At 42.8% G+C, this 72089-nt stretch overlaps 2 protein-coding genes across 2 annotated transcripts; both read right to left on the bottom strand.

Annotated features, from left to right (window-relative positions):
- Nucleotides 1-31067: 31067 nt before the first annotated feature.
- On the bottom strand, nt 31068-36771 carry LOC130294400 (apolipoprotein A-I-like). The gene is made up of 3 exons (XM_056544114.1): nt 36702-36771; nt 34454-34598; nt 31068-31775 (listed from the first exon to the last, which is right to left on the bottom strand). Exons 1-3 carry the CDS (start codon nt 36742-36744, stop codon nt 31196-31198), a joined length of 768 nt encoding a protein of 255 aa, XP_056400089.1. The 5' UTR covers nt 36745-36771; the 3' UTR covers nt 31068-31195.
- A 14001-nt stretch (nt 36772-50772) lies between these two features.
- LOC130294532 (apolipoprotein A-I-like) lies at nt 50773-59785 on the bottom strand. Its single transcript, XM_056544465.1, has 3 exons — nt 59743-59785; nt 57099-57243; nt 50773-51366 (listed from the first exon to the last, which is right to left on the bottom strand). The coding sequence occupies exons 1-3, from the start codon at nt 59783-59785 to the stop codon at nt 50787-50789; spliced, it is 768 nt and encodes a 255-aa protein (XP_056400440.1). The 3' UTR covers nt 50773-50786.
- Between the last annotated feature and the right edge of the window lie 12304 nt (nt 59786-72089).

Genomic DNA, 72089 nt, shown 5'->3' with positions numbered 1-72089 from the left:
TGTATGTTCCACAATCACATCCAAATGGCTAAAGATATTAACATGAAACTTGGCACACATGTTACTTATATGTCAACAACAAACATAGGATAGGTAATTTAACCCTTACTCACCCCCATTTGTTTAAAGTCCCATACAAGTCTATGGGAAATATATGTTACTGCATAACTTCCAAACGGCTGGAGATATTTCGATAATACTTGGTCACATGTTACTTATATGTCCACTTAAAATATAGGATAGTTCATTTAACCCTTAACTACCCCCATTTGTGAAGGTTGGGGTTTTTGATTTAAGTACCATGCAAATCAATAGGAAATATATGTTCCCACATAGCTTCCGTACGGCTGGAGATATTTCAATACCTGGTACACATGTTACAGGTCGGGATATGAGGACAGGATGGGAGGTCAGGATATGAGGTCGGGATAGGAGGTCGAGATAGTAGGTCGAAATAGGAGGTCGAGATAGGAGGACGGGATGATCAGGATAGGAGGTTATGATAGGAGGTCGAGATAGGAGGACAGGGATAGGAGGTCGGGATAGGAGGTAGAGATAGGAGGACGTGATAGGAGGTCGGGATGGGAGGTTGGGATTGGAGGTCGATATAGGAGGACGGGATAGGAGGTCAGGATAGGAGGTCAGGATAGGAGATCGAGATAGGAGGACAGGATAGGAGGTCGGGATATGAGGTCGGGATAAGAAGTCGAGATAGGTCGAGATAGGAGGACAGGATAGGAGGACGGGATAGGAGGTCGGGATAGGAGGTCGGGATAGGAGAACGGGATAGGAGGACGGAATAAGAGGATGGATAGGAGGTTGGGATAGGATGTCGGGATAGGAGGTCGAGATACAAGGACGGGATAGGAGGTCGGGATAGGAGGACGGGATAAGAGGATGGGATAGGAGGTCGAGATAGGAGGTAAAGATAGAAGGTCGAGATAGGATAGGAGAATAGGATAGGAGATCGGGATAGGAGGTCGGGATAGGAGGTCGGGATAGGAGGTCAGGTTAGGAGGTTGAGATAGGAGGTTGGGATAGGAGGTCGGGTTAGGAGGTCGAGATAGGAGTACGGGATAGGAGTACGGGATATGAGGACGGGATAGGAGGTGGAAATAGGAGGACGGGATAGGAGGACGGAATAGGAGTACGGGATAGTAGAACAGAATAGGAGGACGGGATAGGAGGTCGAGATAGGAGGTCGGCATAAGAGGCATAGGAGGATGAGATATGAGGACGGGATAGGAGGTCAGGATAGGAGGTCGGGATAGGAGGTCGAGATAGGAGGATGGGATAGGAGGTTGGGATAGGAGGTCGGGATAGGAGGACGGTATAGGAGGTCAGCATAGGAGGTCGGGAAAGGAGGTTGGGATAGGAGGTAAAGATAGGAGGTTGGGATAGGAGGAAGGGATAGGAGGATGGGATAGGAGGTCAGGATAAGAGGTCGGGATAGAAGGTCGGGTTAGGAGGTCGGGATAGGAGGTCGAGATAGGAGGATGGGATAAGAGGATGAGATAGGAGATCGAGATAGGAGGACGGGAAAGTAGGTCAGGATAGGAGGACGGGAAAGTAGGTCAGGATAGGAGGTCAGGATAGCAGGTCAGGATAGGAGGTCGATATAGGAGGTTGAGATAGGAGGTCGGGATAGGCGGATGGGATAGGAGGTCGGGATAGAAGGTCAGGATAGGAGGTCGAGATAGGAGGTCGAGATAGGAGGTTGAGATAGGAGGAAGGGATAGGAGGAAAGGATAGGAGGTCGGGATAGGAGGTCGGGATAGGAGGTCGGGATAGGAGGTCAGGATAGCAGGTCGGGATAGCAGGTCGGGATAGGAGGTCAAGATAGGAGGTCGAGATAGGAGGATGGGATAGGAGGACGGGATAGAAGATCGGGATAGGAGGACGGGAAAGGAGGTCGGGATAGGAGGTCGGGATAGGAGGTCAGGATAGCAGGTCGGGATAGGAGGTCAAGATAGGAGGTCGAGATAGGAGGTTGGGATAGGAGGTCGGGATAGGAGGTCGGGGTAGAAGGTCGGGTTAGGAGGTCAAGATAGGAGGTCGAGATATTAGGACGGGATATGAGGACGGGATTAGAGGATGGGATAGGAGATCGGGATAGGAGGATGGAAAAGGAGTTCGGGATAGGAGGTCAGGATAGCAGGTCGGGATAGGAGGTCAAGATAGGAGGTCGAGATAGGAGGTCGGGATAGGAGGACGGGATAGGAGGTCAGGATAGGAGGTCAAGATAGGAGATCGAGATAGGAGGATGGCATAGGAGGACGGGATATGAGGACGGGATAGGAGGTCGGGATAAGAGGACGGGATAAGAGATCGGGATAGGAGATTGGAAAGGTCGGAATAGGAGGTTGAGATAGGAGGACGAGATAGGAGGACGGGATAGGAGGTCGAGATAGGAGGACGGAATAGGAGGTCGGGATAGGAGGTAAAGATAGGAGGTCAAGATAGGAGGAAGGGATAGGAGGTCGGTATAGGAGGTCGGGATAGGAGGTCGGGTTAGGAGGTCGAGATAGGAGGACGGGATAGGAGGACAGGATAGGAGGATGGGATATGAGGACGGGATAGGAGGTCAAGATAGGAGGAGGGGATAGGAGGTCGGGATAGGAGGTCAAGATAGGAAGTCAAGATAGGAGGTCAAGATAGGAGGTCGAGATAGGAGGACGGGATATGAGGACGGGATAGGAGGTCGGGATAGGAGGACAGGATAGGAGATCGGGATTGGAGGTCGGGTTAGGAGGTCGGGAAGGTCAGGATAGGAGGTCGAGATAGGAGGTTGGGATAGGAGGACGGTATAGGAGGTCGGGATAGGAGGTAAAGATAGGAGGATGGGATAGGAGGTCTGTATAGGAGGTCGGGTTAGGAGGTCGAGATAGGAGGACGGGAAATGAGGACGGGATATGAGGACGGGATAGGAGGTAGAGATAGGAGGAGGAGATAGGAGGTCGGGATATGAGGACGGGATAGGAGATCGGAATAGGAGGACGGGATAAGAGATCGGGATAGGAGGTTGGAAAGGTCGGAATAGGAGGTTGAGATAGGAGGACGAGATAGGAGGACAGGATAGGAGGTCGGGATAGGAGGTCGGGATAGGAGGTAAAGATAGGAGGTCGAGATAGGAGGAAGGGATAGGAGGTCGGGATAGGAGGTCGGGTTAGGAGGTCGAGATAGGAGGACGGGATAGGAGGACAGGATAGGAGGATGGGATATGAGGACGGGATAGGAGGTCAAGATAGGAGGAGGGGATAGGAGGTCGGGATAGGAGGACGGGATAGGAGGATGGGATATGAGGACTGTTGGCAGTATATAAGCAGGATAGGAGGTCGGGATAGGAGGTCGAGATAGGAGGACGGGATATGAGGACGGGATAGGAGATCGGGATAGGAGGACAGGATAGGAGATCGGGATTGGAGGTCGGGTTAGGAGGTCGGGAAGGTCAGGATAGGAGGTCGAGATAGGAGGACGGGATAGGAGGTTGGGATAGGAGGACGGTATAGGAGGTCGGGATAGAAGGTAAAGATAGGAGGAAGGGATAGGAGGATGGGATAGGAGGTCTGTATAGGAGGTCGGGATAGGAGGTCGGGTTAGGAGGTCGAGATAGGAGGACGGGAAATGAGGACGGGATATGAGGACGGGATAGGAGGTCGAGATAGGAGGAGGAGATAGGAGTTCGGGATCTGAGGACGGGATAGGAGGTCGGGATAGGAGGTCAAGATAGGAGGTCGAGATAGGAGGTCTAGATAGGAGGATGGGATATGAGGATGGGATATGAGGACTGTTGGCAGTATATAAGCAGTGCAAGAAGGCGGGTTCCCCTGCACGCAGACTCGTTAAAAGTCCTCAAAAGATGTCGATCTTCAATGAAACAGCAGATGTAATGTTTCAGGTTGTTTGGATGCCCGTAGACTTTACCCAAAGCGGCCTCATTACTATAGGATCGTAAAAAGTTAATCTATGTTACCCCAAATTTAACGCGAGCAAAGCCGTGGGCAAAAGCTAGTATATATATATATATATATATATATATATATATATATATATATATATATAGATGGATAGATAGATATAGACACATATATATATATATATATTTATTTATACACACACACAGGCACACGCTATATAGGCTAGGATCACACAGTATATTTTAAGTGTATTTCATAAAAAAAATGGATCTGCAAAATCGCTGAAAGATTGTGTACTTTTTTAAAATATTTTTGGTTATATTCGCAAAAATATTGTACATAAATACATTAAATTAGAAATGGAAGAAGAACAATATTTCAGTTCATGCACAAATATACATACAAAATGTGTATTTTTAATATTAATGTGCTTCATGTAAGTGTATGAGAAAGTAGTTGTCTGTGCACACAATATGTAAAAAAGGACATGTTTTTTACAGCCATGTAAATATGTGACATGTTGCGGACGCTAAAAATTTTAGTTTTTTTTTAAACATATTTTGTGCGAAACATCCACTTTTTCATAGACTTACATAGAGCATATCAACGTAAAAAATACTGACGCAGCCTTTCTTCTGACACATTTTTGGATTTCGTGGACAGTGTTCAACGTGTTTTTCCGTTTTTGACTTACCCTATTTGTTTTGTTTCATTTCTATTCTTGTTGTTTAGCCTACTCTATTTCCATTCTTTGTTGTCTTTTTATCCCCCACTTGGTTTTCCTATCTTTGCTTCTATTTCCTATTTCTTGCTGTGCTGAAAACTACAAATTCCAGCAAGCCACATGCCTTGCTGGTTTGGGGCGGCTCCTTTTTTTAATTTTTATGTTTGTTTGTTCCGCCCTTTACCCACCCTACTATTTTGTCGGGTCAGCCCCTTATACACAGCACAACTAATATAATTAGCCTTGGTTGGGATACAATGTCAAACACACACAAAACGGACTACAACTCCCAGCATGAGTCATTCAGGAGTTTTCAGTCTGTGGTATAACACCAGCATGCTGCCACTGTAGTCTCCTGGGGGTTGTAGTTCACCACATCTCTGTAGGGCATACTCCAGTGTTTCCCAACCAGGGTGCCTCCAGGTGTTGCAAAACTACAACTCCCAGCATGCACTGACAGCCTTTGGGCATGCTAGGAGTTGTAGTTTTGCAACAGCTGGAGGCACACTGGTTGGGAAACACTGGTGTAACATGATGTGTATACTGAATGGGCTAGAACAGTGTTTCCAAACCAGTGTGCATCCAGCTGTTGCAAATCTACAACTCCCAGCATGCCCAAAGTCTGTCAGAGCATGCTGGGAGTTGTAGTTTATCAACAGCTGGAGGTACACTGGTTTGTAAACACTAGCATACACACACAACAGGGACAACAACTCCCAGCATGTCATTCAGGAGTGCCCCCCCCCTCCCCCTTCACATATAGAGATCATTCCCAGTATGAGATTTATTCCCCTGCAGTCCATACATCCCCAGCCCGTGCACCTTGTCATCCTCCCCTTCAGATAACACTTATCTTCTCTGTGAGGTCCTTCTCCTGTGCAGACCTGCGTCCTTAGAATACAGAGCAGGGGGAGTGGAGGTGAGGAGCTGTGGAGCTGTGTACTCAGCTGGATGAGATGAGGGGGCGTGGCTTATTTTTCTCATGCAGACAGAGAAAAAAAAAAAAGCTATGACATCTTGTCCACAACAGACTCAGAACTGTGGACAACAGTAAAAGAAATCCCTCTGAACTACAGAACTTCCTGCCCAACAAACAGGTAAGTAAAACACACACATGCTGCCAAAACATATAACACATGTATATTGCAAAAAAACTAAACTTACAGAGAAGATGCCATATAGTAAAAAAAATTTACCACCGGAGTACCCCTTTAAATACACTTTATGAAACTAGCCTGTTAAGGTAAGACAATTTCCAATGATAAAAACACATTACTCTAAATAAACCATACAGTTACAAAAAAAACACTGGTAAATAAGGAGAAATATTGGCACCATACATATTACCATCATATTATTAGTGACCAAATCCTGTATACTGAGACCAATATTACCAATAATACCAGTGTACAAGGAGGAGTATTATCACTATGCATATCACCATCATACTGTTACTGACCAAATCCTGCATACTGAGACCAATATTATCAATAATACCTGTATACAAGGAGGACTTTTAGCACCATACATATTCCCATCATACTGTTACTGACCAAATCCTGTATACTGAGACCAATATTACCAATAATACCAGTATACAAATTAGAATAATACCGCTAGACCATGACTATTACCATTATCACCACATAGTGACTGTATAAAAACCACTGAAAATAAACCAATATCCCCCATACAAAGCCCATATAGTAGTGACCCTGGCTCTAAACCGGCACTGCAGACCGTATAAGTGATTACAGTGCATTTACTGACTCACAGAAAGCGTCTTCTTGGAGTCGTTCTCTTATCTTTTCTTCTCTGTCTTGCTTAGATCGTCATGAATTCTTCTTTCAATCATGAGAATCATCAGAATCTGCCAGGCAGCAAACATATTAGGCTCCACAATTTTTAAGCACATTCCCTGCCTGTTCCCTACTCTCAGTGCCCTAGGTAATGCCCCCAGTAGGTAGGTAGAGAATCTCCACAATAAGGTAGAAGCCCCAGTAGGTTGGGGGTGCCCCCAGTACGTAGGGAATGCCCTTTATATTGCTCCAAGGCAGGTAATTCCCCCAGTAGGTAGGTTTTAGGTAATGCTACCAGAAAGTAATGCCCCCAGGTAGCTTATGCCCCCAGTAGGTACCTTTTGATGCCCCCAGGTAGGTTGTAGTTAATGCCCCAAAAGGTAGGTAGTAGGGAATGTCCCCAGTAGGTAGTACCCCCGCAGATAGATAAAACAACTAATAGGTAGTAGGTAAGCCCCAAGATAGGTAATATTCCAGTAGCTAGTGCCCCCCAGGTAGTTAATGCCCCTAGTAGGTAGTGCCCTCAGTAGGTAGTGCCCCCAGGTAGGTAATGCCCATGATAAGTAGTGTCCTCAGTAGGTAGTACCCCCAGTAGGTACTTTACCCAGGTGGGTAATGCTCCCAGTAGATAGTGCCCCCATTAGATAGTGCCCCCAGTAGATAGTGCTACCAGTAAGTAGTGCCCACCCCTGGCAGCCCCTGTGCTGGCTTTAAAGTACCCGCAGCCCATCCTGCAGTTTGAATGAATAGACTTTGGGGCTAGACTTGGGGTTAGGTGTTGGCAGCGGGCCCCCTTTCTGCCGTTTAAAGGAAAACTGTCCGCAAAGTCACCCGCACTAACCAGTGGTACTGGCTGGTAGTGTGGGTGACGCTGATAAAAATTATGCTAACCTTGCCCAGGTTTGTCGTCTTGTTTCGTTGTTATATTCTGTTTTGTTATTATGGTAATGAGGACCAAGGGGCATGGGCGGGGTGAGAAGCTTGCCTTCGGGCACTGTGACATCAGCCGGGCTAATGAATATTCATTCCCTCTCTTTCCCTCTCCTCTCCGCTTTCCAAACACGTCTTCTGCAAATGTGCCGCTTCCTGGGCTGTACTGAAGCTGCGCTGAGGCCGCTTCCGGGTGTACCCAGGAAGTGGCACATGTGCAGAAGACATGTTTGGAAATCGGAGAGGAGAGGGAAAGGGAGGGGATGAATATTCATTAGCCCCGCTGATGTCACAGTGCACGAAGGCAAGCTTCTCACCCCGCCCATGCCACTTGGTCCTCATTACCATAATCACAAAACGGAATATAACAGCGAAACGAGGAGACATCAGATTCACAGCAGGCTAGACATCATCTGAAGCCATACAGGGGAAAACTTCCTCCCTCACTGTGCTACACACAGCCAAGAGCGGTTCATTGTGTGAGATGAGCTATGATTGGATAAGGCTGCACACATACACACCCCTAAGCACTCCAGACTGCATTTCCTGATTTTGGACGTCTGCCAGGCCAGCAGGAGTCCAATGTCTGTGCTAGAGATGGGGAGAAATGTGCACTGTACAAATAGGAAGACACATAGTGGCACCTTTTTAAAACACAAATAAAAAATAGAAAACTTCAGTTTTTTAACCCCTTAAGGACCCAGCCAATTTTCACTGTAGGACCCGGCCATTTTTTGCACATCTAACCACTGTCACTTTAAACATTAATAACTCTGGGATGCTTTTACCTTTCATTCTGATTCCGAGGCAGTTTTTTCGTGACATATTCTTTTTGTTAGTGGTAACATTTTGTCGATAATTGCATAATTTCTTGGTGAAAAATTCCAAAATGTAATGAAAAAATTGAACATTTTTTAACTTTGAAGCTCTCTGCTCATAAGGAAAATGAATATTCCAAATAAAATATATTGATTCACATATACAATATGTCTACTTTATGTTTCCATCATAAAGTTGACAGTTTTTTACTTGATCAGATGGCTTCAAAGTATAGCAGCAATTTTCCAATTTTTCACATAATTTTCTAAGTCAAAATTTTTCAGGGAGCAGTTCTGTTTTGAAGTGGATTTGAAGGGCCTTCATATTAGACATACCACATAAATGACCCCATTATAAAAACTGCACCCCTGAAAGTATTCAAAATGACATTCAAAAGGTTTGTTAACCCTTTAAGTGTTTCACAGGAATAGCAGCAAATTGAAGGAGAAAATTCAAAATCTTCATTTTTTACACTGGCATGTTCTTGTAGACCCAGTTATTGAATTTTACTAACTGGTAAAAGGAGAGAAATCTTCCTTAAATGTGTAACCCAATTTCTATCGAGTAAGAAAATACCTCATATGTGTATGTCAAGTGTTCGGCGGGCGCAGTAGAGGGCTCAGAACGGAAGGCGCGACAGTCGGATTTTGGAGAGTGAGTTTTTCTGAAATGGTTTTTGGGGGGCATGTCACATTTAGGAAGCCCCTATGGTGCCAGAACCAGCAAAAAAAAACACACACGGCATACCATTTTGGAAACTACACCCCTCAAGGCACGTAACAAGGAGTCCAGTGAGCCTTAACACTGGCTCACTGGACTTTTCGTTAAAGTTGTATATGTAAATGATTTTTTTTTTCACTAAAATGTTAGTTTTCCCTCAAATTTAACATTTTTACAAGGGTTAATAGGACAAAATGCCCCCCAAAATTTGTAACCCCATCTCTTCTGAGTATGGAAATACCCCATGTTAGGACGTAAAATGCTCTGCAGGCGAACTACAATGCTCAGAAAAGGAGTCACATTTGGCTTTTGAAAAGCAAATTTTGCTGAAATGGTTTTTGGTGGGCATGTCCCATTTAGGAAGCCCCTATGGTGCCAGGACAGCAAAAAAAAACACATGGCATACTCTTTTGGAAACAACATCCCTCAAGGCACGTAACAAGGGGTCCAGTGAGCCTTAACACCCCACATGTGTTTGACAACTTTTCGTTAAAGTTGGATGTGTAAATGATTAATTTTTTTCACTCAAGTGCTAGTTCTCCCTCAAATAAATTTTTTTAACAAGGGATAACGGGACAAAATTTGAAACCCCATCTCTTCTGAGTACGGAAATACCCCATGTGTGGACGTCAAGTGCTCTGTTGGCGCACTACAATGCTCAGAAGAGAAGGAGCGCCTTTGAGCTTTTGGAACAAAACATTTTTGGAATGGAAGTCAGGGGCCATGTGCGTTTACAAAGTCCCCCGTGCTGCCAGAACAGTGGACCCCCCCACATGTGACCCTATTTTGGAAACTACACCCCTCACAGAATTTAATAAGGGGTGCAGTGAGTATTTACACCCCACTGGCGTTTGACAGATCTTTGGAACAATGGGCTGTGCAAATGAAAAATTAAATTTTTCATTTTCACGGACCACTGTTCTAAAAATCTGTCAAACACCTCTGGGGCGTAAATGCTCACTGTACACCTTATTACACTACATGAGGGATGTAGTTTCCAAAATGGGGTCACATGTTGGGGGTGCTCCATTGTTCTGGCACTATGGGGGCTTTGTAAACACACGTGGCCTTCAATTCCGGACACATTTTCTCTTCAAAAGCCCAATGGCGCTCCTTCTCTTTTTTTTTCATTTTTCCATCTAACTTTGAAGAATTTTCATTAAACACAAGTGGGGTGTTAAGGCGCACTATACCCCTTGTTATGTTCCGTTTAGGGGTGTAGTTTCCAAAATGGGGTCACATGTGGGTATTTCTTTTTTTGCGTTTATATCAGAACCGCTGTAAAATCAGCCACCCCTGTGCAAATCAATTTAGGCCTCAAATTTACATAGTGCACACTCACTCCTGGGCCTTGTGCGCCCACAGAGCATTTTACGCCCACATATGGGGTATTTCCGTACTCAGGAGAAATTGCATTACAAATTTTGGTGGTCTTTTTTTCCTTTTAATGCTTGTGAAAATAAAAAGTATGGGGCAACACCAGCATGTTAGTGTAAAATTTTTTATTTTTTTACACTAACAAGCTGGTGTAGCCCCCAACTTTACCTTTTCATAAGGGATAAAAGGAGAAAAAGCCTCCCAAAATTTGTAGTGCAATTTCTCCAGAGTACGGAAATACCCCATAGGTGGCCCTAAACTGTTTCCTTGAAATACGACAGGGCTCTGAAGTGAAAGAGCGCCATGCGCATATGAGGACTAATTTAGGGATTGCATAGGGGTGGACATAGGGGTATTCTATGCCAGTGATTCCCAAACAGGGTGCCTCCAGCTGTTGCTAAACTCCCAGCATGCCTGGACAGTCAGTGGCTGTCCAGAAATGCTGGGAGTTGTTGTTTTGCAAAAGCTGGAGACTCCGTTTTGGAAACACTGCCATACAATACATTTTTCATTTTTATTGGGGGGGGGGGGGGGGGGAACGGTGTAAGGGGGTGTATATGTAGTGTTTTACTCTTTATTATGTGGTAGTGTAGTGTAGTGTTTTTAGGGTACATTCACACTGGCGGGTTATGGTGAGTTTCCCGCTAGGAGTTTGCACTGCGGCGAAAAATTTGCTGCAGCTCAAACTTCATGCAGGAAACTTACTGTAAACCTGTCCGTGTGCATGTACCCTGTACATTCACATGGGGGGGGGGGCAAACCTGCAGCTGTTTCAAAATTACAACTCCCAGCATGTACTGACAGACCCTGCATGCTGGGAGTTGTACTTTTGCAACAGCTGGAGGCACACTGGTTGGAAAACCCTCAGATATGTTCTGTTACCTAACTCAGTATTTTCCAACCAGTGTGTCTCCAGCTTTTGCAAACCTACAACTCCCAGCATGTCCTGATAGCCAAAGGGCATGCTGGGAGATGTAGTTATGCAATAGCTGGAGGTGCGCAACTACAACTGCCAGCATGCCGAGACACCTGTTTGCTGTTTGGGCATGCTGGGATTTGCAGTTTTGCAACATCTAGAGGGCTACAGTTTAGAGTCCACCCCACAGTGATCTCCAAACTGTGGCCCTCCAGATGTTGCAAAACTACAAATCCCAGCATGCCCAGACAGCAAACTGCTGTGTGGGCATGCTAGGAGTTGTATTTTTGCAAGATCTAGAGGGCTACAGCTTGGAGATCACTTTGCAGTGGTCTCTAAATTGTAGACCTCCAGCTGTTGCAAAACTACAACTCCCAGCATGCCCAAACAGCTTTCTGGGCATGCTGGTAGTTGTAGTTTTGCAACATCTGGAGGGCTACTGTAGAGACCACTGTATAGTGGTCTCAAACTGTAGCCCTCCAGATGTTGCTAGGCAACTCACCGGCTTCCGTAGGATCCAGGAAGCCAGCCGCACAACATCGCGCCCACTGATCACCATCGCCCGCAGCTTTCGCAGATCAGTAATTGACCTTCGGCTCAGGTCCCTATCGTGCAGAACAGGGAAACCGAAAGTAAACGACCCCCCCCCCCCCCCCCGATCTTCTATTGGTCGTCGCGTCTATATGACCAATAGCAGAGATAGGAGCGGCGGCACCCTTGCCACCTCACTCCTATCCCTTCAGGGGGATCGTGGATGTCTTGGACAACCGCGATCCCCCTAATATTCCAAGTCACCGGGTCACCATAGACCCGTAATGACCCGGAATCGCGCAAATCACAAGTGTGAATTCACTTGCGATTTGCCGCGATCGCTAACATAAGGGGGTCTGATGACCCCCCTGGGCGTTTGCACGGGATGCCTGCTGAATCATTTCAGCAGGCATCCCGGTCCGATCCCCACCCAGTGCGGGGCTGGGACCGGAATTCTCCACGACGTACGCATACGTCAAGGGTCCTTAAGAGGTTAAATAAAGTTCATTAGAAAGATTTTTTATTTAACATAAGAAGTGCAATAGCACAAATTTGTTTTAATGAGAGTGCCCATTTAAGGTGTATAGTCACATTTTAATTTCCTGATGGTCTGGCAGGTGGCTGAGGGCAGGGCATTTAGTAAATACCTTTTCCCATATCAACTCTGGAGCAAATTTTCATTGAAATGTGAATAATTTCTTTCCACCAATGCAAATTTTAATTAACAAATGAGTTACATGTTACATTCACCGATCAAAGGGGTGTGTCCCTACATGGTTTGTCTTTGGTTTGCATTTCCATAGTGGGTGTGCATATGCTTTTGCCAAGATGCCAAAGTATTGAATCATTTCCAAGAGGGATAACAGAATTCTAAGAAAAGATGCTCCAGATTTGTTATTTCATGAGGAATGAGATATTACCTTTAACCCCTTAAGGACCAAGGACGTACCGGATACATCCTGAGTCCTTTACCTTTCTATAATGCGGGGCCACGACGGCCGGGACCCGTGGCTAATAACGCGCGGCAGTGATCGTGGTACCGTGCGCTATTAACCCTTTAGTGAAGTGAAAGTGAAACCATGCCGGTTAGCTCAGGGAGCAGTTTGGGATCGCCGCGGCATCCCGAACAGCTGTAGGACACGAGGAGGGTCTCCTACCTTGCCTCCTGGTGTCCGATCGCCGAATGACTGCTCAGTGCCTGAGATCCAGGCATGAGCAGTCAAGCGGCAGAATCATCGATCACTGGTTTCCTATGAGAAACCAGTGATCAATGTAAAAGATCAGTGTGTGCAGTCAGTGTTACAGGTCCCTATGGGAGCTATAACATTGCAAAAACAAAAGTGAATAAAGATCATTTAACAACTCCCCTAATAAAAGTTTGAATCACCCCCCTTTTCCCATAAAAAAAAGAAAAAACTGTGTAAATAAAAATAAAAATAAACATATGTGGTATCGCTGCATGTGGAAATGTCCGAATTATAAAAACATATCATTAATTAATTAATCCGCACGGTCAATGGAGTACGCGCAAAAAAACAATCCAAAGTCCAAAATAGTGTATTTTTGGTCACTTTTTATATCATGAAAAAATGAATAAAAAGTGGTCAACAAGTCCGATCAATGCAAAAAGGGAACCACTAGAAACTTCAGATTATGACGCAAAAAATAAGCCCTCATACCGCCCTGTACGCAGTAAAATAAAAAAGTTAAAGGGGTCAGAAAAATACAATTTTAAACGTATAAATTTTCCTGCATGTAGTTATGAGTATGACAAAATCAAACCTATATAAATAGGGTATCATTTTAATCATACGGGCCTACAGAATAAAGAGAATGTGTCATTTTACTGCGTAGAAACAGAAGCCCCCAAATTTACAAAATGGCATTTTTTTTTTCAATTTTGTCTCACAATTATTTTTTTTTCCATTTCGCCATAGATTTTTGGGTAAAATGACTGATGTAATTACAAAGTAGAATTGGTGGCGCAAGAAATAAGCCCTCATATGGATTTTTAGGTGCAAAATTGAAAGGGTTATGATTTTTTAAAGATAAGGAGGAAAAAACGAAAGTGCAAAAACGGAAAAACCCCTGGTCCTTAAGGGGTTAAGATAACTAGAATGCTATGACAACCATATATAAAACATTACAGCCCATTATGCCAAATGATAAATATTGTTTTGCTTGATATAATATCAATAAATAGCTGATTTTATTACCTAAATGTCATTTACTTGGCTCCAATCTGTTTGACCTTGTTTTCTTTTCCAATAAATTTGTATGGCATGCTGAAAACCACCTGCAGGCACAAAGTGATCAAAGATCACTGAAAATCTGCTCCATCAGTCAGAAATATAGTGTCCAATAAAATCCATAGAGGCCCATAAGTAAAGTGATGTCAACCTAGTGATATTTGAGCATCGGGTCACTGCAAAAATGGGGTGAACTTTTGGGATTTGGCTTATATGACACTGAATGGGCAATTTACAACAGGGGTAGTGTTACAAGGTAAAGTAGTATTTTAAAAAATGGTAACCGTTAGTTTTAAAGGGGTTTCTGCCCCTAGACATCTTATCCCGTATCCAAAGGCCTGCTGGGATTAGCCCGCCATCTCCACGCAGCACCCACCCTCCCACAGACATAAATGAAGGGGGCATGGCGTGACCTCATGTCTCCCACTGTGGGATCCCAGAGTTCTTTTTTTTTTAAATATTTATTTAGAACGTTTTTCAAATTACAAAAAAGAACAAACACAGTACTACACCAGCACAAAGCTCCTCAAAGCATTGCGACCAGTAATGAGAGGCAGGAAGAAGATACATTAGTCACATAGAAGACCGGTCAATCATGAAGCCCAGCACTATGCAGCCCAGTAACACAACACACGGACATCCATGCACACTCACACACCCAGAGAAGCACGTCCTACGCAGCCCCTACTCACAAGGAGGAAATGCATTACTGAGGAGAACTAACCCGCTCCGGAGGGACCACCGACTCACCCAAATTCAGCCACGGCATCCAAACTTAATCAAATTTATTTGGGCATCTTTAACTAATATATAAAGTTCTATATAAAGTAACATACTTGTTAATAAAATTAAACTATCGAGAAATAGGGGGGATGTTAGTGTCTTTCCACGTCATTATCACAACCTTATCACAACATCCGAAGAGGAGACACCTATATGGAACAGTTTAACAGGAGTATTAATTTAGCTTGGATAAGCATATCCCTAGCACAGTACTACAGTAGGGTAATACATTTTCACAACTTTCTGTCACTGGTCCTCTGTCAACTCTGGGATATCAACCTTCCACTTCACAAACGCCAACTCAAAGGGATCTGGACCCACTGATTGAAGTAACGTATAAGCCTGTGTTAGGGGTTTGGTGAGGTCGGCAGTACCCAGCAGCAGCTCACCTTCAGAAAATGCAGGAGTCACACCAATAGAGCCAAATTGTGCCACAATTGCATGTCTCAACTGAAGGTACGAAAAATGAGCACTCGGTGGAATATGAAAGCATTCACACAATTCATGGAAGGAGGGGAAGGAGGAAAATTATTTAACAAAGCAATGTCCAGGACTAAGTGCAGTAAAACAACAGGTATTTTATTGTAGGATCAGTGGATACAAACTAGCATCAGGCAGGAGCAAACACGTTTTGGACCGTTACAGGTCCTTAGTCATGGCATAACACACAGGATAAAATCCAAACTATGAATACTTTCTTAGAAACATCACATGTATCATGACATGACATTGGCGCTGGACATTCCTTTGTTATATTGTTGACCCGGTTCGGGGACGCTGCCGGCTAGCCCGTGCGCTGGTGCTGGAAACACGAGGGAGAGAGCTGTCCACACACAGTGTTGCTTCCAAGGATGAAAATTCCCCACATAAATTCATGGCAAATTTGAGCTCATGATCACTCCAGAAGCCGGCCACCTCCAACTCCCGTAGGTGCTCAAAGTGAGGGTTCCCCCACAGGGGGGCTTTAGGAGACAGTGTCGGCAGTGGGAATTGTCTGTAGACCACTGACCACACCCCCGCTATAGTATTAATAGGAGATGTAACCTAGAAGAGGAAGTGTATCTATACAGGGTGTTAGTAAGAGTCTCATATGAACCCATGACAGCTCCTGCCAATGCTGTGGCTGCTTTCACAAGATCCAGGTCGATCCACCAGGTGGCATACACTAATTAAGACGCTAGAAAATAGTTATGCATGGCAGGGACAGCAAGACCACCCTGTTGCCTTGATGCCTGGAGCAGCACCTGACCCAGTCTTGGAGGTTTATCTTGCTAATAGAAGGATCTCAGAACACCACCCAACTTCACAAAAAAAATCTTAGTGGCAATCAGAGGGGACAAATGGAAAACATACAGAAACTTAGGGAGATATATCATTTTGAAAATATTAATTCTACCTGCTAACGAAAGAGGCAAGGAGTTCCAGCATTGCAATCTGGCAGCCATAGAGGCCAGGACTGGATTCAAATTCAGCACCATATAATCCCCCAGACACACAGTCACCTCCACTCCCAGATATCTTAATTGGGTAACCACCTGCAAACCATTGGGAAGAGAGGACAGAGGAACAGCAACCACTGACAAAGGCATCAGGCAAGATTTTGCCCAGTTAACCACTATTAATATTTTCACTATTTTTCTACTTCAGTACTACATTTCTTTCCTCACCTAATTAAATTTAATTTTATTCAAACAACATATTTACACTTACCTTTTACTTTTGCATTTCATTTATAAACTTGTTAAAAAAAGACACAAAACTGGCACTGATTATAAATGTCAGAAAATCCTGTGTAAATTTTCGCATTACATTGCTATTAGCAACATGTGAAACTATAGTTAACAGCTATTTCATTTTCTCCACAGATTTCATGTTAGTATCCACAGCACTATTCACATTCATCTTATAGACACATATATCCTGCAATCTGTACTTCGTTGTCACAGCACAGTTCCTACCATCTTTGGTTGTCTCCATTAGTGTTGCTCGCGAATATTCGTGATGCGAATTTTAGTCGCGAATATTGCATATTCGCGAATATAGCACTATATATTCGTAATTACGAATATTCGTTTGTTTTTTTTCCTTCACAGTACACATCACAGTGATCATCCCTCTCTGCTTCCAGCTTGTGTGGTGTAAAGAAGGCTCTAATACTACTGTGTGAGACTGGTGTGCGAATTTTCGCATATGCGAAAATTTGCATATGCTAATTTCCGTATATGCGAATTTTCGGTTATGCTAGTTTTCGCATATGTTAATTTTCGCATACGCAATTTTTAGCATATGCGAAAATAAAATGAGAATATTACGAATATGTGAATATTCGTCCATATATTCGCGAATATTCGCGAATTCGAATATGGCCTATGCCGCTCAACACTAGTCTCCATTTAACATACACTGCAATTCACGGCATTCCCCTTTACATTCACAATTAGACTCATGAATTTCTTAATCTAATTTTCATTTTTCTTCTTTTTTTCTTTTACTAATTTTTTATTCCTTTTTTCTTTCTTTTTTCTTTTTTATTTCATCCAATATCTACAATGAACTTATTTGCTAATTCTGAATTTATGTGTATTTCTTTGACGATATATGGATGAGTACAAAATTCCATCTCTCTGTGTGAACACTAGCTTACAGGCCGCAATGCTGTAATCCTGTGATCCATTGCCTTGGTTTACCTATGATTCTTTTCCCACCTGCAAACTAATTTGGATAGCTATAAATATGTTGAAAACGATTTTAGAGACACAGCTACTGAGGAAGGGGTCGAATACTTTGTACAAGCACCCCAAAACGCGTTTAGCCTAGCCTAGATGCAGTGTGAACAAGCCAGCTGCCACTGGTTTCAATCACCAATTTTGTGCTCCAACCACTGTTCCATCTGCTGCCTAAGTTTCCAGCTGACCGTGTCCAAGCCTGCGTATTCCACCGACTGCTGACATCAGACGCCATCTACACGAGGGAGTTCAACGGCAGACATCCAAGTTGACATCTCCAGATCTCCGCAGTAGCTGCACGGCAAACACCGGGTTCAGTGCTGCCTGAACCAGCCACGCCGGCGCATGCAAGCGCCCACAGGTCAGCCTACTCCAGTGAGACCCAGGAAGGCGCTTTTGGTAATATCACTTTATTTACAGTATTTTATATATTGGACACTACTTTGGAAAATCACTACATTTACTGTGCTGAACTTTTTCCGTTATACCGGATTAACAGTATACCAGATACCGGATTAAGAGTCTAACCAGTCTAACAGTCTTTTTGTCCCAAATATTGTATCTACACACCTTGGGTATAGGTGTATTTGCCTACCTCACCTCGGTCAGTATATAGTTGTGAGCTGCACCATCTATTTTTCTTCTATAAATCCCATCTGGTCAGGATGAACGATAGCTGCTATGACCCCTTTCACATGACTAGCCAAAATCTTAGCCAAAAGTTTAATATCTACAAGGAGGGAGAATCCCACAGAGTCAGATCCTTCCCTGGCTTGGGGAGAATCCACAATAAGAGCTTCCCTCATGGAGTCCAGAAGTTTTCCAGTCTCTGCAGCAACGCTAAAGAGATGTAGCAAAATAAGGATCAGCAGCTCCTCATTCGCCCTGTACCAGTCTCCAATCATACAGTCTAAACTTGGAGTTTTCCCCGCCTGCAGCGAATCAATAGCCAGGGAGACTTCCTCAGCAGACAAGGGGGCATCTAAAGCAGTTGCCTGCACTTCAGTTAAGGAATTAAGGGGAAGTTCCCTCAAAAACGAGACTAAGCCCTCTGGAACATCCGATAAGCGGGAAGCATATAGAGTACTATAGAAGGCCCAGAAAACATCATTAATAACTAGAGATGAGTGAATCAAAGCTGACAAACCCGAATTCACAACCAATGCGAATTTCGCCGTGATTCTATCACGTGAATCGCTTCATTAAACTCCATTTACTGCGGTCCAGGCTCCAGGGCATCTAAAATGGCAGTACATGGGGCAAGGAACGCTGGGAAAGCGGGAAGGGAAGTAGGCGGGATGACCCTGAATCATATGTAGGATGCAGCCTATCAGCAGCCAGTCCCCCCTGTGATGTCACAGCCCTATATATTCGGCAGTCATTTTGCGGCTCGTCATATCATTCATTACACTGCATACAGATATGACGGATATCGCTGTGTGTGTGTGTTACACAGAAAAGCTCATTCCAGCAGCGTTTCACATCCTATTCACATCAGCGTTCTGGTGGAGAGAGAGCAGGGTTTTTTTTTCACTGAAAAGGATTTTTACTGCAGCCATTAACCTCCCAGTTACTTTTTACAGCAGTGTATTACAGAGAGGGGCAGATAGCTGTGTGTTGCTGCATACATTTCAACAAGCTGCCTCAACTTCATAAACCTTAGCAGAGGAGACAGGAAGAATTTTTCAGCGCAATTCTGTGTCTTTGTTCAACAACAAATCATCTGCTGGTTATACTAGTCTGTAAAAGGTATAATACCCAGCAGTTCATTCCTAATAGTCTTTGACAGAGTGAAATTTTGTGTTTAGTACACAGTTTTTTGTGTGCTGTAGCAATGTTGTGTTCTGTAGCAATGTTGTGTTCTGCTGGTGTTGTGAAAAAATACTTTTTTTTAAGTGTACTGTAGCGCATTTTTCTACCCTCATAAGCGCATGCCACATACCTACATCTTAGTGGTGTACTATTTTGTGCCTGTTAATCTGTCAAGGCCCTACATACTGTGAAAGGACAGCCAAAAGTAATCACGGGCTGGTGTTTTACTCAAATAATTTTTGGAGTGTACAGTAGTAAATTTTTCTTCCCTCATAAGTGCATACCACATACCTACATCTAAATAATGTACTATTTTGTTCCTGTTAATCTGTCAAGGGCCTAGATACTGTGAAAATCCAGGCAAAAGTAATCACCAGCTGGGGTTTTGCTAAAATATGTTTTTTTAAGCATACTGTACCGCTTTTTTCTGCCCTCATAAGTGCATGCCACATACCTACATCTAAGTGGTGTGCTATTTTGTGCCTGTTAATCTGTCGAGGCCATACATACTGTGAAAGGACAGCCAAAAGTAATCACTGGCTGGTGTTTTACTCAAATAATTTTTGAAGCGTACAGTAGCACATTTTTCTGCCCTCATAAGTGCATACCACATACCTACATCTAAGTAGTGTACTATTTTGTACGTTAATCTGTCTAGGGCCTACAGACTGTGAAAGTCCAGAAAAAAGTAATCACCAGCTGGTGTTTTACTAAAATAAGTCCCTGTCCTCCCGTTGCCTCTGTCCTATGCTGTTCCCTCCCCTACAGAAGAATCTTATACTGTGTGTTGAGCTCCACTATTCACTGAGGACAATCTTATAGAGGACAGTCAGCAGCTACTGCCCAGCCAATAAGTGGAGGAGACATCCACTGCTTCCTCTGCTAGGCAGGCAAGTAGTCATGAGGAGAGTGATGTGAGAGGCGCTGTTGCCAGGGTTCAGGGTCCTGAATCAGACACTGTTGAGGAACCTGAGGAGGACATCAGTGACGCGCAGACACTTGTTGATGATGATGAAGCTGAACGCAATTGGGAGCCGGGTGCAGAAGGGGCTTCATCATCAGGAGTAGAGAGTTGCAGGTTGCCCATGAGGCAGTAGCTGAGCCAGCAAGGTGGTGGCATGGTTGCCAGTCAGCATGGTGGCAGAAGGGGAAATTCTGGAGCCAAACATGCCCAGAGGAGACCACCTGCTTTGCGGCAGCCTGCCTTCCCGGGAGGTAGTGGAACATTGGTTCCTGCAGACGTCGGCAGTAGCAGTCAAGTAGTGCGGACCGTTGGTGGAAAAATCAGCTACTCGGCGGTGTAGTTTTTCATCAAGTGTCCGGAGGAGGTTCACATAGCCACATGCAAGATATGTCGGCAGAAGGTGAATCGTGGACAGGGTCCCAATACCCTCCTTCCGTAGCTCAAGATGCTCCAGCTCCTCCTACTTTTAGTCAGCCATTCTGCCAACAATCCATCGGTGAAGCCATGTCCAAGAGACAACAGTATGCGTCCACTCATCCAATGGTGCAGAAGCTGAATGTGCTCCTGTCCAAATTGCTGGTGCTGCAGTCCCTCCCTTTTCAAGTAGTGGACTCTGCACCTTTCAGAGAACTGATGGCTTGTGCCGAGCCGAGGTGGAGAGTCCCAAGCCGTCATTTCTTTGCGAAGAAGGCAGTACCAGCCCTGCACAATTTTGTGGAAGAGAAGATAGTCCAGTCCTTGAGGCTGTCGGTGTGCACCAAAGTGCACGGAATCGCTGACGTCTGAAGCTGTAACTATGGTCAGGGACAATACATGTCCATCACGGCTCACTGGGTGAATGTGGTTCCTGCACAGCCACAACACCAACTTGGACAGGTCACGCCGCTTCCTCCTCCAAGCTCTCAGGCCTTTGGTTCTGTGACAGTTTGCAACTCCGCCTCCTCATCCTCCACCGTGTCCTCAGCCTCCACTGCCCATACAAGTCTCAGTGGCCCTTCAGCATACCATGTGTGAAGGGCACGGTGGTGTCACGCTGTTCTTCACATGGTTTGCCTTGGCGAACGGAGTCACACAGGCGAGGAATTGCTAAAAGTAATTCGTAAAGAAATCGGAGCATGGCTCACTCCACAAAAACTGGAAATGGGAACCATGATAGAAACATAGAAACATAGAATGTGTCGGCAGATAAGAACCATTTGGCCCATCTAGTCTGCCCAATAGTCTGAATACTATGAATAGTCCCTGGCCCTATCTTATATGAAGGTTAGCCTTATGCTTTTCCCATGTATGTTTAAACTCCTTCACTGTATTTGCAGCAACCACTTCTGCAGGAAGACTATTCCATGCATCCACTACTCTCTCAGTAATGTAATACTTCCTGATATTACTTTTAAACCTTTGCCCCTTTGCCCCTAATTTAAAACGATGTCTTCTTGTGGTAGTTTTTCTTCTTTCTTTCTTTCTTTTGATTCCCTTTATGTATTTAAAAGTCTCTATCATATCCCCTCTGTCTCTTCTTTCTTCCAAGCTATACATGTTAAGGTCCTTTAACCTTCCCTGGTAAGTTTTATCCTGCAATCCATGTACTAGTTTAGTAGCTCTTCTTTGAACTCTCTCTGGAGTATCTATATCCTTCTGGAGATACGGCCTCCAGTACTGCGCACAATACTCCAAATTAGGTCTCACCAGTGTTCTGTACAGCGGCATGAGCACTTCTCTCTTTCTACTGCTTATACCTCTCCCTATACATCCAAGCATTCTGCTAGTGTTTCCTGCTGCTCTATTACATTGTCTTCCTACCTTTAAGTCTTCTGAAATAATTACTCCTAAATCCCTCTCCTCAGATACTGAGGTCAGGGCTGTGTCAAATATTCTATATTCTGCCCCAGTGTTTTTACGCCCCAGGTGCATTATCTTGCACTTATCCACATTAAATTTCAGTTGCCAGAGTTCTGACCATTCTTCTAGTTTGCCTAAATCCTTTTCCATTTGGCGGATCCCTCCAGGAACATCAACCCTGTTACATATCTTTGTGTCTTCAGCAAAAAGACATACCTTACCATCGAGACCTTGTGTAATATCACTAATGAAGATATTAAACAATATTGGTCCCAGTACAGATCCCTGAGGTATCCCACTGGTGACAAGACCTTGCTCTGAATATTCTCCATTGACTACAACCCTCTGTTGTCTGTTACTCAGCCACTGCCTAATCCACTCAACAATATTGGTGTCCAAGCTCAATGACTGTAGTTTATTGATAAGTCTTCTATGTGGGACAGCGTCAAAAGCCTTACTAAAATCTAGATATCTATGTCTACTGCCCCTCCGCCATCTATTATTTTAGTCACCCAGTCAAAAAAATCAATACCATTTGTTTGACATGATCTCCCTGAAGTAAACCCATGTTGTTTTTCATCTTGCAATCCATGGGATTTTAGATGTTCCACAATCCTATCCTTTAGTAGGGTTTCCATTAATTTCCCCACTATTGATGTCAGACTTACTGGCCTATAGTTGCTTGATTCCTCCCTAGTACCTTTCTTGTGAATAGGCACAACATTTGCTAATTTCCAATCTTCCGGGATGACTCCCGTTACCATTGATTGGTTAAATAAATCTCTTAACGGTTTTGCTAGCTCACCACTAAGCTCTTTTAATAATTTTGGGTGTCTCCCATCAGGCCCCTGTGATTAATTTGTCGTCACTTTAGAAAGCAAACGTAGAACCTCTTCCTCTGTAAAGACACATGCATCAAACGATTCCTTAGTTTTCCTCTCTAATGGAGGTCCTTTTCCTTCTTTTTCTTCTGTAAAAACTGAACAGAAGTATTCATTAAGGCAGTCGGCTAGCCCCTTATTCTCTTCTACATACTTTATTAGTAAGATGCCAGGATAACGGGATGAACGACATCATTCCACTGCTTCATTTCTTGCAACACGTGTTGGAAACAATGGCTGGTCAGGGCACTCTTGATGTGGCGCCTACATCTCATGAGCCCTGTGGGGACTGAACTGGAGGAGGGGGAGGGGCACAGTGGAGCACAGTTTAGGTTTTGCCAAATGGGCGATTTTTCTAGTCATCTGACAGGAGAGGAGGTGCAGGAGCAGCCAGAGGAGCTAGAGGGTTATAAGGAAGGCGAGACAGAGGACCCAGACACACCATGGCAGTATGCAGGAGGCAGGGAGTCCCTCTGAGTCACTTGCATAAATGGCACGATGCATGCTCACTTGCTTGCGTAGTGACAGCCGAATTGTCACCCTTCGGCAGCGGGATAACTTCTGGACCCTCGCTACCGCCACAAAATAGGGGCCTTTTTCACACCCACTGAGAGGGAGGATAAAGTGACCTACTACAGATGCATCTCATGTAGTCAGTTGGCCAATGCCTATCGGCACCATCGTCCATCCGCTCGCAGGTCTGAATCGGGGGTCCCCCTGTGCTCACCTTCTATTGCCATGGCTGCTGGGGAGGGGTGGGGTGGCAGGAGCAGTATCAGCTCCATCAGCAGCCGCATAAGTCTGCAGTCACTGATGTCTAGCTTTCTTCACCCGCATAGTGAAGCAACTCATCAGCAGCAGGTACACCTGGAGCAGGACCTGAACCAGCAGGTGGTGGCATACCTTGACTTGCCCGTGTCAACACACCTTGATGATCCGCTGGACTTCTGGACAGCCAAACTTGATTTGTGGCCACAACTAGCAGAGTTTGCCCTGGAAAAGCTGTCCTGCCCGGCCAGTAGTGTGCCATCAGAGCGGGTATTTAGTGCGGCGGGGGCCATAGTCATCCCTAGAGAACTCGTCTGTCCACTAAAAATGTGGAGTGACTGACCTTTGTGAAGATGAATCAGGACAGTAGAATGACAGTAGATTGACCATGGTGCCACATCAACACTTCACAAATATGGACAGTGCCAAACAGATTTAAGGCGCTGCTCCCCAGTTACAAACATTCCACCACATCAGACCTTTTTTCACCCACCTTCATCACTGGGTACTGGTATTGCCACCCACTGCACCACTCTGTCACGAGGTCACTTTCAGGACTCCTGATACTGCTGCTGCTGCCACCTCCAGGCTGTCTCATTCAGCCACTATATCGTCTCTTCTCATGCGTCAGCCAACATCAGGCAGTGCCATTCAGCCACTATATGGTCTTTTCATGCTTCAGCCACCTCCAGGCTGTGCAATTCAGCCACTATATGGTCTCCTCATGCTTTAGCCACCTCCAGGCTGTGCCATTCAAACACTATATGGTCTCCCCATGCTTCAGCCAACTCTAGGCCGTGCCATTCAGCTACTATATGGTCTCTTCATGCTGCCACAAACTCCAGGCTTTTCCATTCAACCACTATATGGTCTCCTCATGCTTCAGCCACATCCAGAATGTGCCATTCAGACACTATAGGGTCTCGTCATACATCAGCCAACTCCAGGCTGTGCCATTCAGCCACTATATGGTCTCCTCATGCTTCAGCCACCTCCAGGCTGTGCCATTCAGACACTATATGGTCTGCTTATGCTTCAGCCAACTCCAGGCTGTACCATTCAGACACTACATTGTCTCCTCATACTGATGCCACCAGGCTCTGTCATTGTGCTGCCATGGGACATGTGACACCTTGTTATATTTGGTCCTTTGTACCCACACGCCGTGGCCCGGGACACCAAAACTTGAGAGTTAAAATTTAAATCTTAAAATCCTCAATTTCAATTTCAAAATCATAAATTTCTATTTCAAAATCTTAAATTTCAATGGTCTCCTAATGCTTCTGCCACCTTCAGGCTGTGTCATTCAGCCACTATATGGTCTCCTGATGCTGCCATCACCTCTACGCTGTTTTATTTAGCCACTATATGGTCTCCTCATGCTGCCAACACCTCCACGCTGTGTCATTCAGCCACTATATGGTCTTCTCATGCTGCCAACACCTCCACGCTGTGTCATTCATCCACTATATGGTCTCCTCATGCTGCAAACACCTCCGCACTGTGTCATTTAGCCACTATATGGTCTCCTCATGCTGCCAAAACCTCCATGCTGTGTAATTCAGCCACTATATGGTCTCCTCATGCTGCCAACACCTCCACGCTGTGTCATTCAGCCACTATATGGTCTTCTCATTCTGCCAACACCTCCACGCTGTGTCATTCAGCCACTAGATGGTCTTCTCATGCTGCCAACACCTTCACGCTGTGTTATTCAGCCACTATATGGTCTCCTCATGCTAACAACACCTCCACGCTGTGTCATTCAGCCACTATATGGTCTCCTCATGCTACCAACACCTACACCCTGTGTCATTTAGCCACTATATGGTCTCCTCATGCGGCAAACACCTCCACGGTTTGTCATTAAGCCACTATATGGTCTCCTCATGCTGCCAACACCTCCAACTGTGTCATTCAGCCACTATAAGGTCTCCTCATACTGATGCCACCTCCAGGCTCTGTCATTGTGCCGCTCTGTGGCAGTGATTCTAAAAGCGATGCCTGTAATCTTCATGTCATACTGAATAACAGTATTATTTCACTGCCCAGCACACCCCATGTGCGTGTTAGAAAAAAGCAAAGTGTTCTTCACCCCTATTGAGGCTCTCTGTAGGCCAGAAATAGCCATTTTTAATATAGACTCGCCGCAAATAAATTTGGATCAAACCAACTTTTTTTGTAAAATTTGACGAATCGGCCGAATCAAATATTTCTAAAGTTCGCTTATCTCTACTTTAGCCAATAGCTATCTTATTTATATGACCACAGACTGTGGCCACTTTGAAGTCAATTTTTGTTTGTATTGCTCCAATGCACATGAAGTAAAAATAAAAAATATAGTTTTGAATATTAATATCCCATTATTTAGAACTATTATGCAAACCTGCTGCTCCATGGATACCATCTTGGAGACACATAGATCTAAGTAGGAGCTGTATACTGTACACAAAATGGTAGGATACTACACTGCAGGGAACACTAAGATAACACATCCTAGATCTTAAAGGGGTATTCCAGGCCAAAACTTTTTTTATATATCAACTGGCTCCGGAAAGTTAAAGGAGTACTCTAGTGCAGAGTATTCCTGCTCCGTCCTGCCCGGGCTGCAAAATAAATGAAAATGAACCATCACTCACCTCCCTGGGTTCACGCGGAGCACCACTACAGCTGATCGGTCCTCCGGTCCATCTCCTTCATACTTCCGGGTGTAACGAAGCGTCACATGGCGCTCAGCCTATCGCCGGCCGAGGCAGAACATCGCGGTGGCCAGCGATAGGCTGAGTGCCATGTGACGCTTCGTTACACCCGGAAGTATGAAGGAGATGGACCGGAGGACCGATCAGCTGTAGTGGCGCTCCGCGTGAACCCAGGGAGGAGAGTGATGGTTCATTTTCATTTATTTTGCAGCCCGGGCAGGACGGAGCAGGAATACTCTGCACTAGAGTACTCCTTTAAACAGATTTGTAAATTACTTTGATTAAAAAATCTTAATCCTTCCAATAGTTATTAGCTTCTGAAGTTGAGTTGTTGTTTTCTGTCTAACTGCTCTCTGATGACTCACGTCCCTGGAGCTGTGCAGTTCCTATGGCGATATTCTCCCATCATGCACAGCTCCCGGGACGTGACGTCATCATTGAGCAGTTAGACAGAAAACTTCAGAAGCTAATAACTATTGGAAGGATTAAGAGTTTTTAATAGAAGTAATTTTCAAATCTGTTTCACTTTCCGGAGCCAGTTGATATATATAAAAAAAAAGGTTTTGCCTGGAATACCCCTTTAATGAATGAACTAATAGTATGAAATACTTTAGTCTTTACATAGTTGAATGGGCTGACAACAAAATCACACAAAAATTATCCATGGAAATTACATTTATCAATGCATGGAGGTCTGGATATGGAGTCACACTCAAAATCAAAGTGGAAAACCACACTACAGGCCTCCACGTGCCCGTATGACCTCATTACAACGCATGGGCATGCTCCTGATGAGGTGGCAGATGGTCTCCTGAGGGATGTCCTCCCAGACCTGGACTAAAGCATCTGCCAACTAATGAACAGTCTGTGGTGCAATGTAGCGTTGGTGGATGGAGCGAGACATGATGTCCCAGATGTGCTCAATCAGATTCAGGTCTGAGGAACGGGCGGGCCAGTCCATAGCATCAATGCCTTCCTCTTGCTGGAACTGCTAACACACTCCAGCCACATGAGGTCTAGCATTGTGTTGCATTAGGAGGAACCCAGGGTCGACCGCACCAGCATATGGTCTCACAAGGGGTCTGAAGATCTCATCTTGGTACCTAATGGCAGTCAGGCTACCTCTGGAAAGCACTTAGAGGGCTGTGCAGTCCCAAAAAAAATGCCACTCTACACCATTCCCCACGGCAAACCATGCTGGATGATGTTGCAGGCAGCACGGCGTCTCAAGACTCTGTCACGTCTGTCACATGTGCCCAGTGTTGACCTGTTTTCATCTGTGAAGAGCAAAGGGCACCAGTGGCGAATTTGCCAATCTTGGTGTTCTCTGGCAAATGCCAAACGTCCTGCACGGTGTTGGGCTGTGAGCACAACCCCCACCTGTGGACATTGGGCCCTCATACCACCCTTATGGAGTCTGTTTCTGACCATTTGAGTGGACACATGCACATTTGTGGCCTGATGGAGGTCATTTTGCAGGGCTCTGGCAGTGCTCCTCCTGCTCCTCCTTGCACAAAGGCGGAGATAGCGGTCCTACTGCTGGGTTGTTGTCCTCCTACGGCCTACTCCACGTCTCCTATTGCACTGGCCTGTCTCCTGGTAGCGCCTCCATGCTCTGGACACTACACTGACAGACACAGTAAACCTTCTTGCCACAGCTCGCATTGATGTGCCATCCTGGATGAGCTGCACTACCTAAGCCACTTGTGTGGGTTGTAGACTCCGTCTCATGTTACCATTAGAGCGAAAGCACCGTCAGCATTTAAAAGTGACCAAAACATCAGCCAGGAAGCATAGGAACTGAGAAGTGGTCTGTGGTCACCACCTGCAGAACCACTGCTTTATTGGGGGTGTCTTGCTAATTGCCTATAATTTTCACCTATTGTCTGTTCCATTTGCACAACAGCATGTGAAATTGATTGTCAATCAGTGTTGCTTCCTGAGTGGACAGTGTGATTTCACAGAAGTGTGATTGACTTGGAGTTACATTGTTTAAAGGGGTATTCCAGGATTTTTTTTTATTTGACTATGCTACAGGGGCTGTAAAGTTAGTGTAGTTCATAATATAGTGTCTGTATCTGTGTGTGACGGTTTTCTCAAAATTCTTATGTGATTTTCACTCCAATATTTATTTTTATCAGCATACAAAATGACTGTAAACTCAAACAGGAAATACTAGATCACAAAAAGCTAGCCACAATATTATGGTAATCTCACAACACAGCCATTTAGCCCCAAGACAAGCGCAGATCCTTCCTAAGCATGTCCATTACTGTCTGCCAGGTACGTACTAAAATCACCTTATGGTGGATAAACCCTTTAAAGGGGTACTCCGGCGCTAAGACATCTTATACCCTATCCAAAGGAGGGGACCCCCGTGATCTTCCACGTCGCACCCCGTTAGAATCAGTCCTCGGAGCGTGTTCGTCTGATTACTGGCGATCACGGGGATGGAGCATAGTGACGTCACGGCTCCGCCCCCGTGTGATGTCATGCTCCGCCCCCTCAATGCAAGCCTATGGGAGGGGGCGTGACAGCTGTCATGCCCCTCCAGTAGACTTGCATTGAGGGGGCAGAGCGTGACGTCACACGGGGGCAGAGCCGTGACGTCACTATGCTCCGTCCTTGTGGTCGAGATGGACTCAGCCTGAAGACCTCCAGCGGTTCCGGAAGCCGCTAAATGTGGGTGCTGCATGGTAGATCCCGGGGGTCCCCAGCAGCGGGAACCCGGCGATCTGACATCTTATCCCCTATCCTTTGGATAGGGGATAAGATGTCTAGGGGCGGAGTACCGCTTTAAGTGTTTCCTTAATTTTTTTTGAGCAGTGTAGTTAGCAGGACTGTATGCAAAATTAGGTCATACAAAATTATTTTTAGTTATATAGGTTAAGCAAGATTAGAAAATCAGAGCTACAAAAAAAAAAAAAAAATGTCAAACCTGTCCGCAGCTAGTGTGTGGTATAAGCTTATTCCTAGTTATTCCTTCAAAAGACTAGTGCACAGTACCAGACAAAACCCATGGACAGGTGTGGTGCTGTTTTGGGAGAAAGGCAGCTATGTTTTTTTTTTCTACATTTTTGCATATTTTTATTATTATTCGTACTATTATACTTTATTTTATACAACACAGCAACCTAAGTCTGAGCCTTGTTATGTTGCATCCTTCTGTATTTGCGTACTCTGTTTTACCTTGGCATTCATTTTACCAGACCATGGTACATAAAGTATGACCTGGAAAGCTATGCTTTCTGGGCAGTCATAATTAATAGGAATTCATTCAGTTAAACAACACTATCTGGCTAGAATAGTGTTTCCCAACCAGGTTGCCTCCAGCTGTTGCAAAACTACCACTCCCAGATACATACAGAAAGGTATGTCTATAGACATGCCTTTCTGTCTGTAACTTCTGTGTCGAGATTTCAATAAAGGAAGCACCGTTTTTATCGGCATATCTTGAGTGCCGGACATCTTTCTTCCTACGCCAATGCTGAGAAGCCATAGGCGGGATCGGTGGGTTTGTGGCACAGGGGAATTGGGGAATAGCAGCAGAGGAGAGGGGACACAACCTACACATTACATGTTGAGTCTATGGTGTCTTTTTTATAATTTTTTTTTACAAAATGTTGGCGATTCTCTCCCATGGAAGTCTATGGAAGCAAAAAATGCCAATAAAAACACCATGTTGGTTTAGCATTGGTGGTTTTCCTGGCATTTCATATGAAAATTTTTATGGTAGAATCCGCTCAAAAAATGCATTGCCATCTATGGAGAAGGCACATTTCTGAGCGGTCCTAGCACCAGCATTTTCTGCTGGCACCCGGTATTTGAGGAATTTCCGCCCATGTATTCTGGGTGGACATTCTGCAAATAATTTGCTGTGTGAACACTATCTAATGCTGGATAACCTCTTTAAGTGTACTAGACTTATGTGCATAATTTATCAGTTACAAACAACCTGGTCCGGCTTTGCTTTTTACTAACGCTAGGCTTAAAGGGGTTGTGCGCTGCCCTGCCTTTCGGAGCTCCGCTCGCAGCGTCCGGAAGTTCAATACTCCGAACGTTGTGTGCGGGCTTCCGTGTTCGCGGCCACCCCCTCGTGATGTCATGCCCGGCCCCTCGTGACGTCACGCCCGCCCCCTAAACGAAAGTCTATGGGAAGGGGGCGCGACTGCTGTCATGCCCCCTTCCCATAAACTTTGGTTGAGGGGACGGGCGTGACGTCACGAGGGGCCGGGCATGACGTCACGACGGGGCGGCCGCGAACACGGAAGCCCGCACACAACGTTCGGAGTAATGAACTTCCGGACGCTGCGAGCGGGGCTCTGAAAGGCAGGGCAGCGCACAACCCCTTTAAGGCTGGATTTCCATTTGGCAGTTTTCTGGATAACTCCCACTGCAGTTTTTAAGCCAAGGTCAAAAAATGTCAAAAGGAATGAGAAATTTAAAGAAAGGACTTGTACTTTTCCTTCCTCATGGATCCACTTGTGGCTTTGGCTTTTGGTTTCCCAAAAAAACTGCAGAATGGCAACCCAGCCTAATAGTCTAAAGAAAATGTATAATAAAGCAGTTATCAGTCATTAAGCATTGATGAAAATGTAATTTAATAAGCTGAACTGAGATATTACATTGAAGACTAATAAGCTGAACAGAGATATTACACTGAAGACTTTTAGATGTCATAGAGTGAAGTCATAAGAGTTAGAAATCACATTTCTTCATTGCTTTTCTTTTGTTGCCCTTCTTACATCTTTTCCAATGTTTCTGTCAGTTCCTTAAGGAACTTCTCCACGTTTTCTTGGAATTCCTTACGATCTGGGAATTTCTGTTTTAAGTTTTCGATGTGAGGCTTAGCTTGTTCCCGTATCTTCTCTACATTCTTCTCTACATCCTGCTTCAGCTCTGTATAATCCTTCTGTAACTCACCCTGGAAATCTTTGCGATATCTCTCATATTCTGCATGGACTTCATCCACATAGGGTTGCAATTTTACGCGCAGGCTGTCAATCTCACCGCGCAACGCATCCCGGCCTTTTTCTGCAACGCTTTCCAGATTTTCAAAGAAATTACCTAGATGCTTAGTTATTCCAACTATAAGATCGGATCCAACAGGCACTATTTCTTTTGCAACTTTTGTAAGCTGTTCTTCCAAAGCATCATCAAAATCCTTCAAAATAGGGACTACCTTTGTCCTAAAGGTTGGGAACTTCTCATGAAGCTGTTCATCGAATTTCTTGAAAACTTCGTCATAGTAACTTTCAATTGCTTCCTCTAGTTTTTTGGCATGTTTCTTTGCCGTTTGCAGCCTCTCTTTAATTTGATATCTGGGAACAAAGATTTGGTATATTTAAATTAAATAAAAATAGTCAATAAATATGGCACTTTTATTATTGACTTATGAAATAGAGTGCCCGATGTGACATGTACCCTGAAAATCATTATTGGTTAAAGGGGTTCTCCACTGGCCAACATTCGGAAGTAAATGTTTCTCACACTGTTTTCGCGCTGCGGTGGTGTGCCACGCCCCTTGTGACATCATGACCACGCCCCCCTCAATGTAAGTCTATGGGAGGGGGCACGACGGCCATCACACCTCCTCCCACAGACTTGCATTGAGGGGACGTGGCCCTGCAGTGGGAAAAAAGCGTTCGGAAATGGAGTACCCCTTTAATATTATATTTGCTAGAAGTGCTGATTCTATAACAATTGGACAGCATATTAAGGTTTCTGGTTCAATTATAATGGACCCCCCAAATTTCTTGCTGTCATTTTACTTTCAACAATGCTTGCACCACACCTATCCTCAGGTTATATGTGGCATTACAATTTGGCTCTATTTACTTCAATGGTACTGAGCTGCAAAACCACACACAGCCTGAGGACAAGAGTGGTGTTGATTTGTTTAAGAAATCAGCATTGATTTACTAATTCTGGATAACTCCTTTAAAATGCATTTGCATAAATACTTTATTTTTTTTTTGCAAATGCATTTTTTTATTCACCTTCATTCATCAGAAATGCAAAAAGCATGTGCATTTTCAAAATGCAGACATTTTTAGATGCTATTTAAAAAAAACATTACAACAGATCATTAATCTGCTGAACTGGTCCATTATCACTGTGATCTACACGTACTCACATCATACGTTTAGGCAACTTCAAATTTAAGATTCACATTTCTGGTACCAAAACCATTAGATTTCTAAGGGAGTTGATAATTGTCATTCTGGCCTTGCCATATCAGACAATGGGGTGAATTCATCATTGTAGTAGTAGGTAAAGCATTTTTGTCCAGCTTTAATTTGTGTGCTGCTAATGTGTAGGTGCACCAAATAAATGGTAGCAGGGCATTTGATAAATTTTGTGCAGGTATTTATTTCCTGGAATTTCTCCAGTTTATTCATTGCGCAAAATTTTGTGACTTTTTATCCTGCTGCGCGAACAATTGGGACTTTTCTACACATACAACAAAAACCTAAGCTAAGTCTGGGATGATGTATTTTTGCAACTTTTTGGAGATATTTGCACACAAAAAAAGCCTCAGTTGATAAATCCATTACCATTGCAAAACAGCTGGTCTGTACACACTTAAAAAAAAGTGTAAGGCAAAGTTTCCACTTGTTTTTATTTATTTTTTTCTGGCAGTTTTTGGAAAACTGCCACTGCATTTTTTGAGCCAAAGTGGGAATTGGATCCATAAGGGAGGAGAAGTGTAAGTCCTTCCTTTATATGTCCTATTCCTTATGAATACACTTCTGGCTTTGGCTCAAAAATTGCAGTGGCAGCTTTCCAAAAACTGACAGAAAAAAAACAAGTTGGACCGTAATAGTAGGAGATGTCGGCGCTGGACGAAGGAACCAGGAGGAGTGCAGCATAAAATCAAGGTGGGTTTATTGGATGCAACGCGTTTCGCTGTGCATGCGCAGCTTCATCAGGCATGACAAGGTTGGGTTCACAAGGGGTATAAATACCTACATGTGTTAACCCTTTATATTACATAAAATTGTATATGTCGAAAAAATAATAATGAAAACATAAAAAATACATTAAATACATGTCGCTTTCCATATCATATAACATACAACAATTGAAACATCAGTACCATATAGTAATTGAATCAAAGACACAAAAGAATATATATATAAAAAAATATATATATATATTTCAATTGTTTCAATTTCTATATATAAACCGTATATATTTTTTTTGTGTCTTTGATTCAATTAATATATGGTACTGATGTTTCAATTGTTGTATGTTATATGATATGGAAAGCGACATGTATTTAATGTATTTTTTATGTTTTAATTATAATTTTTTCGATATACAATTTTATGTAATATAAAGGGTTAACACATGTAGGTATTTATACCCCTTGTGAACCCAACCTTGTCATGCCTGATGAAGCTGCGCATGCACAGCGAAACGCGTTGCATCCAATAAACCCACCTTGATTTTATGCTGCACTCCTCCTGGTTCCTTCGTCCAGCGCCGACATCTCCTACTATTACTGTTCAACTGTCTATCTATTGTTTCCAAGGAGGGCTGCGGATGAGGACACATTTACTTTCAGGCGCTTCCCATTGTTGTGTGTGTGCACACAACCAACTCTGGTAAGCGGCGTGAGATAGATCTACTCCCCCTCCCTATGGGCCTGACCTGCTGATCCCGCACATGGAGCGCCTTCTGTTTTCCTTTTAGAAAAAAAACAAGTGGAAACTTAGCCTTAAGCAAAAAGTCGCAAAAAGAGCCAGAGACCCTGTGCAGCACCAACTGTGAGACAAATATATACACATTAAAACAGCTCTAAAGACAATGACAAATCCCCCCAATATCCTGTGACCATTGATGCACACCAATAGGCTTACAAATGTCAGTTATCTACAAAAAAAATCCCCCGTAGCAAAATAACATCTTCAACTCTGGACTTTACTATGCACTAACTAAGGGACGAATTGTGTTATTATCTTAATAGTCATAAAAATTGAGGGAAATGTCTTACTCCTTTGCAATTTTGCTAAGATCAAAGTTTTTCCAAAGCTCTGTCACAATTGCAATTCCATCCTGTGCAATCTTCTCTATTGTTTTGTCTGAATGTGGTTCTTGGTGAGGTTCATCCTGTTGCCAAAAGTAGCGCCCCTGTGCCCCTGCAAGACAAAGAGAATGTCACAAGGAACCCTAAAACCCTAAATCTGTTCAGAAATAGTCTGTTAGTATATATGCCATCTTTATGTATACAAAGTGCTATAAGTAACTCATGTTAATGGTATAAAATATGCAATTTTCTAATGACATGATTTCTCTAATAACACATCTGTACAGGAGGAGATGTGTAGCTGTCAGAAACCTCTGCTGCAGATGATCTGTTGGGAAAGCAATAGGAGTGGGCATTCAAAGGCTAACTTATCCATTGTATATTTCTCCACTGGAAGCTCTTGGGCACCCGTCTGTCTGGCCTTACAGACCTTAGACCAGGCACAGACAACCTTCGGCACTGCAGATGTTTTCGACTACATCTCCCAAGATGTTCTTTCAGCTAAAATGCTGCCAAAGCATCATGGGAGATATAGTCCAAAACATCTGCAGAGCCGACGGTTGCCTGTGACTGCCTTGGGTTTTAGTCACACTGCATGGGCAGCTTAAAGGGAACCTGTTGTCTCTTTCATGCTGCTGGAAACACAGTGCCAGAAAACAGTCACAGGTTCCCTTATTACAATGGTTTATAATTCACTGCACAGTTTCAGAGGTATCATAGTCATAAAACCTGCTGAGAACAGGGCTACCGGCCCCATTGGCTGCTCTCTGCCCCACTGGTCTGGATTGATAGATTTCTCCTATACTCAATAGGATATATCAATAAAGGCTGGTAGGGCAGTAAGTAGCCGACATGAACCCAGCTGACTTTTATCCACACTCCCAGCCTGTTTTATAATTATAGTTCCTCTGAAATTTTCCAGAGTTTCAGAATGAATCATACACCATTGTAATGAGGGAACATGTCACCTGGTTTTAGAACATTAAAGGGTACCCCTCATCAAAAAAACTTTTGATATATTATAGATTAATGTATGCAGAATAACTTTACAATTGCATGCTATTAACAAATATGCTTCTTTCTATTTAATTTTCCACTTTGAAGAAATTACCACTAGGGGTCTCCCTACCAGTCCTGGCAGCAAGCATTTCAGACTCATGCTGGAGTCCTAAACACTATGAGCTGCCAGTCTGATTTGTTCACAAAGGAGAACACTCAGAGCTGCCAGCCTGCTTTGTTCACAGACAGTTTGGCTGTGAACAAAGCAGGCTTGCAGCTCTGAGTGTTTAGGACTCCAGCATGAGTCAGAAATGCTTGCTGACAGGACTGATCGGGAAAAATACAATAGAAAGAAGCATATTTTTCATTGACATGCTATTGGAAAGTTATTCAACATTCATTAATCTAAAATATATCAAAAGTTTATTTGATGAGAGGTACCCTTTAAACCACCGGCACATCTTAATGCAGTTGGGGTTTGATGTCCCAAAGCTGCTGGTATGACATCCACCCGGTTCAGCAATGTAGTGCCCGTGCTGGAAACTGAGGATGAGAGTCCATGACTTCACTCTTAGAGATAAAAATGTCAAATTGTAGTCAGTTGCCAGACCAGGCGGGTGTCCTCTGCTGCTTAAAGTACTGGTGGTTTAGTGTCCCAAACCAGGTGACAGGTTCTCTTTTAAAGAATTGTGAGGTTGAAAACCTTCATGCTTTATTCCTACATTTTCAGCCTCCATTTTGTGACCCGCAAAATCTCACAGCATTTACTGTTTGAACTTGAAATCACTTTTTCTGAGGCTGACATTGAGCATCTGAATCCTCATTTACGGAGATAGTCTAATGCTATGAGGTATGGGTATAGCTGCTGAAATCCCCAATGTCTATCATCAGGGAGAAAAACAACGCAGCCTCAAATTTCTCCCGCAGAGGATAAAGTAGTAATATATGACGTCTGTTCAAAGTGTGTGACTATGTAATAGAGGGCTTATGAACAGGGATTGTCTTATTGGGAATATCCCTTAAAAAATATATCTTCAGCATCAGATGCAAGGTAGCTCTGTGATAGGGGTAGAATAGGAATCAGAGTAGTTGAACTAATACAAAACACAGTAGATAGCAGTAAGAAAGAGATTTGGAGCACATATGTAGATATAAAGCTGGAGATAAGTGTAACTCAGTATTACTTATCATGCAAATGTACCAAGAGTCATCTTACCTGTGAAGAAGAGCACGGCTACAGATAGTAGCAAGACCTTCATGCTTAAACAAACCCTTCAATGCGCCACCTGTTCATGACAAAGATAATGATACTTAGAGGGTAATAACATCTTATAAAGTGATAAACCTTAGACCGGGCAAGACAGTGACCCTAAGCACACAGCCAAGGCAACACAGGAGCAGCTTAGGGACAACTCTGTAAATGTCATTGAGTGTCCCAGCCACAGTCCTGACTTGAACCCAATTGACTAACACAAGGTTGCAACAAAACAAAATGTGAAAAAAAAGAGTCTGAAAACTTTACAAATGCATTATATTATCTTTGTTGAGGTTTCTTATCTTCTAACATATATACATATACACAAAGTGTCATCTTGCTATGTTCATTATTGTGCAGTATCAGTTATATCGCTGGTAGATTAGACCCTATGTCTGATCTATTAATACACTAAAAAAAAATTTCTTTACTACATGTAATTTAAGTTTTTCAAAGCAAATATTTATAGTAATAGGTAAAATAAAATGATAGATACTAGTAAAAGAATAATATAGAAAAAGGACATTCACAATCTATAACATACAGATAAACAGCATAAACATAAACAGCATATAACAGATTACGGTACTTACAGTTTTGTGAGAATCCAGATATTGTGTCAGTGTGGTTGCTCATTGACTGGCATATATAGTGATTCTACCACCCATTTATGGGCACCTACCCAATCAGATTATGAAGACACGTTTAATACAAAGTCCAAAAATACCAATAACACAGTACACGAATACAGAGAGAAGGTTAAAACAGAACAGGGACAGAGAGAGGACAAAGGGGATGGGCAGGTGCACAATCCATGAGGTAAAATAGGGTTAGCAGTTTACCTCAGCATCCCCAGAGAGTGTCTCTGTAATCCGGTACAGTTTAATATTTTTTATCTTAGTCAACAAAACACTTCCTAAGTTCAAATTCACAAGAACCATATGGTTATAATAGAAATAATAGAAATACTGTGCTGTCTTTTACTCAAATACCACATCAGAAACAGTTTAGGCGCTTACTGCATAATGTTAGGCATGAAACTTAAAGCAGAGCTGTCAGCAGAACATCACATGGCTAGTAGGGCTTCTAATCAGAATTCTGGGCCAGCGCTGGACTGGCCTAACAGGATACCATGAATATTCCCAGTAGGCTACCCGCCCTGTGGACTGGCAGTGGCCTGCCCGTGCTTAGCTGCCCAATGCGGAAAGTACAAGCCAGCTACTGCCTGCCTCACTCCAGCATATAAAGTCCTGACACTGGGATCAGGACCTTGTATGTAGTGGCCAGGGGCAGACTGACCGGCCGGTCCGTTCGGACGTGGTCTGAGGGCCTGGCCGGGTAAAGGGGCTGCTGCTACTGAGGATCCTGGACATGCACTGCTGTATGCGCGGCTCACGTACATACAGCAGAAAGCCTCCTCTATGTGTGAGACACATCTATGGCCTACCCAGAGAGAGGATGTGACCTCCAACGTCACTCATCGGCACCTGCTCTGTGGAGGATGGAAGATGTGGGCCCCTGCTGCGGAGTAGATCACTGCATGGAACATAATCAGGTGAGCACATTTTTTTTCCATCCTGGGGAGGGAATGGGGGGTTTTGGGGCTGGAGGGGAGAGGACTCTGTTGCCTACACCTACTGTGGGGGAACTCTGCTGCCTACACCTACTGTGGGGGAACTCTGCGGGCTACACCTACTGTGGGGGAACTCTGCTGCCTACACTTACTGTGGGGGAACTCTGCTACCTAAACCTACTGTGGGGGAACACTGCTGCCTACACCTACTGTGGGGGAACTCTGGTGCCTACACCTACTGTGGGGGAACTCTGCTGCCTACACCTAATGTGGGGGAACTCTGGTGCCTACATCTAATGTGGGGGGACTCTGCTGCCTACACCTAATGTGGAGGAACTCTGCTGCCTACACCTAATGTGGGAGAACTCTGCTGCCTACACCTAACGTCGGGTACTTCTTCTGCCTAGCTAACGTGGGGGATTATCTACTATATTCCTGCCTAGCTAATATGGGGACAAACTACCAAACTAATTGGAATATTGGTAAGATAATTATATATATATATATATATATATATATATATATATATATATATAGAGGCACACACACACATTAATATAGGAATGCATGTGTGTATATCCACGTACAGTGATACGCCTGAGCTAGGTCGGCCATCGGCTGGCGCAATGACGCAGTGCTGTGGGGCTGGTATTCAATCATTTCCAGGGCTAGATTTTATCCCCAGTCCGGCCCTGTCCTGGGTATACCTCTTTTTTATCTCTATAGTCCTTTCCCTAATTATGCTAATTAGGCTCAAGAGCCCAGAGGGCATTCCCCAATATGACAAGAAAGTGGCAACACAAGCAATATAGCTGCTCAATAACTTATTTTATATATATTCAAGAGATTGATACATCTCACAGGAAAAAATAATATTTACCCAAGTGCACAATAATATTTCAGCAGTGTCCAGCCGGAGATTTCATTAGCTCGCCAGGATCTCTATCTTGATATGACCTGTGTCCATGCGCACGGCCATCTCCTACACCCGAGGGTGTTTAAATAAATCACGATTGAGAACCTGGTGAGCTAATGAAATCTCCGGCTGGACACTGCTGAAATATTATTGTGCACTTGGGTGAATATTATTTTTTCCTGTGAGATGTATCAATCTCTTGAATATATATAAAATAAGTTATTGAGCAGCTATATTGCGTGTGTTGCCACTTTCTTTTGTTGAACACAGAGCGCTCAGGTGTAACCACGCTAATCCCATGCACATGGCCCCCGACCATTATCTTTAAGAGTCTAGGTAAGTCCAACCCATAGCCCTCATGCAGTTCTCATGCCAGTTTTTAATGCCGTCATTTGGGATTAAAACAAGAGCAGATAAAAGACATAAAAAGTATCAGTCTTTCCTTTTTAATTTTTTTTTCTGAATCCACACCTATTTTTTTTTAGCTCAAAACCTGCATGTGTGGTTCTAGTCTAACATGGTACTTTGGTTAAAGAGGCAAACTTACATGGTTTCACACTATCGTTGGTCACCTGTAAAAAACGCCCATCATGAACTTCCATCTAAAAGTCCCTAAAATGGCTGTCAAAATATCCCATTCATATCAATGGGATTTTTTGACCATCCTGCAGCACCAGTTATGTCCCGTTATGACTAACGGACGTTATTTTTGATGGCACAAAAAGCGGTACATGAACTAATTTTTGTCCCGTCAAAAATAACGGTGGAATAACGGATGTTAACATTTTAACATTTAAGTCTATGGGTGACGGATGTTCACAATTGACATCCATTTGTGCCCGTTATTTTAACGTCCTAACGTCCGTTATTAGCCGTTATTTGTGCTGCTCATGCTCAGAGCACAGCATCACAACCAGGAAATAAAATATTGGACATAAAATAAGGGATTATAATGGTGCATGATGGATGAAATAATGGGTGATAACAGATAGAACATGTCCGTTATCTTGATAGAATGTCAGTTAAAATAACGGACATTGGTCATCCGTTAGCATCCGTTAGGTTCAGTTATTTTGTCTATTTTTCATGACCTCTTTCAGCAGAAAAACGGCTGACAAAATGCAGGAACATGACAGTAGTGTGAAAGAAGCCTTACATATGCACTTTTTTTAATAACATTCTTTATGAGGAGTTTTACAACAAACAGTAAATGGTCATCACATCGTGCACATGTTGAGGTAAAGAGAATACCGTATTTATCGGCGTATAACACGCACCTTTTAGGCTAAAATTTTTAGCCTAAAGTCTGTGTGCGTGTTATACGCCGATACACCCCCAGGAAAGGCAGGGGGAGAGAGGCCGTCGCTGCCCGCTTCTCTCCCCCTGACTTCCCTGGCGTCTAGAGCGCTGCTGTCGGCCCTTCTCACCCCCTGGTTATCGGCGCCGCTGCCCGTTCTGTCCCCCTGACTAGCGCCGATAGCCAGGGGGAGAGAAGCTGCGCCGACAGCCAGGGGGAGAGAAGGGGCAGCGGCACCCATTGCCGGCGCCGCTCCCCCGTTGCCTCCCCCCATCCCCGGTGGCATAATTACCTGAGTCGGGTCCGTGCTGCTCCAGGCCTCCGTCGTGCGCCCCCGGCATCATTGCTATGCGCTGAACGGCGCGGCGCATGACGTCAGAGCGCCGTGCATAGCAACGACGCTGGGGACGCACGCCGGAGGCCTGGAGCAGCGCGGACCCGACTCAGGTAATTATGCCACCGGGGATGGGGGGAGGCAACGGGGCAGCGGCGCCGGCAATGGGTGCCGCTGCCCCTTCTCTCCCCCTGGCTGTCGGCGCCGCTTCTCTCCCCCTGGCTATCGGCGCCGGCACCGATAGTCAGGGGGACAGAACGGGCAGCGGCGCCGATAACCAGGGGGTGAAAAGGGCCGACAGCAGCGCTCTAGACCCCAGGAAAGGCAGGGGGAGAGAAGTGGGCAGCGACGGCCTCTCTCCCCCTGCCTTTCCTGGGGGTATATCGGGGTATACACGCGCACACACGCACCCTCATTTTATCATGGATATTTGGGTAAAAAACTTTTTTTACCCAAATATCCTTGGTAAAATGAGGGTGCGTGTTATAGGCCGGTGCGTGGTATACCCCGATAAATACGGTAATTTACAGAGCAACTTAAAGCAATACAATAAAGAAAGGTATGTATAAGCAGAGTTAAACAAGGGTGCGGAATGGATGAAATGTTCAACGTGCGGCTATGCAACTTAATTAGCAATAAGCACAATATTCGCGTACCGACCATAAGTGCTTAACCTCTTCAGGACCCATGACGTATGCATACATCATCACACCCTGGGTCTTAAGGACCCATGACGTATGCATACATCATGTCTTTTCCTGGTCTCCGCCGCTCACCCGGCGGAGATCGGAAGCGGATCCCTGCTGAAATCCTTCAGCAGGGATCCAGGGCAAATGCCGAGGGTGGCCATGTAGGCCCCCCATGTCGGCGATCGCCGCAAATCGCAAGGGAAATCGCCCTTGCGATCTGCGGCGATACCGGGCTGATCAGGTCTCTGGGACCCGACCGCCCGGTAATTTCGCATGATCCCGGCTGTCACAGACAGCCAGGACCATGCTAACGTATAGGAGCGAGGTGGCAAGCTTGCCACCTCCTCCTATTCCCTGCGATCTGTCGGTTAGTTAACCGACCAATCGCAGGAGGGGGGGCGGTTACTTCCTCCCGTCCTGCCCGGACCCTGGAAGTCCGGAGAGGACGGGAGGAAGACCGGAGGATGCGGCGGGGGACGGGGGAGTGCTGGGGAGCGGCCCCGGTACTTACTTCATCCCTGAAGACCCGGATCCCGGCGAGGAAGATGGCGGCGGCTGCGACAGGTGAGTAGATCTTCAGCCGCGGTCAGGCCCTCTACAGCAATGCACGTCGCCGTAAAGCGACATGCATTGCTGTATTGGGACCCTGTATACTACAACTCCAAGCATGCCCAGACAGCCCTTGGCATCTGGGCATGTTGGGAGTTGCAGTTTTGCAACATCTGGAGGTCCACAGTTTGGAGACCACTGTGCCCTTCCAGATGTTGCAAAACTACACATCCTCAGCATGCCCTTACTGCCCAGGCATGCTGGGAGTTGTAGTTCTGTAACATCTGGCCATTCAGATGTTGCAGAACTACAACTCCCAGCATGCCTGGACAGTTTTGGCATACTGGGAGTTGTAGTTTTGCAACATCTGGAAGGGCACAGATTGGGAACCACTGTATTAGTGGTCTGCAAACTGTAGTCCTCCAGATGTTGCAAACTACAACTCCAAGCATGCTGGGAGTTGTAGTTCGGCAAAATCTGGCTCTAAAGATGTTGCCGAACTACTACTCCCAGCATGCCTGAGAATGTTTGGGAGTTGTGGTTTTGCAACAACAGGAGGCACACTGGTTGGGAAACATTGTCTGTTTCCTAACTCAGTGTTTCCCAACCCGTGTGCCTCCAGCTGTTGCAAAACTATAACTACCAGCTTGCACTGATAGACTGTGCATGCTGGGAGTTGTAGTTTTGCAACAGCTGGAGGTCCCCCCCCCCCCCCCTGTGAATGTACAGGGTACATTCACATGGGCAGGGGGCTTACAGTGAGTATCAGGCTGCAAGTTTGCGATGCAGCAAATTTTGCGCGGCAGCTCAAACTCGTAGCGGGAAAATCGCTGTAACTCCCCCCTGCCCGTGTGACTGTACCCTAAAAACACTACACTACACTAACACAAAATAAAATAAAAAGTAAAAAAAACACTACATATACACATACCCCTACACAGCCCCCCTCCCCAATAAAAATGAAAAACGTCTGGTACGCCACTGTTTTCAAAATGGAGCCTCCAGCTGTTGCAAAACAACAACTCCCAGTATTGCCGGACAGCCGTTGACTGTCCAAGCATGCTGGGAGTTTTGCAACAGCTGGAGGCACCCTGTTTGGGAATCACTGGCGTAGAATACCCCTATGTCCGCCCCTATGCAAATCCCTAATTCAGGCCTCAAATGCGCATGGCGCTCTCTCACTTCGGAGCCCTGTCGTATTTCAAGGCAACAGTTTAGGGTCACATATGGGGTATCGCCGTACTCGGGAGAAATTGCCTTACAAATTTTGGGGGGCTTTTTCTCCTTTCACCCCTTATGAAAAGGTGAAGTTGGGGTCTACACCAGCATGTTAGTGTAAAAAAATAATTTTTTTACACTAACATGCTGGTGTTGCCCTATACTTTTCATTTTGACAAGAGGTAAAAGGGAAACAAGCCCCCCAAAATTTGTAATGCAACTTCTCCCAACTACGGAGATACCCCATATGTGGGCGCAAAGTGCTCTGGGGGCGCACAACAAGGCTCAGAAGGGAGAGTGCACCATGTACATTTGAGGTGATTTGCACAGGGGTGGCTGATTGTTACAGCGGTTTTGACAAACGCAAAAAAAAAAAAAAAAAACACATGTGACCCCATTTCGGAAACTACACCCCTCACGGAATGTAATGAGGGGTGCAGTGAGAATTTAAACCCCACTGGTGTCTGACAGATCTTTGGAACAGTGGGCTGCGCAAATTAAAAATGTTGTACAGCCCACTGTTCCAAAGATCTGACAGACACCAGTGGGGGGTAAATGCTCACTGTACCCCTTGTTATGTTCCTCAAGGGGTCTAGTTTCCAAAATGGTATGCCATGTGGAGGTTATTTTGCTGTTCTGGCACCATTGGGGCTTCCTAAATGCGACATGCCCCCGAGCAAAATTTGCTCTCAAAAAGCCAAATATGACTCCTTCTCTTCTGAGCATTGTAGTTCGCCCATAGTGCACTTCATGTCAACTTATGGGGTACCTCCATACTCAGAAGAGATGGGGTTACAAATTTTGGGGGGTATTTTCTGCTATTAACCCTTGCAAAAATGTGAAATTTGGGGGGAAACACACATTTTATTAAAAAAATTTAAATTTTTTTACATATGCAAAAGTCGTGAAACACCTGTGGGGTATTAAGGCTCACTTTATTCCTTGTTACGTTCCTCAAGGGGTATAGTTTCCAAAATGGTATGCCATGTGGGTTTTTTTTTCCTGTTCTGGCACCATAGGGGCTTCCTAAATGCAACATGCCCCCCAAAAACCATTTCAGAAAAACGTACGCTCCAAAATCCCCTTGTCGCTCCTTCCCTTCTGAGCCCTCTATTGTGCCCGCCGAACACTTTACATAGACATATGAGGTATGTGCTTACTCGAGAGAAATTGGGCTACAAATATAAGTATACATTTTCTCCTTTTACCCCTTGTAAAAATTCAAAAATTGGGTCTACAAGAACATGCGAGTGTAAAAAATGAAGAAAAAATTTTCTCCTTCACTTTGCTGCTATTCCTGTGAAACACCTAAAGGGTTAAAATGCTGACTGAATGCCATTTTGAATACTTTGGGGGGTGCAGTTTTTATAATGGGGTCATTTGTGGGGTATTTCTAAGATGAAGACCCTTCAAATCCACTTCAAACCTGAACTGGTCCCTAAAAAATTGTGATTTTGGAAATTTTGTGAAAAATTGGAAAATTGCTGCTGAACTTTGAAGCCCTCTGGCGTCTTCCAAAAGTAAAAACTAGTCAATTTTATGATGCAAACATAAAGTAGACATATTGTATATGTGAATAAAATAAAATAATATTTGGAATATCCATTTTCATTACAAGCAGAGAGCTTCAAAGTTAGAAAAATGCTAAATTTTCAAATTTTTCATCAAATTTTGGGATTTTTCACCAAGAAAGGATGCAAGTTACCAAAAATTTTTACCACTAAGTTAAAGTAGAATATGTCACGAAAAAACAATCTCGGAATCAGAATGATAACTAAAAGCATTCCAGAGTTATTAATGTTTAAAGTGACAGTGGTCAGATGTGCAAAAAATGGCCGGGTCCTAAGGTGTAAAATGGCTGGGTCCTTAAGGGGTTAAGGAACAAATGGTAATGAAACCAAACAAACATTAACTATAATTCCTGGGCTCCTGGAATAGGAATAAGGAGTATGCTGTAGTGTAATCCCCAAGGATCAATAGGTGTCAGGCATTGGGTAGGCCTGAGGTAAGTGGTGTTTATACTTATAGACTCTTAAATTTGAGCCACTTTGACTAAGCAGTAGAAAAGCGGTGCAGTTGGTTATTAGCCAAGGCTATAGAGCATTCCCTCACATAATTGTAGTGGGTGGCATTGATTAAATGTTGGAGATGGGGGATCTCCCAGCTTTTCCATCTGGAGGCTATGTTGGTTTTGGCTACTGTTAAAAAGTGTATAATCACTGGTACGTCAGGTAGGGGAACGTCACCTTACTGTTGGTAGAGCAATGCAGTCTCTGAGCCCCTTGTACAGTAAAGAACGCTTATATGGTGAATTGAGCCCCTTTACATTAAAAGATAACAGCTTAAATACCATGGTTGATACAAATAGGGGAGCAATGGAAGCAGCGGTAGGCAATAAAAGGATAGTCTCTCTTCTCAGGCAGGCAAATCAACCCAAATACAGGCCAGGGGCACACATAAGAAATCATAAGTACAGTCAGATCCACAGGAGCCAGTAAACAGAACACAACAAAAAAAAAAACGGCAATGGGCAAAAGGGATGCAATACTGAGAGAGATGAAACAGGAAAATACAGTGTAGCAGACATATAAGTAAGATGAGATCTTACAAAAGTGTGCAGCAGGTTACTAGAATGATATATCACACATAGACGCAGGTCAAGCTCCATCAGGCGTGTAGATTCCTCATCTCCAAGGAGGCTGCAATAGGTGGAGATCATTTGCGTTCACGAGAGTGCTCAGGCGCCGAAATAGGAACGTTCCATGCTTGACATGAAGCGTCTACTTCAGGTGGAGATTGAGCTGCCCCCACTTGCATTGGATGTCATGGTCGTGAAGAAAATGTATAAGTAGAAAATGCTCTACTGCATTCTATCGTAAAGGCTAAAAGGTCTCTGAAGATTTGAAGGTAGCGAAGTCTATCCAGTAAATACGGTTTCGCTCTGGCAGCAGCCATAATGTGGTCTTTGGTGCGGTAAAAATGGACTTGGAGGATTACATCCCTAAAGACTGATGCAAGAAGAGCTTTGGCTTTGGGGGGCCGGTGAGCTCTATCAATAAAGAGGTCCCGATCTGACACTTGCGGAACTAGGAGTGAAAAAAAGTCTGTGAGGAATCCTTCCCATTGATGGAAGGCTTGATGGAGTCTGGCACTCCTCGGATCTGGAGGTTGTTTCTCCCCGAACTATCCTCTATGTCTGCCAATTTACATTTTAAGGGTGCATTCATATTGAGTAATACTCGCTGAATTTCCGCACGCATAATTCCACAAGCAGAGATTCAGTCTGGCAGGACCGCGCGGCACTGCCAGACTGATAGACCCCAACCGATAAAAACTTTTGATATGTCTCTTTGCAGGAGCATAAATAAAGGGGGTGTGGAGGTAGCAGTCGCACTAGGGCCTTGGTGCCTAAGGCACATCTGCCACATGAGAGACCAATATTATAATTAGCACATGGGGCCCTGTTGCACATTTTGCATTGGGGCCCAGAAAATGCAAGTTGCACCTCAATCTGTATATATATATAAAAAGTTGTTATAAATGACAGTGCTCATTTAAGTATCACAAAAAACTGTGTGCACTGGCAAATACACCAAACACAGTCAATAGTAGACTATGTTCAGTCCACTACACTCAATGGATCCAGTGTGGGTAAGCTTTGGTATACGTTGGTATATTGTTCAGCTTAGTTTGCTGACATTTACCACAACCATAACACTAGTTTCACATGTGTACCTAGCATAAGAGATAAAGTAATGACTGCTAAAATATATTGCAGAACATCCAAACACAAGTTTATTTTACCAGTTGGATATCGAAGTCTAAAAAGTGAGGTTCAAACTCCTCTATAGACAAAGCTGGATACACGCTGTGTTTGTTTGGCAGTGTACACTTCACTATGAAGAAACTCTCTGTATTGAGATCCCCAGAATGAGCATGGAGAATCACACAGTAGACTTATAATGGGGCCGTCTAGTGATGCTGGACTGAGACCACACGCTTTTCCCAACTCATTCTAATGACCGTGGGAGTCTCAACACTGAGTCCCTAACCGATTAATACTTTTGACTTGACGTGATATGTCAAATGTTTTTTCTAAATGATAGGGGAACTTTATGGCTAGGGCTACATGAGATCCATTCTCGATGGATTTCTGACTATTGTCGGGCCACTTAAAGGCTGCAATGTGACCCTATGTCAGTGTTTCCCAACCAGGGTGCCTCCAGGTGTTGCAAAGCTACAACTCCTAGAATGCCTGGACAGCCAAAGGCTGTCCTGGCATGCTGGGAGTTTTATTTGCAACATCTGGAGGCACCCTGGTTGGGAAACACTGCCTTATGTATTTACATTAACTGTGATGCAGCACTATTCAGGCAGCACAACATGACCTGTATAGTGTAAGTTTGCATTTCTTATGTTGTTTTGTTCCCCACTGTGCAAAACCCTTAATATTTTTACGTTTTTATAATGTTCACACTGCAGAATTTCTGCATGAAAAATCTGCATGAATTTATAGCTAATTCACTTTAATGGAATTCCAGCAGCGGAAATTCTGCCATGTGAATGGGACAGCAAAATCCCATTGAAGTGTGTTGGCAATAAATTTCTGCAGAATCTTCATGCAGAATTCCATGCAGAAATCCTAGTTTATGAACATAGCCTAAAGGGATGTAGTATAGGAACATCTTAAGGCTCCCTGTTTGGGAAACACTGCTTTATGCACTTTATGGGTGCTCTGCCAAGGGGCCTATGTTTTATCTTTCAGAGGTGCTTAAGCCTGGCTGCCTACCTACCGGCCTAAAGGGGGGGAAGGTCTAACTACCTAATATGGAGGGTGGAATAGGGGGGATTTACCTATTTACCTAGCTGAGATGGAGGGAGGGAAGGGGAGGGGAGCCCTGATTACCTACCTAATATAAAGGGGAGGATCTATCTAATATGGAGGGGGCACAGAAGGGGCCTTAATGGTTTATGAGGGCACAAAGGTGGCCAAACTACTGAATAAGGGCAAAGAGAGGGCCTAACTACTGTATGTGGGCATGGAGGGGGCATAACTACTGTATGTGGGCATGGAGGGGGCCTAACTACTGTATGTGGGCATGGAGGGGGCCTAACTACTGTATGGGGACACAGAGGGGGTCTAACTACTGTATGTGGGCACTTTTACTTTGTGAGGCAATGTTGATGACAAATATTTATAGAAGTGAGGATGGTGCTGAAGGGAGGAGCCTAAAATGTATGTCTGACAGATTCTGCGGTGACAAGTCTTGGCCGGCAGAAGTCTTCATGATGACCTGGACAGAAGAAAAGTAAAAGTGAACGACTCTGATCAAAGAAGACGTCACCTATGATTCACTTAGAGAAGACGTCACCTGTCATTCACTGGATGTAACTGTAAGCATTTATCTGGTCTGTAGTGCCTGTGTATTGTTGCTATGAACTATAGAAACAAAAAGACAAGAGGAGCGCGATCCTAGTGCAATACCATTAAAAATTCAGGCAACGTTTGCAATAAATTTATGCTCACCGGAATGTGTTATGCTTAGAGCATAACACCTATGACAGCTCATCAGATAGCGGGTCAGCAGCTTTGGAGCACCCGATCCTCCCGGGGAGTCGGCAGGCAGAGTAGAACTTGGTAGCAAAAAGGAAAATATTTCTCCAGACACAGGCGCTTCTCCCAACAAAAAGTTTTCTTTATTCCATAAAAGTTGGTGTAAAAGATTAAAAAGCACTTTCCAAAGTGCTTGAAAGTGCTTTTTAATCTTTTACACCTATTTTTATGGAATAAAGAAAACTTTTTCTTAGGAGAAGCGCCTGTGTCTGGAGAAATATTTTCCTTTTTGCTACCAAGTTCTCTTCTGTGTATTGTTGCTGTCTACCTGTATATTATCACTGTATGGGGTAAATCTTGATCTTTGCATAGTGGATTTTTTTTCAGTAGCAGTGTGGGAGTATTAGTCATTCTGTGGTGGTAGTGGTCATGGTGTGGTGGTATTATTTGTCCCTTGTATACTAGTATTATTGATGATAGCGATCTCAGTATACAGAATTTGGTCAGTAACAATATGATGGTAATATGTTTGATGATAATATTCTTCCTTGTATACTTCTAATATTAGTAATATTGGTCGGTATACAGGATTTGCTCAGTAACAGTATGATGGTAATATGTATGGTGATAATATTCCTCCTTGTATACTGGTATTATTGGTAATATTTGTCTCAGTACATGGGATTTGGTCAGTAACAGTATGATGGTAATATGTATGGTGATAATATTTCTCTTGTATACTGGTATTATTGGTAATATTTGTCTCAGTACATGGGATTTGGTCAGTAACAGTATAATGGTAATATGAATTTATTTCTCCTTGTACACTGGAATTCTGGTTAATATTGGTTTCAGTACAGTATAGTGGGCTTTCACAGGCAATGCTATAGTCCCTCCATAGAACCTTCCCTTTCAAACATTGCTGCCATTTTTCACTATAATGTAGTGTTGCACCATTTTACTTTTTTAATTTGTGGACTGTGATTGGGTCTTTGACATTGGCACCATTTTATTGAAACATTTGGCAAAGTACTAGTGTATTCCTTCTGTGATAATTTCCAGGGCTGGTTTTTATGTTTTTTCTTCTTCTTTTTTTAAAGAAATCAGCTGTTTTTCTAAGGCCATGTTTACACAATGGAATTCCTGAGCTCTGAGTTCTGCTCTGAAATTCTGTTGCAGCAGTGTCCCATTGTTTTCATGTGGATTCTGCTGCACCACGCACATGGCGGAATTTCCGCAGTGGAAATATCTGTTGCGGAAAACTCGATATGTCAATTTTTTACTGCAAAATCCTCTGGGTAATGCATTGCCGTATATGTAGATGGCACATTTCCGAGTGGTCCTAGCACTGGTATGTTCTACCTGTGCCCACTATTTTAGAAATGTCTGCTCGTGTTTTCTGTGCGAACATTCTGCTAATATTCTGCCATGTACATTATGCTGGATGACCATTTAAGTGCACTAGACTTGTGTGCATCAGTCCTTATATATTACCTAGCCCAGATTTTCTTTTTATGTCCCCTTGGGCTTTAGGCTTGGTTTTAATTTGGCTTCTATTTTAGATAACTCCCAGTGCAGTTTTTGAGCCACAGCCAGAAGTGAATTCAAAAGGAATGGGAAATATAAACGAAGGACTTATACTTCTCATTCCTACTGGATCCACTTCTGGCTTTGACTTTTGGTATCCAAAAACGCTGTCAAATGGAAACCCAGCCTAATAGTCTAAATAAAATGTATAATAAAGCAATTATCAGTCATTAAGCATTGATGAAAATGTAATTTAATAAACTGAACAGAGATATTACACTGAAGACTTTAAGAAGCCATGTAGTGAAAATCTTAGGTATGGATTTAAAGGAAGAAGTCATGAGAGTTAGAAATCACATTTCTTCATTGCTTTTCTTCTGTTGCCCTCCTTACAAGTTTTCAAATGCTTCTGCCAGTTCCTTAAGGAACTTCTCCACGTTTTCTTGGAATTCCTTACGATCTGGGAATTTCTGTTTTAAGTTTTCGATGTGAGGCTCAGCTTGTTCCCGTATCTTCTCCACATTCTTCTCTACATCCTGCTTCAGCTCCGAATAATCCTTCAGTAACTCACCCTGGAAATCTTTATGATATCTCTCATATTCTGCATGGACTTCATCCACATAGGGTTGCAGTTTTACGCGCAGGCTGTCAATCTCACCGCGCAACGCATCCCGGCCTTTTTCTGCAACGCTTTCCAGATTTTCAAAGAAATTAACTACATGCTTACTTATTCCAGCCACAAGATGAGATCCAGCCGGCAATATTTCTTTTGCTGCTCTCGTAAGATGTTCTTCCAAAGCATCATCAAAATCCTTCAGAATGGGGACTACCTTTGTCCTGAAGGTTGGGAACTTCTCATGAAGCTGTTCATCGAATTTCTTGTAAACTGCCTCATAGTAACCTTCAATTGCTTCCTCTAGTTTGTTCGCATGTTTCTTTGCAGTTTGCAGCCTCTCTTCAAAATGAAATCTGGGAACAAATATGTAGGTACATTTACATTAAATAAAAATAGTCAATACATACATTTCTACATGGACATATGTAACAGATGGCCCAATGCCACCCAAGACTACATGTAACCTGGAAATCATCTTCAATATTACATTTGCTAGAAGTGCCGATTCTATAACAAGTAGACAGCTTATTAAGGTTTCTGGTTCTATTATAATGGACTCCCTAAGTTTCTTGCTGTCATTTTACTTTCGACAAAGACTTTTATCTAATCAAAAAAAAAAAAAGATATAACTCAGCTCACATCCCTTGTGATTAAAGGGGTACTCCACTGGAAAAAAATTTTTTTAAATCAACTGGTGCCAGAAAGTTAAACAGATTTGTAAATTACTTCTATTTAAAAATCTTAACCCTTACAGTACTTATCAGCTGTTGTATGTTCCACAGGAAGTTCTTTTCTTTTTGAATTTCCTTTCTGTTTGATCACAGTACTCTCTGCTGACACCTCTGTCAATGTTAGGAACTGTCCAGAGTAGGAGCAAATCCCCATAGCAAACATATGCTGCTCAGGACAGTTCCTAAAATGGACAGAGGTGTCAGCAGAGAGCAGTGTGGTCAGACAGAAAGGAAATTCAAAAAGAAAAGAACTTCCTGTGGAGCAAACAGCAGCTGATTAGTACTGGAAGGATTAAGATTTTTAAATAGAAGTAATTTACAAATTTACAGTTTAACTTTCTGGCACCAGTTGATAAAAAAAAATAAAAAAATAAAAAAAGGTTTTCCAGGGGAGTACCCCTTTAAGGTGCAAAGGCGGACAAATAGGTTAAGAGCTCAGAGTGCAAGAGCCGGTTGTACCCGGTTTGAAGTAACAGGTAGAGGTTAAAAAAAAAGGTTAGGAAGATTCTTTTCAGTTAATACATCATATGCAATGAAAGTATAAAAAAAAATAAGTGAACAGAAAATAGTGTATAAAACCGTAAGTGAAACACCAAAGTGTTTTGAGCTATATAGCTCTTATGCATGGCATTGAGTTTATGGGTGAACCCCCTCTTATATACTACTTATACAGATATGTCAATGGGCAATATTCCCAGAAGGGAAGGCATTCCATGGTGACGTATAGCATGTGGATCCAAGCGAAAACCAGAACGGACGTCAGAAAAAGAGAAACTATGTACAGGATTGAAGTTACAATTACAAGCTAGTGCTTAAAGGGGTACTCCGGTGGAAAACAAATTTCTGGTGCCAGAAAGTTAAACAGATTTGTAAATTAATTCTATTTAAAAATCTTAATCCTTCCAGTACTTATCAACTGCTGTATGCTCCACAGGAATTTGTATTTCTTTCTGGAATTCTTTTCACTCTGACCACAGTGCTCTCTGCTGACACCTCTGTCCATTTCAGGAACTGTCCAGAGTCAGTCCCCGTAGCAAACCTCTCCTGCTCTAGACAGTTTCTGATACAGACAGAGGTGTCAGCAGAAAAGAACTCCAGAAAGAAATACAACTTCCTTTGGAGCATACAGCAGCTGATAAGTACTGGAAGGATTAAGATTTTCAAATAGAGGTAATTTACAAATCTGTTTAACTTTCTGGCCCCAGTAGAATTACATTTTTTTGTTTTCCACCGGAGTACCCCTTTAAGGTGTGAACAGACACATGGCATTATATCAATGAATCATGCGATAATGTTCAGATGTAAGAGCGTGGAGTTGTCAAGGACAGAGAGGCAACGTCATTACTAAATATACTACATATGCATACAGAAGTATAAAATGCAAGAAGAACACAGATAACTAAGAAAGGCAAGGTTAATGATATATAAACGTACATTGTGCATAAATATGATGTTAACTGTGTTAAGATTGTAATATGTTTGGTATGAGCAATATGAATTACATCTAGCTGCTTTCCTTATACAGTGGTCCCTCAAGTTACAATATTAATTGGTTCCAGGACGACCATTGTATGTTGAAACCATCGTATGTTGAGACCATAACTCTATGGAAACCTGGTAATTGGTTCTGAAGCCACCAAAATGTCATCCAAAAATAGGAAAATGTGAGGATTAAAGAAAATTAAAGATTAAAGAAGATAACTAATACAGATAAAGCAAATCCTTACATATAAAAGTAAGGCTGGGTTCACACTACGTTTTCTCCCATACGGGAGCGCATACGGCAGGGGGGAGCTAAAAGCTCGCGCTCACGTATGTCACCGTATGCGCTCCCGTATGTCATTCATTTCAATGAGCCGACCGGAGTGAAACGTTCGGTCCGGTCGGCTCATTTTTGCGCCGTATGCGCTTTTACAACCGGACCTAAAACCGTGGTTGACCACAGTTTTAGGTCCGGTTGTAAAAGCGCATACGGCGCAAAAATGAGCCGACCGGACCGAACGTTTCACTCCGGTCGGCTCATTGAAATGAATGACATACGGGAGCGCATACGGTGACATACGGGAGCGCAAGCTTTTAGCTCCCCCCTGCCGTATGCGCTCCCGTATGGGAGAAAACGTAGTGTGAACCCAGCCTAAGAAAGCTTGCAGCTGGGAGCTGTAATCACTGTCTATTTCAGTGTTTCCCAAAGAGGGTGCCTCCAGCTGTTGCAAAACTACAACTCCCAGCATGCCCGGGCAGCCTTCGGCTGTCCGGGCATGCTGGGAGTTGTAGTTTTGCAACAGCTGGAGGCACCCTCTTTGGGAAACACTGGTCTATGTAGAGGACAGGAGCTTCTTCAGGATCCTGTACAGAACATGCAATGTCCTAAAAAATGGAAAATGGAGCCGCACTCACCTGGTGTCCAAAGGAGCAGCTAACTCTGACCCAGGTAAAGAGTGCAGAACATGCAATACCTCCCTCTACTGTAGGGGGCGCTACCAGATAACAGTCAGTGCATACACTTAAGGAATACAGGGGTTTTACCAGTGAATGTCCATTCTGAAATATCGATTCTTCCAGCCATTGAAACGTTTTGCAGATTCCATAGCATTGTATGTTGAGTCTGGTTTCAAGTTACGATGGTCCAGAAAAGACCATTGTATGTTGAAACTATTGTATGTTGAGGCCATTGTAAGTTGAGGGATCACTGTATACCGATGTCGAGGATTCTACATCCAAATTCTTGAATTTTTTTGTATTTTTTATATGTTTGTACATATAAATGTATATGTTGTTTAAGTGCCTATGCAGCTTTTTGGCATTTGCTTTCACGGATTCTTAGGTTCATGATATGTATTCTATTATCACATAACTGTTTAATTCACCAAATGAGCTATGTTTGCATTTGTTGTTGATCCAGTTTATATTTTGCAATTCATTTACCGTATTTTTCGCCGTATAAGACACACTTTTTCTTCCCCAAAACTGGGGGGGGAAAAGTTGGTGCGTCTTATAAGGCGAATACACACCTATCGTGGCGGTCCCTGCGGCCATCAATGGCCGGGACCCGCGGCTAATACAGGACATCACCAATCGTGGTGATACCCTGTATTAACCCTTCAGACGCAGCGATCAAAGCTGACCACCTCGTCTGAAGCGAAAGTGACACTAACCCGGCTACTCAGTCGGGCTGTTCGGGACCGCCGCGGTGAAATCGTGGCGTCCCGAACAGCTTACAGGACACTGGGAGGGACCTGCCTCCTCGGTGTCTGCTCTGTGCCGGGATCCCCTGCATGGTCGGCGCTCTCCTTCGACGTCATTGCGTCATCGCGCACGCCGTCCCGTCATCCAATAGGAGCGGCGTGCGTAGCGACGTGATGACGGTGACGGAGAGCGTGGATCCTGGGGAAAAGACGTCCGGAGCCACCTCTGGGACGCGGCGACAGCGATGGAGCGACATCCAGGGCAGCGAGGACGAGCGGTGACGGGTCCGGAGCGGCGGGGACACGTGAGTACTACCTCCTATACCAGTGGTCTTCAACCTGCTGACCTCCAGGTGTTGCAAAACTACAACTCCCAGCATGCCCGGACAGCCAACGGCTGTCCGGGCATGCTGGGAGTTGTAGTTTTGCAACATCTGGAGGTCCACAGGTTGAAGATCACTGTTGGGTTCAGAATCTTTTTATTCAAGATTTTGGACCGTTAAAATAGGGTGTGTCTTATATGCCGGTGCTTCCTATAGGGCCAAAAATACGGTACTTATTTCACACTGTTTGCTAATCTCTGTAATATACGATGTACCAGCGTGGCAATTTGTTCCTGGGAGTGCATGTAATTTGTTATCACTTTGTCGAATTTTATATAGGTAGCATATTGCTCCTGCCACACATATTACAATAGTAACACAGATTACATTATATTTATGCACTATGCACTATTATAGCTCATTAACAATGCCTTACCACTCATGCTAATCTGAACTGAGCTCTTAATATTATTAGTAGGATCTACAGTAAATCATTATCTGTGTTCTTACTTTTGCATGTTATACTTGCTGCATAACTTCTGTATGCATGCATATGTAGTACATGGAAATTACGTTGAAATTACATCTCTGTCCTTTACAATTCCATGCTCTTACATCTGCACATTATCACATGATTCATTTATATAATGCCAGGTATATGTACACACCTTAAAGGGGTACTCCGGTGGAAAAAAAAAAAAAAAAAAAAAAAAATATATATATATATATATATATATATATATATATATATACATACATATATATATATATATATATATATATATATATATATATTTTAAATCCACTGGTGCCAAAAAGTTAAACAGATATGTAAATAAATTCTTTTTAAAAATCTTAAATCCTACCAGTACTTATCAGTTGCTGTATATTACAGAGGAAGTTCTTTTCTTTCTGACCACAGTGCTCTCTGCTGACACTTCTGTCCGTGTCAGGAACTGTCCAGAGCAGGAGAGGTTTGCTATGCTCCTGCTCTGGACAGTTCCTGATACAGACAGTGGTGTCAGCAGAGAGCACTGTGGTTAGACAGAAAGAACTATACAACTTTCTCTGTAGTATACAGCAGCTGAGAAGTACTGGTAGGATTAAGATTTTTAAATAGAAGTAATTAAGAGATTAAAGGGATTATCCAGTAATAGAAAATCAGAGCTAATTTTGTTCCAAAACAGAACCACACCTTTCCTCATGTTTTGTGTGTGGTATTACAACTTGACTCCATTTACATCAATAAAACTAAGCTGCAATACCACACACAACCTGAGGACAAGGGTGGCGCTGTTTTATTTATTTATTTTTTTTGTTTTGTTTTTCAAGAAATCAGCATTGTTCTTCTTATTCTGAATAATCCCTTTAAAAATGCATTTTAAAAAAAAAACTTTTTTTTCGCAAATGCATTTTGCTATTCACCCTAATTGATCAAAAAATTGCAGACAGTTTTACATACTTAAAACAAATATATAACAATGCATTACAAAAACCTCTACAGACTACAACAGGTCATTCATTAATCTGCTGAGCTGTTCCATTATCACTGTCATCTACACATACATCACACTTCTAGGCAACTTCAGATTTAAGATGCACATTTATGTTACTAAGACCATTAAAATTCTAAGAGGGTAGGTACTAGTCATTCTTGCCTGGCCATCTCGGACAATATCCTGTGACCATTGATGCACACTAATAGGCTATTAAATGTAAGTTATCTACAAAAATCCACCTTAGCAAAATGACATCTTCAACTCTGGACTTTACTATGCACTAACTAAGGGACGAATTGTGTTATTTTGTATATTAATAGTCATGAAAATTGAGGGAATTTTCTTACTCCTTTGCAATTTTGCTGCGATCAAGGTTTTTCCAAAGGTCTAATATTATTGCAATTCCATCCTTTGCAATCTTCTCTATTGTTTTGTCTGAATGTGGTTCCTGGTGAGGTTCATCCTGTTGCCAAAAGTAGCGCCCCTGTGCCCCTGCAAGACAAAGAGAATGTCACAAGGAACCCAAAAAAACCTAAATCTGTTTAGAAATAGTCTGTTAGTATATATAGCAAAGACAAAACAAAAAAAACAGAAAAGGTGCGCAGCAATGTGCCGTTAATTCTGATGCGATAAGAAGCAATAGCAGATGTTTGTAGTCTGCTCACCTGGTGGTGGTGTACTGAGAGTACAACACTTATCAGAGCCTATCGCCCGATCGTGGGGCAGTCAGCCGGGGTGCAGCCAGGAGCGGTCCCGTCCGGAGTGGATCTCAGGTCGGTGTGGCAAGTAGAGGTGAAGTCCTCAACAGTGGACAGATACAAATGCTCCAGTCGGCGCTTCTCCCGTACTTATCCAGGGGGGATCAGGATTAAATATGGGCTACTCGGATTATCGAGTGTTGAAGAAAGCAGAATTTAATTTATTTGGATAAAAGCGCTATAGGACTATGCATTTCGAGGGGAGGGACCCCCTCTTCATCAGGTCCAGTCGCTGGACCTGATGAAGAGGGGGTCCCTCCCCACGAAACGTGTTGTCCTATAGCGCTTTTATCCAAATAAATGTAATTCTGCTTTCTTCAACACTCGATAATCCGAGTAGCCCATATTTAATCCTGATCTCCCCTGGATAAGTACGGGAGAAGCGCCGACTGCAGCATTTGTATCTGTCCACTGTTGCAGACTTCACCTCTGTTAGTATATATGGCATCTTTATGTATACAAAGTGCTATAAGTGACTCATGTTAATGGTATAAAATATACAATTCTCTATCACCCATGGTTTCTCTAATAACACATATTTTTACAGGAGGAGAGTTGTAGCTGTCAGAAACCTCTGCTGCAGATGATCTGTTGGGAAAGCAATAGGAGTGGACATTCAAAGGCTAACTTATCCATTGTATATTTCTCCACTGGAAGCTCTTGGGCACCCGTCTGTCTGGCCTTACAGACCTTAGACCAGGCACAGACAACCTTCGGCACTGCAGATGTTTTGGACTACATCTATCATGATGTTCTTACAGTCGAAATGCTACCAAAGCGTCATGGGAGATATAAAACATCTGCAGAGCCGACGGTTGCCTCTACCTGCCTTAGATTTTAGTCACATGGGCAGCTTGTCATTTTCATGCTGCTGGAAACACAGCACAGTGACAGGTTCCCTTATTACAATGATTTATAATTCACTTTGACACAATATTACAGGTATTATAGTCATAAATCCTGGAAACAGGGCTGTGGGCCCCTCTGGCCTGGATTGATAGATTTCTCCTAACCCAACAGGTATGGTAGGGACCCAGCTGACTTTTATGCACCCCCCCCCCCCCCCCCAAGCAGGTTTTATTACTATGATTCCTCTGAAAATTCACAGCATTTCAGAGTAAATCATGTAAATTTGTAATTGTACTATGTTGCCAGACCAGGCGGGTGTCATGCATGCAGTTATGGGACCCTATACCTCACCTGGATAAAGATGTACTCGAGGTTTAGTGTCCCCAACCAGGCGACATTTTCTCTTTTAAAGATTTGTGAGGTTAAAAAATGTACTTCCTGCTTTATTCCTACATTTTCAGCCTCCATTTTGTGATTCACAGCATCTACTGTGGGAACTTGAAGTCACTTTTTCTGAGGCTGACATTGAGCATCTCAATCCACATTTACTGAGATAGTCTAATGCTATGAGGTATGGGTATGGCTGCTGAAATCCCGAATGTCTGTTATCATCAGTGGAAAAAAACAGCGTAGTCTTGCATTTCTCCCGCAGAGGATAAAGTAGTAATATATGACGTCTATTCAAAATGTGTGACTATGTAATAGAGGGCTTATGAACAGGGGTTGCCATGTTGGGAATATCCCTTAAAGGGTACCTCTCATCAAAAGAAAACTTTTGATATATTATAGATTAATGTATGCAGAATAACTTTACAATTGCATGTTATTAAAAAATATGCTTCTTTCTAATTAATTTTCCACTTTGAAGAAATGACCACTAGGGGTCTCCCTACCAGTCCTGGCAGCAAGCATTTCAGACTCATGCTGGAGTCCTAAATACTACGAGCTGCCAGTCTGCTTTGTTCACAAAGGAGAACACTCAGAGCTGCCAGCTTGCTTTGTTCACAGCCTCTTTGGCTGTGAACAAAGCAGGCTGGCAGCTCTGAGTGTTTAGGACTCCAGCATGAGTCAGAAATGCTTGCTGACAGGACTGATCGGGAAAAATACAATAGAAAGAAGCATATTTTTCATTAACATGCTATTGGAAAGTTATTCAACATTCATTAATCTAAAATATATCAAAAGTTTATTTGAAGAGAGGTACCCTTTAAATATATATATATCTTCAACATTAAATGCAAATAGGAATCAGAGTAGTTGAACTAATACAAAACCCAGTAGATAGCAGTAAGAAAGAGGTTTGGAGCACATAAGTAGATATAAAGCTGGAGATAAGTGTAATTCAGTATTACTTATCATGCAAATGTACCAAGAGTCATCTTACCAGTGAAGAAGAGCACGGCTACAGATAGTAGCAAGACCTTCATGCTTAAACAGACCCTTCAGTACGCCACCTGTTCATGACAAAGATAATGATATCTAAAGAGTAATAACATCTTATAAAGTGATGGTATACCGCTAGGACCTCAGACTGGGCAAGACAATGACCCTAAGCACACAGCCAAGACAACACAAGAGCGGCTTAGGGACAACTATGTAAATGTCATTGAGTGTCCCAGCCACAGTCCTGACTTGAACCCAATTACTCTGAGTAAGTTTTTTTCAATGTGAATTAATAGATAAAATAACATGATAAATACTGGTAAAATAATAATTGAATAATGAAACATTTCCCTATTCCAAATGTTATCAAAAACATCAACAAGAGCAAAGACATAAACAGATTACTTACAGTTTTGGGAAAATCCAGATGTTGAGTGAATGTGGTTGCTGCATGACTGGCATATATAGTGATTTTATCACCCATTCAAGGGCACCAACCCAATCAGATTATACAGACACGTTTAATACAAAGTTCAAAAATACCAATAACACAGTACACGAATACAGAAGACAGAAATGACAAAGTGGATGGGCAGGTGCACAATCCATAAGGTACAATAAGGTTAGCAGTAGACATGTGCAATTCGGTTCGGCACGAATGTCTAAATTAACGAATTTTACCGTTTTCGTGCATTCGGACCGATCCGAATGCACGAAAACATATTTTGAACATTCCCGAATAGCCACGATAATACGAATAGTAAAGTAACGAATACATTCGTTATTTCCCGTCCATAATGCTGTAAATAACGAATGCATTCGTTATCTGTAAACGAACGTGAAGAATTCATTCTGATAACAAATATAATAAAAAGGATATAGTTTGATTTTTCGGATACATTCGGTATTCGGGTACATTCGGTAAATCTTTTTATTCTTTTTTTGGACTTTAGCGATCCTAAAAAATTATGGAGATACCTTTTTTATAAAAATGTCGTAGGGTATCATAAAAAAATCATAATAAAAAAGATACAGTGGTGATGGAAAAAATTGTATCTAATGAAATGTATCTTTTTTATTATGAAATGTTTATTCATTTTTAAACAGGGATCAATTTATGTGAGCGGGTAAAGCACTAAAAATGTAGCCGACAATAATGAAAATGTATTGTGTGCGTGTTTTTCACTTTTTTTTTAAACATTTTTTAGGTAGTACTACTACTCCCAGCATGGAACACACTCTTCCATGATGGGAGTAGTAGTTACCTGTACTAATTGACAGATTGCAGGGGTCCCTTGCGATCATCTTGTATAATGTACAGATGCGGCGGCTGCTCTTCTATGGTCCCCTGCACTCACGTATATATACACATATTCATATTTCCCGCAGAGCTGTGATTGGCCAGATGGTTCCAGCCAATCACAGCTCTCTGTGAGAAATAGGAATATGTGTATATATACGGCCGTGCAGGGGACCATGGGAGAGCGGCCGCCGCATTCATCCATTATACAGGAGGATCGCAGCGGGCGTCAGGAGTGATACCCGCAGTGATCTTTCCTTTACTACAAGTACTACTACTCCCAACATGGAGTACACTCTGCTCCATGCTGGGAACTATAGTACCTGTATTAATAGACAGATCGCAGCGGTTACACTCACTGCCATATGTCTATTAATGCAGGTACTACAGCAGAGTGTGCTCCATGTTGGGAGTATTAGTACCTGCAGTAAGGGACAGATCCCAGGGATGTCACTCCTCCTGACACCCGCTGCGATCCTCCTTATGTGAATGTCGGGATCAGCTGTTCTCAGGGCTACAGAGCCAGGAGAACAGCTGACGCTGAGCCGTAGGTATACATCGTATATCTACTGCCCAGCAAGAACTTACAGTGAGCTTGCAATGTGTATACAGTATACACATTGCTGGCTCACTTAACCCCTTGCTGAGCTGTGCGCTATGCGCAAGCCCAGCAAGGGAAGAGTTAACTTACACTGCTGGACAGTGTAGGTTAACCCTTTGGGCGATATACACTATATACAGCTATCTATAGATAGCTGTATACAGTGTATACAGAAGACGAAGTCCAACTTACTTCCCTCGAGTCCCGGGCGGGGTTCGTGTAGCTCCGCCCCCTAGTGATGACGTCATTAGGGGGCGGAGCTACAGAAGGGAACAAGGCTAATTAATCTGAAGCTCTGTTCACATTGTACGTTATGTATAATGTGAACAGACCCTTCTGGCAGTGTCTACCCAGACAGGGAGACTCCAGCTGTTGCTAAACTACAACTCCCAGCATGCCCAGACAGCCAAAGGCTGTCTGGGCATGCTGGGAGTTATAGTTTTGCACCAATTGGTGGCTCCCTGTTTGGATAGACATTGCATCATGGGTGCTCTCCCCAGCGGACAGCGCCAAAAATGTCATAACCAATTTTTTGTGTTTTTTTCTTCTCGTTTCAGATCCGTGTATGCAGAGGATTACTGCGGATTCGATGGATTACGGCGGATTATTTATTTTTTCCTTTAATAAAATGGTTAACGAGGGCTGTGGGGGAGTGTTTTTTTAAATAAAATAATTTTTCCAATGTGTTGTGTTTTTTTTTTTTTATTGAATTTTCAAGGTTAGTAGTGGACGCTGTCTTATTGACGGAATCCATTACTAGGCCAGGGCTTAGTGCTAGCCCCAAAAACAGCTAGCGCTAACCCCCAATTATTACCCCGGTACCCACCGCCACAGGGGTGCCGGGAAGAGCTGGTACCAACAGTCCCGGAGTGTCAAAATGGCGCTCCTGGGCCTAGGCGGTAACAGGCTGGCGTTATTTAGGCTGGGGAGGGCCAGTAACAATGGTCCTCGCCCACCCTGGTAACGTCAGGCTGTTGCTGTTTGGTTGGTATCTGGCTGAGAATGAAAATACGGGGAACCCTATGCGTTTTTTTTTTATATTTTTTTATTTAAATTTAAAAAAAAATCGCATAGGGTTCCCCGTATTTTCATTCTCAGCACAATACCAACCAAACAGCAACAGCCTGACGTTACCAGGGTGGGCGAGGACCATTGTTACTGGCCCTCCCCAGCCTAAATAACGCCAGCCTGTTACCGACTAGGTCCAGGAGCGCCATTTTTGACGCTCCGGGCCTGTTGGTACCGGCTCTTCCCGGCACCCCTGTGGCGGTGGGTACCGGGGTAATAATTGGGGGTTAGCGCTAGCTGTTTTTGGGGCTAGCACTAAGCCCTGGCATAGTAATGGATTCCGTCAATAAGACAGCTTCCGCTACTAACCCTGAAAATTCAATAAAAATAAAAAAAAAACACAACACATTGGAAAAATTATTTTATTTAAAAAAACACTCCCCCACAGCCCTCGTTAACCATTTTATTAAAGGGAAAAAAAATTATCCGCCGTAATCCATCGAATCCGCAGTAATCCTCTGCATACACGGATCTGAAACGAGAAGAAAAAAAAACACAAAAAATTGGTTATGACATTTTTGGCGCTGTCCGCTGGGGAGAGCACCCATGATGCAATGTCTACCCAAACAGGGAGCCACCAATTGGTGCAAAACTACAACTCCCAGCATGCCCAGACAGCCTTTGGCTGTCTGGGCATGCTGGGAGTTGTAGTTTAGCAACAGCTGGAGTCTCCCTGTCTGGGTAGACACTGCCAGAAGGGTCTGTTCACATTATACAAAACGTACAATGTGAACAGAGCTTCAGATAAACTAGCCTTGTTCCCTTCTGTAGCTCCGCCCCTAATGACGTCACCACTAGGGGGCGGAGCTACACGAACCCGGCCCGGGACTCGAGGGAAGTAAGCTGGACTTCGTCTTCTGTATGCACTGTATACAGCTATCTATAGATAGCTGTATAAAGTGTATACCGCACAAAGGGTTAACCTACACTGTCCAGCAGTGTAAGTTAACTCTTCCCTTGCTGGGCTTGCGCATAGCGCACAGCTCAGCAAGGGGTTAAGTGAGCCAGCAATGTGTATACTGTATACACATTGCAAGCTCACTGTAAGTTCTTGCTGGGCAGTAGATATACGATGTATACCTACGGCTCAGCGTCAGCTGTTCTCCCGGCTCTGTAGCCCTGAGAACAGCTGATCCCGACATTCACATAAGGAGGATCGCAGCGGGTGTCAGGAGGAGTGACATCCCTGGGATCTGTCCCTTACTGCAGGTACTAATACTCCCAACATGGAGCACACTCTGCTCCATGCTGGGAGCTGTAGTACCTGCATTAATAGACATATGGCAGCGAGTGTAACCGCTGCGATCTGTCTATTAATACAGGTACTACAGTTCCCAGCATGGAGCAGAGTGTGCTCCATGTTGGGAGTATTAGTACTTGTAGTAAAGGAAAGATCACTGCGGGTATCACTCCTGACGCCCGCTGCGATCCTCCAGTATAATGTATGAATGCGGCGGCCGCTCTCCTATGGTCCCCTGCACGGCCGTATATATACACATATTCCTATTTCTCACAGAGAGCTGTGATTGGCTGGAACCATCTGGCCAATCACAGCTCTGCGGGAAATATGAATATGTGTATATATACGTGAGTGCAGGGGACCATAGAAGAGCAGCCGGCGCATCTATACATTATACAAGATGATCGCAAGGGACCCCTGCAATCTGTCAATTAGTACAGGTAACTACTACTCCCATCATGGAAGAGTGTGTTCCATGCTGGGAGTAGTAGTACTACCTAAAAAATGTTTTAAAAAAAAGTGAAAAACACACACACACTACATTTTCATTATTGTCGGCTACATTTTTAGTGCTTTACCCGCTCACATAAATTGATCCCTGTTTAAAAATGAATAAACATTTCATAATAAAAAAGATACATTTCGTTAGATACAATTTTCTTCATCACCACTGTATCTTTTTTATTATGATTTTTTTATGATACTCTGCGAAATTTTAATAAAAAAGGTATCTCCATTATTTATTAGGATCGCTAAAGTCCAAAAAAAAGACTAAAAAGATTTACCGAATGTACCCGAATACCGAATGTATCCGAAAAAAACAACACGAATACCCGAATACCGAATGTATCCGAAAAATCTAAACCGAAAATATTGCCGAACCGAAATTTTTTTCCAAAACGAAAAAACGAAACGAAATTAAACGAAAATGTTTCTAGTGCACAAGTCTAGTTAGCAGTTTGGAATCACACACAAATCCAGACCTCAAGGAGGCCACCAGATCACTAATAGAGCTGGTGTCTGATGAGAATTTGTAAATATGGGTAAATTATAAATATAAATGAACTAGGGAACCATGCTTCAAATACAAAGGATGAGATATTAGAATAGTTTCTTACAAAGAATAATCATAAAATCCTATCCTAACAAGGTATAGAGACCATAGCTCTGACCTGGCAAGTCCGGAGAAGCCATAAGCCGGCGTCTGACATCAAAGGTTGAGCTGCAACAGGTGGATGTTAGTAAGGTGTAGTTCCGCTGTAATAGCTGGTTTAGGAACAAATCCTTATTGTTGGAAGATCTCCATATGGCAATAGTTTTGCATCAGTTTACACCAATTCAGATTAGTCTTGTTTAGCTTTGAGGTGCACACATTCTTTTTTTATTTAGGGTTAGCAGTTTACCTCAGGATCCCCAGGGGGCAGCATTTTGATATTTATACAGCTCATTTCTGCACTCTATCTGTGCATATTAAAACTTTTAATATGTCTCCATGATATATCAAAACTTGTTTTAATTGACAGAGCTCATTTAAAGGGGTATTCCAGTGAAAAACTATTTTTTTCAATTGGCTCCAGAAAGTTAAACAGATTTGTAAATTACTTCAATTAAAAAATCTTAATCCTACCAGTGTTAAAGGGGTATTCCAGGATTTTTTTTATTTGACTATGCTACAGGGGCTGTGAAGTTAGTGTAGTTCATAATATAGTGTCTGTACCTGTGTGTGACGGTTTTCTCACAATTCTTCTGTGATTTTAACCCCACTATTTATTTTTACCAGCATACAAAATGACTGTTGTCTTGGATTTTTCCCAGCTTGCAATGTGGATGAGACCTGACTCACTAGTCAGCTGATGACAGGGAGCCTGTCTGCTTCAATGGGTGGAGGGATCAATCTGTAACTAAAGCAACAGCTGTAGGCACCCTGATTAGAAACCACAGGTCTTTTGTTTCAATCGGTGGGGTGGCTGATGTGTGGGAGGGAGGAAAATGGCACTATGGGATTTGTAGTCAAAAGACATAAGTCAAACAGGAAATACAAGTTCACAAAAAGCTAGCCACAGTGTTATGGTAATCTCATGACATAGCCATTTAGCCCCAAGACAAGCGCAGATCCTTCCTAAGCCTGTCCATTGCTGTCTGCCAGGTGTGTGCTAAAATCACCTTATGGTGGATAACCCTTTTAAGGATTGGTTAATGTGCGGCCTTAATCTGTGAGTGTAATTATCCAATCCCCAAGGCTGCAGCCTGGGGTGCAAAACACCTCAAATTACTTCCCCCCTAAAACATAACTTTTAATTGTGTATATATTAAAAAATAACAAATCCAGAAGGTGATGATTAAAAATACAGTGTAACATGGGAGAATAATATAGTTATTGGAGCAACATTACTCCAGTGTTCGGGGCTCTGCAGAAGCCCAACATCCCAATTGTGACACTTGTAAAAAACACAAAATTGCAGCCTCTACATGTTTCACCGTCACCACGGCGTTCTCAAGAGGCAATATGTGCCACATATTGTCTCTTATTGCCTCTTGAGAACGCTGTGGTGACGGCGAAACATGTGGAGGCGGCACTTTTGTGTTTTTAATGTGTCACAATTGGGATGTTGGGCTTCTGCAGAGCCCCGAACACTGGAGTAATGTTGCTCCAATAACTATATTATTCTCCCATGTTACACTGTATTTTTAATCATCACCTTCTGGATTTGTTATTTTTTAATATATACACAATTAAAAGTTATGTTTTAGGGGGGAAGTAATTTGAGGTGTTTTGCACCCCAGGCTGCGGCCTTGGGGTTTGGATAATTATATTGTTTTGGCCTCTTAGCCCCTTATTGGGTCAATTTGTAGTTTTTAATCTGTGAGTGACTACCGCTGTACTATTTTTGCCGAGTGCCGACGTAAGAAAATTCACACCAGGCCAGGTTGGTACGAGTTCCCTTCTCGGTATCCCAGGGAGTTCTCTTTTAATTCAGGAAAAACTGTTGGTTTTTACATTGGCCTGAATATCAAAGTCTAAAAAGTGAGGTTCAAACTCCTCTATAGACACAGCTGGATACTCGCTATGTTTGCTTGGCAGTGTACACTTCACTGAAAAGATTATACAAACAATGTAAGCCCTCAACTTATAAACTGCATTTAAGGTCAGTTATTGAGAGCCAAGTGTTGTAAGCAACTCTCTAAATAAACTTAATACTAATTATTTTTGTTTTGCTTTATTTTCCTCATTTAAAAAAAAACAGTCTTCTGCTTATTGTGGATAAAGGACAATCTACAGACCTTTGCAGATGGCCCTATTACACTAGGGGATCTGGTACTAGACCGACATCGACCCATCAATGTACGTCCTGATGCACTGGTACTTAGCAGAACATACATTTACTTCCTGTACATGAAGCAAGCACAGGAGCTGCAATCTCTTCATGCACGGTGAGACACAGCTGCTCTTTGCAGCCAGGGACCCGCCACAATCACACTGATGCCCGCCATTTAGCTTACAGATGCCGTGATCAATTCTGCAGCATTATCAGGGCTCCCACCGTGTAATCGCGGAAGTCCATAGAGGTCCCCTCCCCTGCTACCTGGCCAACTCTGGCGATCTTCCCCTTTAGTCTGCCTTCTGGCAGACCAGAGAAGTAGATAGCATAGCGCTGTACAGTAATAGCAATCTATTGAATGCTATAAATAGTCCCCTCTAGGGACATAAAAATGTAAAGTTAAAAAAATGTAAATAAATAAAATTTTAATCCCCCTCTTTTCCTATTTTACAAAAAAGTAAAAGAAAAATAATAATAAACATATTTGGTATCATGGAGTGTTAAAATGTCAGAACTATTTAAAAAAATTTATGATTCCATCCATTCAATGGCAGAAATGTAAACAAAGACCAAAATTTCAGCTTTTTGGTCACAATTTTTTTTTTACATCCCAGAAAAATTAAATTTAAAGTGATCAAAAAGTCACATGTACAAAAAAGTCCAACACCAATGGTCCCATGTCACATGTACAAAAAAGAACCACAGATCATGACGCAAATATTTAGCCCTCATACAGCAAATACGTATTTTACTGTAAACAGTAAAATGAGAATATTATAGGGGTCAGATTAGGGCGATTTAAAACATACAAATTTTGTTTAAAAAGTAAGAGTTTTTTATTTATTTATTTTTTAAAGTAGTACAATAATAGAAAAGCACATAACCATGGGTATCATTTTAATCGCATTGACACTCAGAATAAAAGAAAACATATTAGTTTTACCATAAAGCGCACTGCGCAAAAACGAAACCCCCCAAAAATTGTGGTTTTCTTTAAATTTTCCCACACAATAATATTTTTTGGTCAGCCATATGGGTCTGTGGATGAAAAAATATATAAAAAATATAGAGAATTTAGGAGTTATTAGATATTTTTGACCAACTTTTAAATTGTAAAATTAATTATAAAAAATCTGAGATTCCCCTTTTCATATCCAATTAATATCTTTACCTACATCACTTGATAAACTTTGTGAACTAAATAATGTTCCGTTATTAGCAAGTTATAAGCTGGTCCTTATAGCCCGTCCTTATAGCCAGGTGTATCTCCGTCAGTGAAGACATTTATTTTCAAGTTTTCTGTGGTCTAAGAAAAAGCCTTGCCTTTTATGGGAAAATCACGGAAGTATACGATTACCTGATATTTAGAGCATATATAAAGCCAATTATTTTCAAAGATGGGTTGAAATGGTTTCAAGAAGGAGCCTGCTACAAGGTGCTGACTTAGAATTAATTCAGTTGAGTACCCAACGGGTTACCAAGCTCATGTATCGCTTCATATTATTACCACAATTGATGTGAAGTGACTAAGAATTTGTTAGAGGAGGCAGGTCAGTATATACTATCATTCTTGAGGAGTTGAGATTGTCATTATCTCCATCAGATATAACTTTGGTTCATCCTCATGTGCATGGATTTTCAGATGCATTAGACTAGGTTTTTCTTTTTTCCCTTTTTCTTTCATTTACAATTTTTTTTTCTTTATTCCTATACTTTTCTTGTTTCTTTCTTTTTCTTAGTCTTGTTTACTTCCATCATATTTTTTTTACTATATATACAATAGCTGTGTAAGATCAATATATGCCTGCGGGTTGAGTAAGATTGTCTTTCTGTCAACATCCCACTATTTAGTTTGTAGCGAAAGCATTTATCAGTACAGATTACACAATTGGTTTATTTCAGTAGGACAAAGATTTTATTTTTTACTTAATAAAATATGCATACAGTGCATAATCCTTTTTTATCTTTTTTTCCTTTTACCCTTTTTTTTGAATGTATTACTCTTTTTTTTTTACTATTTATTTTCTTTATTTCTATACTTTTCTTATTTCTTTCTTTTCGCTTGTCTTGTTTACTTCTGTCACACTTTCTTACTCCATATACAATAACTATATAAGATTAATATATGTCTGTGAGTTGAGTAAGATTTTCACATTAGAAAAATGTGGGTGTACCCCCACACTTTAAATAGGCCCTTACTCCACACTGTGTCCCCACAATATAGATAGGCACCCTTCTGTGTCCCCATACTATAGATTGTTCTCTTTGTTGCCCTTTCTGGAAGGTATATCTTGTATTTTTTAGTGCGCAGAGGAAATATGTATTTAAAATTTATTAAGCAAAGAGTAATATATATAATACAATAACATTTATATATAAAGGGCCCAGTGTACAGGAACAATCTGTATAGTTTGCTTTTGATCCTTTTCCTGCAGCCGTCCATGCATTTTATTCCTTTGCACCTGCGCAGCCTCTCAGATCAACCCGATCTCTCAGATGGTGAGCTGATACATACTGTTATTATTATCACACTGTGGCACTTTGTTTCCTCTCTCTGGAATCTGGAATACAAGACATTTTTTTTGTTTTTTGTTTTTTTTACTTACTTTCAATCTATGTTATTTTGTTTTAAAACAACATGTATATAAAATATTCACGCCACCAAAGATAATAACAAAGATACATACAAGTACATTAAAATTATAACCCGAAGCTCCCAAAAATGTGCAGAAATTATACCTGCTGCCTCATCCAGTCAAAGATGAGAAAAAATTTTCACATGTGTAGTGATACCCAAATGAACATCCAAGAGCTGTCCAATCAGGTTACACCTCCAAAGCTATAAATATGAGGTACTGGTGATTAACTTCCTCTTTCTTGCTGCTCCAGCCAGATAAGTATTCCTATATAGATGTCTTTTCTTTCTCAGATTCATATATATATATATATATATATATATATATATCACACAAGGAAAAACGTCCAGCACTCGGGAAGATGCAGGTAAAACTTGTCAATGGCTTTATTCACACGCTTAAGGCAGGACACAATCTGACGCGTTTCGCACGCTCAGGTGCTTATTCGTAGATAGACATACACTCAATAATACGGGTTAAAATACACATGAGTTTGGTCACATGACCACATGAATCTTAACTAAAAACAGTTGGTTACAAAACATGGCATTGGGAATCATGATCACATTTAGTCATTCGGAGAAAGTTCACACATGGGTGCAAATGCTGCGGTTTTTGTTTTTATTTCAATTTCGAATAAAACTGGTTATTAAATACTAATCCTAAATATTCCGTCACCAAGAATTTTTATACTCATTTAAAGTTCGTATTTACCGAACTAAATGGTTTGAACTATACCTATAAATCAAGATGTAAAATATTTATGTGTAGACTATTCGCCGCATAGCATGCATCTCCTTGTGCGAACACCTCCCTATATATATTTACGACACTCCAAAAAGTTTTGTATGTATGAGAAACGGGGGGTATATGTTGGTCCGGGGACTAAACACACACGGTTGGCAATAAATTATATACATCAGATATATTCTCTTATTCCATTTATGCACACGTTAACATTAAATCCAATCTTTTATTTAACCCTTGCGGGTATCTTGTTCCCAAGAGGAACATCCAATGTGCCTCTCTATTGTATAGTTTATTTCTGAGATCGCCTCCCCTGGGTCCTAAGGTGACTTTTTCCACTCCTAATACTCGTAAATGGGTGGTGTCCCCTAAACGGGACTCTCTAAAGTGACGTGACAGCATGGAGATGCTTGTTAAAGTACTTTTAGCATCCGTAATATGTTTCCTAAACCTCATTTTTAATGAATTCCCCGAGCATCCTACATACTGCAAATTACAAGCTATACATGTTGCTACATATATAATGGATTTGGTGTTACAATTGATATACTGGTGTATGTTATGTGTCCTACTTGTTGTGCAAGACGTTACAGTATTCGAATTTATCATGTGTGTACACGTGATACATCTGGTATGACCGCATTTGCGATTACCTATGTTCCTCAACCAGTCCCGGTCTCTTACACTTTCCCTTTGACTGATAAATAGACTAGGTGAGACTCTGGTTCCAATAGTGGGGCCTTTCCTGGACACAATGGAAATACCTTCTGATAATATGTCTCTTAATATTGGATCTGTTTCCAATACTGGAATATACGTATTTATTATTTTCTTAATCTGTCCAAATTGGATACTATATGATGTCACGAAAAATGGTTGTTTATCCTTATTCATATTTTTGTTTTCATTTTTATTTTTATTTTTGGCTATTTTTCCTCCAACCTTGTGTAAGTCCCTTCTATTTTGATGTCTTCTAGAATAGGATACCAGTTCCTCGCGCCCCAGTCCCTCCATTTTTATCTGTGCTTTTTTTAGTATTTTTTCGCTATATCCCCTCTGCTCAAATCTAGTATGGAGTTCTTCAGCTGCAATTTTAAATTGTTTATCGCAAGAACAATTACGTTTTATTCTACATAATTCCCCGAAGGGAATGTTATCCAAGACGTGTCGTGGATGGCAGGAGGAGGCCAATAAAATGGAATTAGAGGCTGTATCTTTCCTATAAGGACGAATTTCTATACCTTCTCTCCCGCCAATCAACGAAATGTCCAATAATTTTTTTTTATTTTTATCAAAATGTGAGGTGAACCCCAAATTTAAATCGTTGTTCTCAATGTACCTAACGAATTCCGAAAAGTTTGTCTCCGTACCCCTCCAGATTATCAATAAATCGTCTATATAGCGACTGATCCAATGTATATTATCATGATATGGGT

Source organism: Hyla sarda, chromosome 10, assembly GCF_029499605.1.
Source record: "Hyla sarda isolate aHylSar1 chromosome 10, aHylSar1.hap1, whole genome shotgun sequence".
Lineage (NCBI taxonomy): Eukaryota > Metazoa > Chordata > Amphibia > Anura > Hylidae > Hyla > Hyla sarda.
The sequence above is the reverse complement of the archived record's forward strand: the minus strand, read 5'-3'. Positions and strand labels throughout refer to the sequence as shown.

Coding starts and splice junctions, on each gene's coding strand:
- LOC130294400 (XM_056544114.1), bottom strand. CDS start 36,744: ATGAAGGTCTTGCTACTATCTGTAGCCGTGCTCTTCTTCACAG. Junction 34,599..36,701: donor AGCCGTGCTCTTCTTCACAG/GTAAGATGACTC, acceptor TTTGTCTTGCAG/GGGCACAGGGGCGCTACTTT. Junction 31,776..34,453: donor CTTAGCAAAATTGCAAAGGA/GTAAGACATTTC, acceptor CTTTGTTCCCAG/ATATCAAATTAAAGAGAGGC.
- LOC130294532 (XM_056544465.1), bottom strand. CDS start 59,785: ATGAAGGTCTTGCTACTATCTGTAGCCGTGCTCTTCTTCACTG. Junction 57,244..59,742: donor AGCCGTGCTCTTCTTCACTG/GTAAGATGACTC, acceptor TTTGTCTTGCAG/GGGCACAGGGGCGCTACTTT. Junction 51,367..57,098: donor CGCAGCAAAATTGCAAAGGA/GTAAGAAAATTC, acceptor ATTTGTTCCCAG/ATTTCATTTTGAAGAGAGGC.